The sequence below is a fragment of the Cricetulus griseus genome, chromosome 2, assembly GCF_003668045.3.
Source record: "Cricetulus griseus strain 17A/GY chromosome 2, alternate assembly CriGri-PICRH-1.0, whole genome shotgun sequence".
Classification (NCBI taxonomy): Eukaryota; Metazoa; Chordata; class Mammalia; order Rodentia; family Cricetidae; genus Cricetulus; species Cricetulus griseus.
The window spans coordinates 320,930,992-321,003,080 of NC_048595.1; the positions used below are offsets into that span (position 1 = coordinate 320,930,992).

Sequence of the window (72,089 nt, forward strand, 5' to 3'; positions counted from 1 at the left end):
GGGAAGATAAGAGAGCAAAATGCTATACTGGGACATTATTATGGCTGGTTTTGTTTCCATTGTAAATTTTATTATAAAACTCTATGTATTTTAATATGATCACAAATATCATTGTGCCTCACTATAGGCACATTTCGGGACATCTAAATAGCTTTTATAAAGTTTTTACTATGTACAAAATATATCTAATAAATGTTATATCATATGCAACATGAATATCTCTTTCTATGCACTTACATGTAATATTTCAAAAATTGTATATAGTAGTAATTTGATTTGTCTTTTGGCTCCAGCGTCCCTCAGGAAGGTGACAATTTCCTACCTGTGACATGAGCTTGTCACAGATATATTTAACTAAAGCCTTCATTCTGCTTTGGGGCTGAGATTCCACAGTAGATAGCATCCCATATTAATTAGAAAACAGAGTTTACTTGAGCATTACAAGTCCTTAGTTGGGTGACTGTCTTACTATTATAGACAATCTTTAAGTAATGTGTTCTTTCTTTTTTCTTTTCTTACCAAGTATTTTCTTCAGAGTAAATATGTAACTTTAGTTCTATTGTGGCAGCTCCTGCCAGAAAGACTAACACAATTACAAGCCAACAATCAAACAAGTATTGGTTGTGTGTCCCTTTAGCCCATTAGCATTGACCTTTGTGATAACTCAGCTATTTTCACTTTTACTTCCTCAGTTATGTTTAAGGGTAAGTGTTTCTTCCATGTAATAGTTCACTTACTGTATTTCCTTCTGTCTAAAACATTGTTCTAATTCTTAATGTTAGAAGCAACTTTTTCTGAAAACTAAGAGAAGCAGCGGCCTAGCATGGTAGAGCAGATGGATCCTGACAGCCAAGGGCACAGGCTCCTATCACAGGGCACAGGTCCCAAGAGGAAGTGGGAGGGATCAGGGGAATGTTACACCAAGCCAGCCCTACTTTCTGCACAGAAAACCACAGACCTCCCTACACAAGAAAGGGAAATTACCCAACCTCTATGCCAGTTTCCAAACCATAGAAGATGGCCAGCCATTCTACACAAGCTGCATTTTCAAAGGCCTCCTCAAGCATGCCTCACAGCTCTTGAATAAATCAGACCATCCCCAATTCACAAAGGAAGGTGCTGAGTCATAGGGACTTGGCGAGCTGGCTGGGGAAAGTCCCTTAGTGGGGCAGCTGAAGGCAGAAGGCAAGGATCCTGAATCCTTGTCCTGGACAGGGGAAAGAGGCCACCCTGCCTCTTTTTTGTGTCCATCAAGGAACAGAAAACCAATTGTGACTCCCCAACTCCCTCAAAAGAGCAGTTTGCTTCCCTGCCAACAGAGGGGTCTGAATGAACCAAGCCTTGTGTTGTAAGTCTGCTGATCACAGTGCTCCTCTCCATGCTGAGAGGGCCCTGACAGGATGGCCAGGCCACAACAACTCAATTGCCTGGTTGGTGGGCAGTCTGCTAATGCATGGCTTGCCAGTGGAAGGGGGAGTCAGTAGGTCAGCCATTCAGGCAATGTTCTAGAAGATGGAACCACACCATGCATAAAAGCCTTTTCTTGAGAGTAAATTAACTCTTTCTTCTGAATCACACATTTGGGCTCTGTGGAGGCTTCAAGCAGTGTCAACACACCTGGCTATATAGTTAGTATCCAGTTGCTTAATATATTTTTGACATACTATCCATTTGGTTTTGGGCTGTACTAATGGTACCCATGAGACCGTGAATTAGACAATGAATTCTCAGTAGTATTATTTAAAAAAGAAAAGAACAGGAAAAAAAAAGAAGGAAAGAAAAGCCACAAACTCAGTTCTGAAATGCTCTCTCTTATTTCACCTCAAACAAAACAAGGAGAAAGAAGGCCTACCTGCTGTGAAAACAAAGCCCAGATTCTATGGTACTAGCTTTTGTGTATCTACCTGGAACTTCACAGCAAAACGTATGTGGTACAAGTCTTGGGAATGGAACTTTTTAAAAGGTCTTCATTTGTAGTGTTCGGACCATTCCAAGTAAAGTAGCATTCATACTTACCTCCTCTGTAGCCTGAGACAGCTTGGAAGGTTCTTGGGTCCTGGGCAGCTCTCCCTATCTCCCATTGGCTGAATTTGCTGCCAGCAAACAAGTTAACCTCTACCCCAACAGGAATACATAATAGGATTTTGGTTTACTAGTTGCAAGAACAACCAAGGGGCATGTTGTGGTTTCCCTTAGGCTCCCAACTATCCAACTCTTACGTGTGCAGGGTTTCCAGAAGTGCAGGTATACGGGTGATACAGTTTGCTTCCTTACCTGCTTGCTTGCTGGTTACATTCAAAGCTTTAGCTGCTGCTTAGCCAGCCACCTCCTATGAGAGGCATTAATATAATCCATATTAATGGGTTGCAGATATACTCCAGGATCAGTTTTAAGTGTATTGGAAAGGAGGCCAACAAAGAAAAAGACAACCTCCTTGCTCTGATTCAGCTTCTTTTCTAATAGAGAATGGCAATAAACAACAACAAAAAAAATCAAGTCATGCCAACTGAAAGTCCTGCTAAAGCCTATATTAAAAATGAAAGTGGGTGATATGAAGGCAATTTATGTTTTATACCAGGTGCCAAGGGATTTGACAGTTGAGTTTTCTAAAGCAGAGCAATGAAGACAGAAGAAACAAAACATTGAATGGCCTCCTCAATGCTAGAGTGGGCAGAGGGCAAAAATATTTGTGGCTATGGACAAAGATCCATTAATTCTGCCAAACCTATCTCAGGCTGTTAGGGCACAGCAGAATTGGTCTAGGAGGCAAACTTACGTTTGGGATACATGATAGAAAGCCAACTGTGGCCCTGTAGAGAATCTAGAAACACAGCATGATTTTCACAAAGCCATGTGCCTTCAGGTAATGATGGAAAGCTCAGTAGACAGGGTGGAGGTTATGAGGAACTGGCAAATATTCTGCCATAGGCTAGCCTTTCTGAAACTTCTAGAACAATGTGTTCCACAACAAAGTAAGACTACGTTATCATAGAAGCTAATATAAATTGCTCAGGATCAGCTAAATTTTTCTGCAATAACAATTCCAAAATCATTGGGGCCTCAAGCAATTCTCAGACATCTGAAGTTCCTTCCCGTTGCCTGCTTCTCTTGGCTGTCATGATCCTGTGCGACATGACTGCTGGGTCTGATGCAATTTTAGAGAAGCAACACAAGCACACATGCCTTCAAGCCAGAGCAGCACCTCTGAATCCAAATCTCATGTGAATATTGAGGTACTTAATGATCTTGTGCTCTCTCTTTTCCTGGTGGAAACACACATGACAGAGGGACAGTGGCTGCCTCGAAAGGCCACAATGAGATGAGTTTAGAAACTCTGTCCAAGGACAAAGCACTTCAAAGAAACCACACAACAGTGTTCTGGTGACATGAACCCCAGGAATGCATTGGCTATTTTTAAATCTTCAAAAATCTGCTCCCTTTCCCCACATTTATCAGTCCTTTAGGATCTTCTTTACCCAAACTCCTCTGCTTGAGGAAGTATCCCAAACTCACACTGACCACGTGGACTTAATGGCTAGAGAATGGTTCACCACTTTTCCATGGAAACTTGAAAAAAAAAAAAAAAAAAAAAAAAAAAAAAAAAAAAGAGGGCTTCAAAGCAAGATGTCCAAGCAGCCCCAGCCTGCCAGTCCACTGTATGAAACACTGGAATCCTTCTTAAGGAAGTTCCACCCAATGACCTTTTCCAGCACATAATTGAAGTGTGAGTTTTTCATAAGCCATGTGCTAAGATGTTTCTCCTCTAAACCCATCAGAGATCTGAAGTCTCCTGTGATTACTGGAGATTGCTATGCCACTTCTCAGAGTTCAAAAGCTAAGCAGCCAAATACCACTGGGCTTTAGAGACACAAAGTGCCTATGTGTTTGCCAAAGCGAAATGCTTTCTCATTAGAACTACACACAATCTGCAATTACTGGTCTAGGGAGGCTGTTTAGCAACTCCATGCGCATTTTCTTCAGCTCTCAAAGGAGACAGAGCTCTGGGGCCATCCCTACCCCACAACCTCCTACCCCCATCTGGTTCTACTTGGTCAAGGTTGTTTTAATCCTATTAAAATGTCACATCTTTGTGATAAACTTTTCCACCAGGCCCCACGTGCGGCTTTTAGATGTACTTTAGTGCTGACTCATGAAATGCCTCCTGTTTGAGATGGAGGCTCAGTTCTGTGCCTGGCTGATGCTTATCCACCAGATCAACCCTGCTCCCTTTTTCTCACTCCACCTCAACCCTCAAGTTCTTCACCACCAATACTAGATTGCAGTTTTCCCAGGGCACAGCTGCAAAGAAAAACTTTACTCATTATTTTCTGGCAGCTCACTTCCTCCTCTATTCCATCTAAGAGTATCCATCTTCTCACCCCTGAAACAATCACTCAAGAGCCATGCACTACTCCATGAAGCCACTTAAAATCCCCTCTCCAAGTGCAACCTCAAAGACATCCCTGTGCAGCACAATCCTCTTTGCTATTGAGAACATGGCTAGCCCTGGGTGTCAACTGTATCACAAAGGTTCATCATTCTATGGAATCAGGAGCCTCATGTCAAGTACTACACTCTCCCTGAACCCAAATGCAGGATGGGACAGCTACTATAAATCCTACTTTAGAGATGAGGACTCCAAGGATAATGGAAAAGTAATAACTTAACCTGAGAGTGTGTCCCTGTTAGAGCTGGAAACAGGAAAAAAAAAATCTCAGCCTGTCTCCAGAGGTATCTCCTAATGAACAACTTTCTAAATGATGCCAGGGAAAGATGTTCTACTGACTGTTGTCCTACCTGTTTTTTTTTTTTTTTCTTCCTATAGGACAAAAATCTCTTCCATGAAGTAGAAATTCCTGCCATAGTAGGAACTTAAGTGAGAGAGCAAGTAACACACCATCCATCCAGCCCAGAAGTCTGTTTATTACACTCCCAACCAGAACATCACTTGCAAAGAAGGAAAGCATGCCCTCTGGAAACTTCTGGTATCGCCAATGAGCATGTCTGTAGATACTTGCGCTGAAGACACTTCCCCTGAAGTAAATAGCAGCCATCATGTCCTATTATGCTAGTATGAGGCTTAAAATGCCCTCCATGAAGGATGGGAAGGCAGTAACTAGATAAATGTCCAAATCTTAATGTCAATGTTTTTAGAGTCAAGACCTCTCTGGAATTCAGCTCTGTGGTGATACATCCATGGGCATAGAATGCCGTCTCTATCACGCACACCCTGCATGCTTGGACTCCTCTGGAGACTGCAATCTGCCCTCCCTCATTCCTTGCTGCACTGAACCATACTACAAGGATCTCAAAATCTCACAGCACCTCAGCTCCCAAGTGGCCAGAATTCCAGAAGCTTCTACACCCTCCCTGGCTGGCACTGGGTATTCCCTCACCCCTGACCTCCACTTCACCTTACTCTCTCCTGGCACCCCGTACTCAGTCCTGATTACCTCTGCCCTTGGCTCAGCCTCACAGCCCCCAGGGTGTGAGGGCGAGGACTGCCCTATGTTGGAGCCCACACTGGTGTCTATGCCAAGGCAAAATTACTAAGTAGGTAATGTGTCTCCATACACCCACCACATGTACCCAATCTGACCCACTCCTGGCTTATTCCCTGGACAAATCCTGGCACTGTTCCCTCAGGCACACTCAGAGACCTTGAGTAACATTTTATGGATCGTGGAATTAGTTGCAAGTTCTCCAAACCCATCCCAACCATTTCCATTGGCCAAGTTTGGCCTTTACTCTTACTACACCCTGTACCAAACCCTGTCTCTGCCAAAAGGAGGTATGGCCACCACCCTACAGCCACTGACCTTGGGCAAACCTCTTCACCTCCTATTTCATATTCATCTATCAATTGAAGTTCTCCAAAGTCTCTTTCTTAAAATATACTTGAGAAAAATTGAGGCTTTTTTTTTTGACAGTAATTGATTTAGGCAGCAGTATACTCTTTTTAATCTTGGTGGAAGTTGGATTTTTAGCCTACATTACCTATAAAAGTATATTTTGGCTGGGGCTGTGACATTGTGGTAGATCAGAATATAGCATGCCAAAGCCCTGGTTTGATCCATCCCTGGATGGATAAACTAATCTTTTCTGGTACATCTCTGACCTCTGAGTTACATCAGTTGCTTACTTCTAGTCTTAGAAGGGTCCATCCCATGAGGATGCCTCTGTGGATTAACAAGGTTGCTTACACCTTTCTGGACCAAGTCAAAGACTCCATCAGAGTCCAGAGTGATCTAGAAATGAAAACCTACTTAAGCTGAGATTTCTACAAGTGAGAGGACATTTATGAATGAGATTTTTCTCACTGCACTAACAGGAGGAAGTGAGTCATTCAACTGCCCACCAGCCAGAAACTCTTCTCTTCAGATCTCAAGTATTTCACCATTCAACAGCTTTCAGATCCAGTTGGGGAAGGGGAAAGTTACCCTTATGGTAGGTGTTCAAATAAACAGACATATCACAGATGACACTGAGACAAAGAAGGAACAGTATGGACAGCACATTTCAAACACCAGCCTGCTGTAGAAATCAGACTCAATTTTATGCGTTATGACTTGAGCACTCACACTCACTTCTATGTAGAGCCCCAAACCCCTCTTCTGCTCTGTGTTAGAGTTTACACTGCTATTTACTACACACAGAGATGACTTGAAAAGAGTGAAACACCATGGTAGTAGCTACAGATGCTGTAGGTCCCATCCACATCTTGGTTCCACAGGGGCACTCTTCTTCTTGGCTCAAAAGCAAATACTTAGCTGCTTCCAGAAATGACTTTCCTCTTTCTTTTACTTCAGAGGTGGAACTCAAAATGAATGTGAATCCCCCAAACTATGCCCCTGTAATATGTATATATTCAAGATTATTTAGAAAATGGCTCATATTTCAATAAACAAAAAAAATTCAGAAAGCCAAGAATTCACCATTGAATAGACTATCCCCATCTCTCATAGCAAGGAAACAAAACAAATCAATTGATGCATTCATAATTTGATATTCTTATTGGAAGGGGAATAAAAGTGGGAGGTAAAAACTGCATGAAGTAAATTGGTCACAAAGGGCACTATTTTGAGGAGTATTATTGTCCTCAGCTGCTTCTTGGTGATTTCAGAAATTAGCGGATTTTATTGTCACACATGCCCATTTTGCCTAGCTACAGGACTGTTGCAATGGAAAGGGCAACCATGGAGTGAAATGTCAGAAACCATCTTCCCTCCTTTAGACTTCTTCTCGATGTTTTGTTTTTTTGTTTGTTTGTTTGTTTTGTTTTGTTTTGTTTTCCAGGTATTTGACACAATGAAGAAAACTGAACTACACACCAGCCTTGCTGATTTGGTTGGTCTGTTCTGAGGCCTTAGCATTGATTTGTAAGATGACCCAAACCTCTGATATCAGAATCCTACCAGAATCCATGGTAAGTCCTAAGCCAGTTTTCCTAGCTTGTTGAATCAAGCTGAGTTCCTCTGAATTCACTCTCACCTTGTTCAGCACTTCCAAGCCACTTTCCTGTACTTGTCCCAGGTTCTGATTTTGCTCCTCCAGGCTCTGGCACTGAAATATTGTTGCCACCTTCCTGGCAAAGGAGTGGAGGGTGCCAGCTCTTTAAGGCTGAGCACATTTTACTAACAACATTGTAGCCCCTTTTTCTCTATATATAGTCAATGATATGGCATCAAATCATCTCTCTGAGACTGAGGAACTGGTTAATTCTACACCAAGGGGGGTTATCTCCACTGTCCTTGCCTTGTCCCTCTTGCAATACTCTTTTACTTCCTCTTAAATGTGTACTCCGGTCAGGAGGAATCACATCCTAGCAATTTCATTGTACTCAGGAATTAGCCAATCAAATGTTCTCTGAAATGTTGACACTTCTAGTTCTAGAAAACTGACTCCACAGATGTCAATGAACACTGCCTGGTGCATTTGAACCTTTGCTCCTGGGTTTTCCAGCATCTGGTATAGTAGAGTCAAACCTGATTTTGGGCACTAGCACTATCTTCACCAGCTCTGTTACTTGCTTTCTCAGTTTTCCCACCTGTGAAGGGGGGAGAGCAAAGCTGACCTTATGAAATTCTTGTTTTATAAGGAGAGATGTGGCAGAGGGAAATGTGTGTATGGATAGTGTTGTAATTTAAGAAAAGAGGCAGGAGAGAAAGACACCATGTGACAGGGTTCAAGCAGGGGTTTGTTTTGTTTTGTTTTGGGGAAAGGGATCATAAAAAGGGGTAAGGGAAGTGGGAAGACCGACCTCTGGAGACAGGAGCAGCAGGAGAGAAGAGAGAGGAAAAAGGGGGAGAAAGAGGAATGAGGCGAGGAGAGAGGGAGAGAGAAAGAGGTAAAGAGGAACAGAGAGAAGGAGTAAAGAGAGAATGATGGGAGGTGGGCAGGGCCCTTTTAAAAGGGGACATAGTGAATATGTACATGTGGTGCTCTTAGTGGCTGCAGCTGAGGGTGAATCCTGTCAGAACCCCCAAAGACAGAACTGAATACCCCAAAGATGCCTGAATACTAACAGACAGAGCCAAGGGCCAGGCTTCAGCCTGAAATATTCATCTCATGTGCCCCAGGCACAGAGGTGGTTAGTCACCTGAATAGGATCATTCCTAGCAGCTTACACCACCAGCAGCCATTTTGTTTTAAATACCAGATTAAATTCTGAGTGATCCCAGGAGTGCATTTAACCTTTCTGTAATTCTAGTCCATTTGTCTCCTACCAGAATGAAAGTGGCAGCCATCATATCTCTTCAATGTCTCTGCATAATGAACTATATCTATTTGAAAAAGATTAAATTCTTCTAGTTCCTCAAAAAGCAATGTTCTTTACATTTAAACCCTGTGGTTTATATAATTCCATAGTACCAAAACAATGAATTTTAGATGAAAACATGTTTGACTAGGGGAAAGTTTTGCTTCCTAGGAAGAGGTTACTACAAACAATATTCTCTGCAATTTTAGCAGGAGGTCAAATTTGGTTTGGGGACAGGGATTGTTGCTTGTTTTGTTGTGAGCTTTAAAAAAAAATCACAGACAAGTCTGAACATTAAGGTTATAGCCTGAAATTCAATCTGGATATATTTATACAAGGAATATATAAGAGCTTGAGGTTCAGTGCTGGTGCAGCCATGCTCAGGATAAACAGAGGTTACTCAGTTGACCCAGGGTTGGGTTGGCACAGCACATTAATGCCTGAGCCATTAAGCATGTGCCCCGAGTACAGAGCCTGGAATGTTCTGAAGTCTGGCTGCCACTGACAGATCATTAGGGGAGCTCATATGGCGCATCAGGAAATTAGGAATTTAGCATAATGTGTTTTTCCAGCTCAAATATGTCATAATAAGAAGGACATCCTTCTTGCTGTGTTAATGACAGGATATGAATCACCTCTGCTTTAGATGGCCATCCTGAGGAGCTCTCTTTTCCAAGTTTGTGGAGTTGCCCTGCTGCAGGCTTTCTTCCTCACTTCAGGGAGGCACCAAACTGCTTCCCAACATTTAGAATGTCATAAGGGGCCTCCTGCACCTTGAAAAGGCCAAGAAGACTTGGCATGTAAGGAATCCATGGCCACCAGGCTGGGATTTTTAAACATCAAGCTCCCCAGAACAGGAAATTATCAGAAATCTTCTGTGAGCATTTTCCATGTTTCCTGTCCCACCCCCACTGCCTACATAGAAAGTATGAGATTTAACATCCCCGTATCAATCATGATGTGCAGTAAGAAAACAGAAAGATCTTGTTGCACATAATCCAGCAAGCTGTCATCAGTGAGTTATAATGAACTTGTGTCTACATATTTTATTATATAGCTCCCTCCCACACAACCTCCAAATAACCTAGGTCACCTGGGCAAGTCTATGTGTTCATGGAAAAAAAATAAATGAAGAACAACAAAAAGCAGAGGTTGAACATCCGCTGTTGTCTGAACATGCCAAATGTGTTCCTAAGGGCTCCAGGGGATATTCTCACTTCATTTAAAGAGAGCAGGCCTAAGGCTGGCTCAGGCTTATAAGCAAGTGACCTGTTCTAGCCTGTTGCAATCTCCTCCTCAGCAGTGGCCATTGGGTAATGCAGCTGATCTTAAGCTAAGACCTAATCAAAGGCAAAAACAAAAAAGAGAGAAAGAAAAAGAGCATAGGTCCCCAAACTGCAGTTTGTGCCATGGGGAGGGAGTTCTTTGACCACCTGTCCAGGACAAGGTCCATCCATTCTTTAAAGGAAGCCTGTCCCCGAGCCAAGACTCAGAGCACAGCGTCCTTTGGATGCTTAGTGTGTAGTCCCCAAACCCCGGCAGGCAAATACTGTAAGCAAAGACACAGGGAAGGTGGGACATTCAAGGGAAAAGGGTCAACTGAAGAAGGGAGAAGATAGGAAAACAAGGGAAATAAGAAACTGCTAGGATGTAGTATGAGCTATATTTGAAATCATGGGATCATTTTTTTCTCTCCAGTGTGTAAGTAAAATGGTGATTAGCCCTGTTTGAAATTGTACTTAATTTTACGCCTGCAAAACCCAGCCCTTCCACATGTGCACAGATGAGCATGCACATGCATTGAAACACACATACATACACATGTTCAGTGTTTTTTGTTTGTTTGGGTTGTTTTTTTTTTTTTTTTTGGTTTTTTTTAGTCTGAGTATATCACCTGTTCAGACTTCTTGGAATCTGGATTTGAATTCCATCAGAATCACCAGAGGGCTCCCCAACCCTGTCTTCCCTCTGCCGCATATAACCTTGTTTGCTGCACAGGATCATATTCCATTTACTTCCTCAGGGTTCAAGTCAGCAAGTCTGTCTGATCAGCAGTGAGATGCTCTGTGATTGATTTATCAGGGCAGTTAGGGATAAAGTGTGTGTGTGTGTGTGTGTGTGTGTGTGTGTGTGTGTGTGTGTGTGTAATCCAAAGTGCACAATGGGGAAAACATGTCAGCAAATTCATGACTCAGGCCTCTTGTGCGGAGTTGAATTTGTTAACTTAAGTAAGTGTGAGACGAATGCCTTGTGTCTAAGTGTCAGTTGGAGAATGTGTGCATCAGAACAGAGTCACTACTAGACTGTGCCAGGAGCACAAAAACCAACATATCCCTTTCTACTCCCAACTGCTAAAAAATGTAACTGAGTTATAATGTCTTTGATAAAAACAAATGATTAAGTGTGACTCTTAGCCAAAAAAAAAAAAAAAATGAGTACTCATTTCTGCCTTCCAAAGCTACTTGTGGTCAAGATCATTGGCACTGTGACAAGATAGTCTGGGTTTCTGTTCCTGTTCCACTACATATCACATGATATGACCTTGAGTGATTTACTTAAGCTCTCTATGCTTTAATTCCCAAGCTTTTGAGTTTGGTAGCGGTGAAACCAAGATCCTTGAGTTGTTAAATCAATTGAAATATGTGAATCTGTGCACACACACACCAGTGTAGAGCCAGGTCTGCATATAATGTAAACTTCAAACAGCTCACTCTCCATTCTACCATAATAAGGTAGACCAGGGATGTTCTGGGGACAAGAATGGAGTATGAAAAGGTACCCAACCTGTTTTCTGAGGACTGAAGGCACTACCAAAAATCAGTTGTTACGAAGGGTGTGTGATGAGGCAGGAAGGCCTCGCAAAATTTAAAATATAGTGGAAGAATTGAATGAGAAGCACTTGTTAGTTTAATATTTAACCACTTCTTTCTTCATCCACAGCTGAAAGTATTTCATTTTCAACAGAATTTCTTTTCTATGCATTATTAGCTATATGGTAGATAGAAATTAAAGAAAACCCTGAAGATTAAGGTTTAATAATTGCACCTGGGGAATCAGGCGGGATGTTGGTGATGGGGTGCAAAGGATATAAACAAGTTCTCTAAGAAACACTACTGTTTGCCCCGACAAACTGAGCTACATCTGTGGAAGGCCTTAGCTGAGATGGCTGAGAGGGTGGAAACCACACCACAGACACCAGAGAATCCTTGAAGGCTTCACTTAGTGAAGTGCTGGAGCTGTCTCCATTTCAGAGAGGCACTGTCCGTGGCAGTGTGGGGGATGGCTTTGATGAGTGGTGCACGGAGAAAGAGAAGGCCAAGACTACTAAAGCAAAAACTTAGTAAAAAGATGGAAGCCTGACTGTGGCTCTGTTAAGAGGGGGGAAAGATGGTGGTATCTGAGCAGGAGAAAAAGAACTGTCTGGATATGGTGGTTACTTAGCTGTCCATTAGGAAACAAAAGGACCCTAAGACTCCATCTAGAAGAACTGTTTGTGCCAGATTCTACAGAAAAGGCCAGCAGGTTATGACTGAATGTGGACATGAGAGCAGCTGGGTGATGATAGTGTAAATAAAGTACTCATGTATGACACTCTCAAAAAAAATCAAAAATGTTCTAAAGAATATGAAATAGAAACAAGCTTTCTTGTTTGGTTTTGGTGGGGAGAGAGGAGGGAAGGCAGATACAAATATATTTGGACATACTAACTTTGAGAGCCTGTGGGATGACCAAATAAAGGTGTCCATAGGTGGTTGAGACCAAGTTTGGACAAAAGGCTGAAGTCAAACACATAGTCCTAAACACCGTTGGCCTGCAGGCTGTCTTTGAAGATGTGGCCCAGAGAAAACACATACTTCATGATAAAATCCCCATGGGTAAGCGGAAAGGGCAGCTGACAGAGCAGTCTTGGGAGCAGTGTGATCAGCGAATGTAGGAAAGAGCTGCATTCTAGCTCAGAACCTCAGACTACACTCTGACTCCCCATCCATGTGTCTGAACAAAGAACACACTCCTAGTCTGATCTCACGATAAATGGGTAAGTAAGCATTTGAAGAAAGTGAGAGCTGCTGTTGGTGTCCTCACAGATGCATGTCTGGCCAGTAATTCCTCCTTCCCTATTCTTCCAAGAGAGTTCATCTCTGTGTGCATTACACAACCCAGGTGTAGAGTGGTGTGCCTTTCACCCCCACTGCTTCTCTAGAGGTGCCACCACAGTTTCGGCTCTGGGCCAGATCACACTGGCTGCACACAATGTTCTCAGCATGTCACATTGCAAAGCGTTAAGCTTCAGCGGCTCTGAAAACTTTTGTAATCTCCTCAGAGAATCTCCCTTGCCATGGACTCTTGAAGTTTGCATATTGGGGAGGGCACAGGGCATTCTATTCTTACCTGTCTGAGAAATTTGTCATCACAGGAGTCAGATACATTTGGGCTTGTTCTCCACCCCTTCCTTGCTAACCATGGGGCATGAGATGATTAAACTTTTTGTTGCCTATTTACTCATCTGAGTTAGCCCATGAACTAGAGGCTATGGAGTACCAAAATTGCTACCTTTTTGCCTTCTTAGCAAGATAGAATTGTTTGGGTTTTTTCTGATACACACACACACACACACACACACACACACACACACACACACACACACACACACACACACGGACTGCAGCAATAAACCTCATGGTACTAGCACTTTTAGCCATAGGGATGGATCTGAGAAACCTAAGAGTCATTCTGTGTACTTTTACAACGACTTATTCAGAAACAGGCTGCAAATATTTGGAGAAATCCTCTGACTTCTGTGACACAGATACAGACAAGATGAGCCCACCAAGATATTGCCCTACATGGCTGCAATTCTGGAGCTACCGTGGAAGTCTTTCTCTGTCCTTAGAATGGAGCTGTTGCCCAGGATAGAAGGCATAGACACAGGATTGCACTTGATATGTTGGACAGCTGCACCAAGCAACTCTGCACACTGTCTGATTTTATTCTTTCTACCATGAAAAAGAATAAGCTTTCCTATCATTTAAGCCATCTTCCTCTGGAGAATACCTTAACTGACAAGGTCATGATAGCCCCTTTCTAGGATTATAATGAAAATTGAGATTCTGTGAAGATCGTGGAATATAGGGACTACTCAAGTAGCAGGTGCCATGATTAGATCATAAAATCCCTGAAGATCATACAATCTTCAGCTCATCCCTGGTGTCCATTTGCAGAAAGCTAGAAGTGACACATTCTGCAAACTCTTCATATGACTTTATTGTAGGACCCTGAGCTGGTGAAGTACTGAATACATAGTTGTGAGTTCTCACCACATACTGCCCTGAGCACTTTCCCGAGGTTATCTATATAAATACTGCAAGTCCTGAGTAAAGGACAGCCACTTTTAATGTTCCGTTTCATAGGTGGTAAAACTTTGGCTAAAGAGTGGATCTGAACCTACCCTGCCAGCCTTCAAAGATTACAACCCATGCCATGCCTGATTTTACTCTGCTGTGCTTCTGAAAGTGGGAATGAGGTAGCTCATAGGCACAGGGAGAGTTCAAGAAGAATCCACAGTGGTCTCCAGCACTTCTTCCAGGTATAAAGTAAGTGGAAATTGATATTTCTACCTGTGGAGTGCCAGAGGAAGGGGTTATGGAGACTCAACTAAAGAGTCAGGGATCATCTTGAGAGACTGGGCAGGAATGCAAGTGTTGCACAGTAAGGCTGGGCTGAGCCAACAAATGCCAGGTTCACTGGAAAGGAACAAAGATGTGAAAAATAAAGACCATGCAGAGGTCCCTCAGTTAGGAAAACCGTATGTATTCAACTTTATTCAACTTTGCCTGTTAAAGGGTAGGTATATAGTCATTTCTTGTGTGTGTGTGTGTGTGTGTGTGTGTGTGTGTGTGTGTGTGTGTGTGTGTGTTAGTAAGAGCATGATAGACACACACAACAATAAAAAATGAAACAAAAGACTACCTATAAATAAATACACTTTAGCGGATTTCTCTGGATGATGAAATTATACCTTTATTTATGTATACATTTATTTATAGCTTTGACACATTTTTAAAATGATTTTGTATACATCAGTTTTATAATTAGAAGAAAAATTCCAGAAATGATGATAATATGTGTGCATACAGAGTTTCCTGCTCCCCAAACTTCAGCTCTATCAGGCTGCTTCAACTTAATCCTCTGTTCTCACAGACAGTCTTCTCTATTTTTTAAAAGCACCTGCCTCCTTTTCACTTGTTCTAAAGTGGGTGACTCCTATTCTGAGGGGAAGAAGACAGTCTAGAGACAGTCCCTGGACCCCAGTCAGTTGTCCTCCTCTAGTGGTCACAGAGCCAGGGTCTATAGACCACAAGCCCCTACCTGTGTCCTGTGAGGGGAAAGGCTTACTGCAAGTAATGTCTCTGCTGTGAATCTTTCATCAGTTTGTGGAAGAACTAGGGAGTAAATGTGATAAATAAATCATTCCAATGGGTAGCTTGCGGGGCAGGGTGGGGGGTCTGAAAATATAATAGAAATATTTTTGTTGATATTGGAAAATAGTAATTCAATTCTTTCCAGTTATACTTTAGAGTAAGAGGAGAGAAAGGGGAGGAAGAAAGAGAGAAAAGGAGGAAGGGAGGGAGGTAGGGAGGAAAGGAGGGAGGGAGGGAGAAAGAAGGGAGGGAGGGAGGGAAGGAGGGAGAAGGAAGGGAGGGAGGGAGGGATGAGTGGCAAGTCTTCCCTTCTCTAAAGTCAGAGGCAGAATTTGAAAAGAAACTACCTTAGGAGTTCCCCTTAGGAAACTGTCTTTCTGGAAACATCTACAGGAAGCAGAGCATGATCACAGGTTTAGCAGGAGACAGCGGGACAACAAACATGACAAAACGATATGGATTACTGAAATGAAGATCATTTCAACTGAGTTTATATGATGTGTAAAGATGGAAATTGCCCTCTGATTCCCCATATCCTTAGTAAAACCTACTGAAACACAAGTGTGAATGAGCACACACAGAGGTACTCTTGGAGAGGAAAAAATACTTTTATGAAAATCAAAATGGCTGAGTCTTTTATCAAGTTGACACAAGGTAGGACCCAGAATTCCAAGGATGAGCTCATTCTTCTGTAGGACTTATCTGCTGAGCTGGCATGGGTGAGATGCCAAGTACCCAAAGACGAGATCATTCTTATAGGGATTTATCTAACAGAAGCAGGAGGGCGAGTGCAGAAGTGACATCCATATAACACAGTAATGATTTATACCCATACCCTAGCTTTGCTGATTTCTATCTATGTGACCTTGGAGAACTCTTTATCTTTTCGGATCCCTGGTTTTCTCATCAATAAAGTGCTGAGGAAGCATGGAGATCTTCACAGGATCACAGAAGTCATCAATGTGCTCATGAAGCTAATGCCTGTAGCAGAGGACCCAGGACATAGGGGTCCAATAAATGGAGCCTTTTACATGCTGCATGCAGTTAAAATATATACTGACGCTGAGGGCACAAGTGAACAGCTGGCCACAGGAAACCTGCCTGGCCTCTGACTGTCAGGTGCACTGTCTGCAGATGAAAACCATCTGGTGCACTTCATATAAGCCACTGGGGTTTCAGCAAATAAAATAAATATGGGCCTGAAGGAAATTTAGGAGAAATATGCATTGAGAAGGTCGCATTACTGCCTGTCTGTGCACACTGAATATTAAAAGGGAAAGTGAAACGTTCCTGCCACTGTCTGAATCTCCCCCTGATTCGATGCAGTCTGGAATTTACACAATACCATTTTTCAAGGATTAAAGTTTCTTATTCCAAGTTCAACACACATGTTGCAGCTTTGCTTTCTATCTCCCACCAGGATTTGTATAGGGAAGCCTGAAATAAGGCTAAACAAACATATAACAAATCCATATCTCAATTCCAACTGAAGGAGAAATGAAAGCCTGCCTGGCTCAGTCCACCCCTCTGCTTCCAGCTGGGCCATAAATGGCAGTTGTTCTCCTTCAACAGAAACAGAGGCTCTGTCTTCCATCCCTGTGGGGAGCGGAGTGAGAGGAGAAACGGACCCAGAGAAAAGAGCCAATTGTTTAAAAAGCTGCAAGCCTGGATGGACTTGGAGTTCTCAAAAAGAAGTAATTGCTGAACACCAGATTTTTAGCTCTCAAAGGGCCACTGTGAAGGAGCTGAACCTCATCCCACAAGAGGGCTTTGATAACGTGATGCGAAGAGAAATGTTTCCTGGATTTTTTTTTCTTCACCTATTCTGGAGAAAATAGCAAGAGCAGGGGAAAAGGAGAATTGGGAAATGGAAGGAAAAGGTTAAGCTTTGGAGAACATTGGGGTACACGATGATCACAACTGTCAAGTCAGTTTCATGAGCATAGAACATAAGAGTAAGAATAGCAAGTTGACAACGTGAATTTGTAGCCACAAAGTCAGTACTTAGTTAAAGAAAACTTCCTACATTTTGGATGCAAAAAACAAAAACAAAAAACAAAAACAAAAAAAAACTTCAAATGAAGGAGGAAGAGAAGAGGAGCAGGGAGGAGGAGAAGGAGATGATGGTGGGTGAGATTTCGTAGCTGCCAGAACTCCAAATAGTTGGAATTAAATTTTTATTCTTTGAAAGTAAAGAAGTGTCTAGGGGAGAACATAAGAAGGATTTGCTATTACATTACTCAACTCGGGCTTTAGCCAGTTTTTAAAGAACAGACACAAGCTAACCTTTAACAGCATGGTGCCAATCCTCTGTTAGCTTGCTTCACCCTGCACCTCAGAACTGGGCAGTCAATCTGGGTGGCACTTCAGAAAAACGATGGCCTACAATTGAAGGAAAACCATGCTGTCTGTGATGTCTAATAAACACAAGTGGAAAATATAGGCAGACTGCTCACCCACAGCACCCCAACATACACAACACACTTCCCCTATTGAGAAGACTCCTGTCTGTCTCTAACCACCCCTGAGGCATGGCGCCATGCTGAGAAGGTCACTCATAGGGCAGAAGACATGGGTCTCAGGATATTCAGTAATTCCCTTGCTGGGTCCAGCAAAATCCTTGGAACAAGCAACCTAAAGGAACAAAAGTCACGCTGAAAGTGATTTTTGAAACAGTGAATTTTGTGTATGTTGAACAGAGGATCATTTGATTATGTTTTGTTCTTAAAATGCTTGTGGGAAGAATGGTCCCATGAGCCACTTCTGTGGGTGTCCCCAGAAAGTTCAGCCAGTGGGAAATCTGCAACAGAAATTCTCTTTGCTAAAAAGACTCAAAACCTCTAGCTTAGTCCCCTCGAACCCTGCAAAAGGGATATATTCCTCAACTGCCCCCTAAAGAGGGCTTTATCTGCCCAGAGATCACTCAGCATCAGCTAGTTGCTTAATTAGAGTGGGCACTCTGTAGTAAAGGTCTAGAGTCATGGTGGAAGCCAAAAGTGGTTCCCTGAGACAGCAAGATGGCTCAGTAGGGAAAAGTTCTTGCCATCTGAGTCAGACAAGTTTCATTCACTCCCCGGATCCCATAGTGGAGAAAACTGACTCTCCAATGTTGTTCTCTGACCTCTACACGTTTGCATTGGCATGTGCACACTCATGCATGCACACGTGCAGGCACACACTCAAACATAGTTTAAAGGCCCTATGAGTGACAAACTATGAGCAAAAAGCTTACTTGGGCCTCACAACCTTGCTGGCTGAGATCCTGCAGGGGTGGATAACCAGAAGGAGTCAGGACTGGCAGATGCTAAAGAGGCTCAAGACTCATATTTCCTATTTCTCAGTTGTTTTGCTCAAGAGAGGCCAACTGCTTCAGACAATGAGGCCAGGAAGTTCACATACCTGTCACAGTCCTCACGTTACAGTGAAAACAGCACAGAGTTAGGCAAACATCAGCACAGCTTACCCCTCAGAACACATCAGAATTACCCAGCCACACAGAGTCGGCTTGTGAGAGGCAGGCATGTTTATCAATTTAATCCAGGAGCTCTTGATATTTGGGCAGCCACTGACAATTCCTGGAAAAGTGATAAAAATCAGCAAACCTCTTCAGAGGTGGAAAAAGTCTTTATACAGAAAATACAGCATAGTGCAATCTACTTCAGTGGCTTTGCAAAATCTCCTAAGTTCTCTGGATCATGAGTAAGGCCATTTACCCCAGTGGCCTCCACCTCACTTCTACCCCATTGTGAAATGAGGAAGTAGAAAGGCCTGACAGCTACAGTAATATATCATCACTTCAAATTGCTCACATTGAGACACAGCCAAGGTTAGCTCCTTTGGCCCCACGCTATTCCTAAAGACACCTTCTTTCTGCAGATTTGCAAATCGCTAAAGGAAATTTCTACTCTTCTTGCTTGTGTCTCACATCCAATACATTAAAAGTCAACCTCTTCTGTGGCGGCTCAAGCCTAAGGGAGCCAGAGATCAAAATGTTGAGAAACCTGGACAACTAAACAAAAACACATTTGTGTTTGCACGCAGGTTGATATGACAGCTGCCTGGACACTCAAAGTTACCCCCCACAGATCCCTGCTCTAGATATGAGGCATGACCCTGTGGGGCAGTCAGCCATCAGCCAGCCACATGTACATCCACCCTCCTCTACCACTGACTGGGCCTCTTTTTGAAGTGGTTTTATCTTATTCTCATTAGTGTTCTGAAGAGAGTTCTGTCCTCCCACCCCCTCTCTGTTCAGAGCACGGGTTGCTGTTCTTTGTAAATCAGTGGCAAGCCTTCCAAGTTGTCATGAGGCCAAGCCCCATCACTGGCCACACACCACCCCCCTGTTGCTAACTAATGTGTCCTCTTGAAATTCAGACCCACATGGTCAACAACTATGTTGCAAAGGGCCCCTGAAAGCATTTGGGTGTGCTCCTGTAGGATTCCAGAGCATGGAATATGCGTTTATCAGTTGGCTAGGGGTGCTAATCAAATATTGCAATGTTCCATTATATTTTGGATCCCTTTTCTTCTTTACTTTGCAATACCGAGTCCTTAGAGGCAAAGATTCTAGGAAAAAGTAGAACACCAGTTACATAAGACTTTTTTAAAACCCAAGTACATAGGATGCTAATCGTTCCAGGAGTAATCATTATCTAGCATGCTTTGGTCATTGCTCAGGGACAGTGGCAATGTGGAACAGGAGTCAGATTTTTAGAGTGTTAGCTGGATCTGTGACAACAAGGGAAGACCATGTCAGCAACTTCAAACACATAAAGTCACCATTCTTGGCTGAAATTATCACTTTTAGGCCCATTCCCACAGTTCTTCACAGCCAGAAGGGTTGTACACAGTATCACTGGGGCTCACCTCTGGGGACCTTATAGGAAGCACATGTCAAGTTCTAGTGTCTGATTTCGCTCCCAAGGGGCAACTGAATCAAGAAAACTAAAAGAAAGGTATTCCTCCTCACAACCTCAGAACAGCTCCATACCCAGAATTCTCTAAGACCATACAAATGTCTCTCATACTTCCACTCACATTGTTAGTGGACCATACACAGGCAAGGGGAGCAGAATGGTGTGGCAGCAACTCATCCAGCAATGGAGGGGACAGCTGGTGTGTTTCCTATGCATGGTCTCTTTAAATATTTCCCAGAAGCACTGAGCCTGGCCACAGGTGTGTGTGTGTGTGTGTGTGTGTGTGTGTGTGTGTGTGTGTGTGTGTGTGTGTTAAAGAGAGAGACAGATCAGATCAGCACATAGTGTGTCAATGCACATATGCCCATTGCATGCATTGGTCAGAGCAAGGCATCAGAAATCTTCCTTTACTATTCTTCACTTTATTGTCTGACACAGGGACTTTCAGTAAACTAGAAGCTCACCAGTATGGGATAATCTGGCTGGTCAGAGAACTCTCAGGATCTGCCTATTTCCACCCCAGAGGTAGGTGACAGGCATGCACAATAATGCCATACACCTACAAAAATGGAAAAACAATTAAAAGGGCATTACATTCATCTTCCCAGCATCATTTTTCATAAATATCTAAAAGATAGGAGCATCTCAAGTGTCCATGGAAATGAATGAATGAACCATATGTGATACACATATACACCCTTAGAACAGCATTCAGTTCTGACACACGCTATAAGATGGTTGAACCTTGGATGTGGTTTTCAAAGTAAAGCAAGCTAATCACAAAAGGACAAATATTAGATGACTTCACTTACCTGAGATGCCAGGAAGAGTCAAAATCCAACAAACAGAAAGTAGAATGGTAGTTCCTAGGGGACTGAAAGTGGGAGGGGAGTTACTGGTTAATAAGTATAGAGTTTTCAGTTAGGAAGAATGGAAGACCAAAGATCAGGAGATGGATAGTTGGATGGTAGTGATAGTCTCACAATAATGTATGTATACTTTTCCTCTCTGAACTGGGTAACTTTATGTTAAGTATACTTTACCACAACTTAGAAACATTTAAGATTTAATTTTGAACCAAAACTAGAAATGACAAAAAAAAAAAAAAAAAAAAAACACAACCTTGGAGCCCATGAGCTAACGGCCCATCCATACTGAAACCAGAGATGGACCTCACTTCACAGATTGGTCCTGCACTTACTAACTTCCCTGTTGTGCTGAAAATGCTCTCCAGTTTCTAGTGGTTTCTAGAGGCCTGTGAGGCAGTGGCGTGACTCTGAGCCACAGCGTGTCCCTAGAGTCCCCACAAGATGTGATCTTTCCCACTTGTTTCTGCTGGGATGATAAGTATTCACAGAATGGCACTCGGAGAAAGATTACATAAAAGCAATTTTCCACAGTGCTATTTCTAGATCTTGTATGAGTCATTCATTACCTTCTGAAGGGCTTGCATTGCTAATGAAGGTTTTCAATGCACAATACAGCACGAACCCTGCAAAATTCTATTGGCAAGAGGAATAAAGAAATTGCTGTTTCATACTAGAGTTCATCCAGCAGGGTTAGAGACAAGCTCGATGGAAGAAGCAGCCACTTATGCCATGTGCTACCTCAATGTGTCAAGAACACCCTCTGTCTCCTTGTCACACACAATGCCTCTAAGGGTTTATTGTGCCCACTACAAGAAATGCAGTGATATATTTCTCTTTTCTTTTTCTTAAGGTAAGTCCAGCTCATTTTGTGTTTACAATGGGATTCTTATGGATAAACAAAGACATTTTGAAAGGCCATGATTATATAGTACCTAAGACTTTGCTGTCCTAGTGTTGAAAAGATCCCAAAAGATCAATGTGAAGGTTGATCCAAATCGACTTGGACCCTGATGGCTGTTCACAGGGCAGCAAACTACCCAAGGACTTAGGCAAATTAGCATATATTGACCTTTCCACAGGCCTCCCACATAGAGTTAAATATTCATGCAAATGAGATGACTTTGAAAAACTGAGAAATTATTACCCAAACAGTAAGAATTCCAAATAATCCCCATTTGAAAAGAAATGAGGAAACAGAAACACTCAAAGATTCAATCATTTGCCTGGGGTGGCCCAAGGATGCTTTCTCTTCATGTTATGTGGATGTCATCTCACTTAATCCTTTTACACTCTTTGCTTTGATTGTGTTGTCACAGCTAGAGCATCTTTCTGGGAATCATGCCTGCTGTTCATGCAAGTTATCCTTCACACATTATCATCAAATGTAATTCTTAGCTTCTGAGAACAAGAGACAACTGTAGACATTTAGTCAGAGAAGTTCACTGATGTATCCAAGATCATATGCCTGATTAGTGGCACAAGAAGTAGTAAACCTTTCTTCTCTCTCTCTCTCTCTCTCTCTCTCTCTGTTCCTCTCTCTCTCTAGTCACCCAACCCATTACCTTTAGCTCAGTGGCATGGATGCATATGGGAATCAGACAACATTTGATATAATAAATGAATGGTATTTATGGTTTTTACATGGAACCAGTAACTCTATGATTTATGATTTGAAAAGTAGCACAGGGTGTATAAATGCAAACCATTGCCGGGATTAGTGAGGACAGCAAACATGAGGGACAAGACCTAGGACTTGAAGGTGCATTGTCCTTCTGATCACCTGTATGTTTTATATAGTCATACTTTGTGTAATTTGATGTGACAGTCCTGACTAGTTCTTGGTCTTACATGGGAAACCGTGTATAGGTGCCTGTATGTGCACATGCACGTGTGTTTGCAGGGGAAGAAGAACCAGGGGCTGAGGCAAAAACCATAAAGATAGAGACAAGAAGTCATAAAGACCAGCAGCAGCCATCACTGCAGCTCCTGTGTTTCCAAGTCACTCGGTGTCCAAGAGCATTGTGTCACAACAGAAAGTAAAAATGATGTAAGAAAAGAAAATTCTCACTGCTAGGAACTCTGGAACCACACATACAGTCCCTCCATGTAGCCTGGAAAACCTCCACAATACTGTGCTGTCTCCACCCTCCTCTGAGTAGGCAGAGCATAGAAAAGCAGCTTACCATTGGATGAACCAGAAACAGATGGCAACAATGGATATTAGACAGGCTAGACTTTCTTTGGGGCCTTGGCCCTCGGCCCTTTTGTGCATCTGTACAGTGCATACTGAGGCTAAGGCTATGTCTACTTGCTTACTAAAGTGTTGGCCATGACCAATGAAACTATGAGCCTTTCCAGGGGCCATGTGACATTTTGAAGAACACTGACATGAAGGCATTCAGTGTAATCACACAATGAGTTGTACTCCAAGATCCTTCAAACAGAGCTGACCTGTTGTTTCCTGTCTGCACTCAACAAAGAAAATCAGAGATGGAGCCTAGCTGCTGGCAAAGCCATTGTCTCTCCCAAAAGCTGGCAGCATGCTATGCAGCCACAGAAAGGGCAGGTTCAGTACAGGCAGAAACAGGAGGGGATCACTTGCCCCCTGCTCTCCCTTTTGCTTGTCCATGCCTACTACTCTTTTATTTGAGGTCATGGGGCCTGAAATCCTCAGAGCAGAGGTAACAGAATTAAAGCTGTCCAGCCCTAGCCACAAATAAGTAAATACAGTAAATACATAGATCTTGAGTTGTGGTTAAAGTCTTGCAAGGATCTAATTCAAAGAGCTTATTATATTGTCATGTGTAGAGCCATGCCTGCCACACCAATGTTCAACATGTTGTGTGGTTCACAAAAGTATAGTGTCACTGATGACACCAAAAGACAGCAGAGGAAGAGGTTTTTTCAAAGCAGAGAAATGGACAAGACAAAGCTTTTCTTTATCTCTCAGCCCAATGTACAATGTCCTTTGGCATGTTGACACTCAGTGACTTGTCACATCCTAGAACTCCCTCTGTAGACCAGGCTGGCCTAGAACTCATAGAGATCTGCTTGTGTCTGCCTCCCAAGTGCTGGGATTAAAGACATGCACAACTACCACCTAGCTCCTTGTCTCAAAATAAGGAGGACCAGGAATACTGCTTGGGAGTACAGTGCCCAGAGTTGGAAACCCTGTACCCCATAAAGAAAAAAATAAAAGTATAAGGAACATTCTTAGTGCATTTCTCCAGGACTACAGTGTTTTCCTCCAAAACAGATTGGAAAGGCAAAGTACCCTGTGGCCCTGCTACTCTTGGATGCCCAAACCTGAGATAAGTAATCTTATCATGCAATTCTGACCCTTTATAATTTCCAAGGTTATGTATCCATTAAACTCAGCGATATGTGCACTTGCAGTCACTGTGCCCCTGTTGCTTGGGCCACCCTATTATCTCATGGTAAATAACAGACTGTCATCACACAAGTGTGTAATTACATCAGCTAAATGGTAAGGAAGGAAAAAGAAAATTGGCCCACTCTTGTGGCACTCAGCTGAGTAATCTGTCAGACATTCCACACGCCTCCCAGAGCAGACCTCTAGACTCCCCTTGCTGGCAAGATCTTTGTTGGATGAAAATTATTTGTGTTAAAGGTTTAAATGTTGCCTGTTTGGGTAATGTTCAGATCAAAGACTGGGTAAGTCTAGATGTTGTGGGGATTGGTATTTATCTACTGACTTGCCATGCAGGGTTTATACCCTAGTGCTTAGAACTTTGGACAGTTTGGAGAATATTTTTGGAAGAGGGAAGACAATGCAGGCTTGTTTGCCAATACCAAGTTCAATTCATCCCTTTGTTGACATGCATCTGAGGGACCACATATCTGTGGGCTAAGAAGTCAGCACAATTGGCATTGTTCACAGACCCTTTGTTGTGGCTGCCCCATTGCATGGGTGGGGGAGGTTCCATATTAAAATCATTCTCCACAGTGCCTGTGGTTGGCTCTCTGGTTTCGTATCTACATATCCGGTACTTCTGGACTTGGCAGCCCAACAAGGGATGATTTGGGGATAAAAGGAGCAAACACAGCAATGGATGCCACCACATCTTGATGCAACACCATTATTTTTTTTTCTTTTTTACCTCCACACCTGGGCAGAGTCGATTAAAGCATTGTCTAACTGTGACCTTGCAGACTCCTTGTGTTATCTGCTCAGGAAATCATCTATTGAAACATTTTCTTCTATGTTGAAATTACCTGGATGCCCTGACTCTCACCTAACCTTACAGCAAAGCTGGAGGAAGTACAGACATAGGTTATGTCTTGAGATCATCTGGCCTTCAAACTCAACCCCCCTTTAGTTGTTTAGGATCCTAAAGAAAAAATAATGGTGCCACACAGTAGGAGCAGAAGTAGACTATGGCGGAAGAAATGGTAGACAGAAATTAGGAAGAATCCAGTTCATTTCTGCCTCCTCATTGAGTTCCAGGACCTCCATCCAAGAGAGGTCAGAATCCATGTGGGGGGTATCTGAGGAAAAAGTCATCTTGGTTTGGTTTGGTGTAAGCTTGTGTCGAGTACAGGCAATGAAGCCAACATTAGAAACTTCACAACTATAACTTAGGAGGTTTCTGCTTTTAACTTCAGAAAAGACAAAAGAGAAGTTCAGACAAAAGTTGACTTTCTAAAATGTGAACTCATTTACAATTGTATGTAGGAGATGATAACAGCACAGAAACTCTCCATCTGAGTCAGCAAACCCTTGCTATTGGGTATCAGAGAAGGCACATAATCACAGTTGATGGAGTGGCTATTAAGAAGAGGACCCTGTCATCCTTCAGTGAGCCAACTGGGATAGACATCCATGAGCTGACTTTGCTGTCTTAGCAACATCACAAAAATGATTTTTAAAATGGGATTTTTTCTTTTTCTTTTCTTTCTTCTTTTTTTTAAGGTTTTTGTTTTATTTTGTTTTTGTTTTGTTTTTCGAGATATAGTTTCTCTGTAACAGTCCTGGCTCTCTAGAATTCACTCTGTAGACCAGGCTGGCTTCAAACTCATAGACCTGCCTCTGCCTCCCAAGTGCTGGGATTAAAGGCATGCACTTCTACCACCTGGCTAGGGATTTATTTCTTTCATGAAAATTATTTCCTATGGAACCTTTATCATCATCATCAAAAAAAAAAAGACTCAGCAACAAAACAAAACAAAAAATCTCTTCCTTTCTGAATAATTCTAAAAGATGATATCAGTTTGAAAACAAACTCTGCTGAGATGAAAGATCATTTGACTGATTTATGTTTCTGCAAAGAGGGAAAGAGGGAGAAACTGGCACTGATGGGGTGAGGAGGATAAGAGGGGGAAAGACGAGGAAAGAGGGAACAAACATTTGAAGCAAGGAGCCCCTTTGTGTTTAGTTGATTCAAAATCAGCCTTAAAGAAAAAAAATGTGGAAAATGATCAGGGAAATACAAACTGGAAAAGAAAGTGGATTTTTAGCAAGTCGAGTTATATATAATTATATATAAACTTCAGAAGTAAATAGAATCAATAATATAAAGAAGAAAACCCCCACATTATTCTTATGCTAAACATATTATTATTATTATTATTATCAGATTTTTGGGTACTATAAGAAAACTACAGAGCAATACCCTCATGAAACTGTTGCATAAATGCAAAAAAATCCCTAACTGACAGAACTAGCTTTGTAGGGATATAGTGTATCATCCCCCTGTGAGACATATCCCAGAATCACACAGAGTGGTCCAATCTGCAAACCTCAATAAATGTAACAATCCCCAAATCATCAGGCAATCAGAGATGGCTATATCATCTCAACAGCTGTAGAGACAGAACAAGTTCCACATGTATTTATTTTAGCCACTGGGTAAACTTGGAAAGAACTTTCCAGTAGAAGCTATCTATAGAGGAGAATTCCAGAAACCAAGAGCTGATGGTTGTATTGAAGTCCCTTACCTTTGCAGATATCTCGGAGAAGGCTTGATATGCAAACCACCTTGGATTTGGGAGCAGAATGCCAGAAAAAGAGGTCTTAAAGTTGAAGAGCCAAAAGTGACTACTTGGCCTATCATCATCTCAGCAGAGTCCTATACAGAGAGTCCTGGAGTCTCAGTAGAGCCTCTTCTCACCCAGACACTAGGGCAATAAAGCTGTGGAGGTCAGAATAGCCCCAGAGGCTGAGGCAGAGTCACAGTTCATTCATGCAGAGTGTGGAGAGAGCTTCTCCCAGCTGTCCCACCTAAGGGACAGCTATGATCTCCCCTAGGCTCTTATTCCTTCTGCTGTGTGTGGTGCAGGAAGACCATTGCATTCGGCTCCATCTTCAAGTTGTACATGTGCACACACACAGATGAGCAGCCACACACCTGTCATCTCTGCAGCCACTGCTTGGACCAGAGCTCACACGTGGCAAAGTGCTTGCTAATGCTGTCCTCTGAGCTAACCTTCCAATGCACTGACTGTGATCAGGGGCTCCAGTGTCATTCCAATCTCATGAAACACCTGCTAGCACATGCCTAGGAACAAAATCCAATGCTAGATCCAGAAGACAAGATGGAAGAACCAGAGATGGCATTTGTCCTCTGCTCCCACTGAGGACAGACCTTCCAACAGCATTCCATCTTAAAGCGTCACCTGTGCATCTGTGCAAGGACCACTAGACCCTGGCAGCCTTAGCTCTCTCCAGGAAAGTAAGCCTTATGTGTTCTGTAACTATGGCAAGGGCTATTGATGCAACAAACAACTGATGAGTCCACAGCTGAGTCCACACTAGTGAACGACCGCTTTCCTGGCAGGCTTGTGGAGGGCTACTTCATCCAAAGTTCCCATCTAGACAGCACCAGCAGGTGCCAACAGGTGAGAAGCCCATGCCTGTCCTTAGTGCAGCAAACTCTTGGGGAGGCACACCGGCCTCACTAGCCATCTGTTGACATACAGTGACCAGCAACCTTACCATTGTGCCCAATGTAACAAAAGCTTCTACCAAATGCAAGACCAGGCCCACCACCTGCTAATCCAGGGGAGTAGGGGTGGGAGTGGAGCTGCAAATGCTGCTCAAGCAATGGGGGTTTCAGCCAGAATAGCCAACAAGCCATCCAACAACAACGCATCCACATTCCTGTGATTCCTATGGTTACCCCTTCTGCCACAGCCATCTCCAACTTTGCCCACCACTTCTGTAGCTGCATTGGCAAGCAACCCAATCTGCAGTGCTACCTGGTCACACACAGCAGGACAGGACAAGAGATGGAAGCACCTCAGGAGTGCCTGAAGTGTGGCAAGAGCTTCAGTGGCAGTTGCAACCTGCTGTGCCACCTGCTACTATTCACAAGTGCCAGTAGGGCCTTACTCCTGCGTACAGTGTGGCTGTGGCTCCAGCTGCAAATTGCATCTGCTGTGCCTGCTGCAAATCTATGCCCAGGAGATACTATAATAGCACCACCCATGTGCCAACAACCTTATCCCATATGCATCTCCCTGCATGAATAAGAATCCCTGTAATGTCCCCATCACACATCTCCCCCTGATTCCACAAGGTTTGGCCTCCCCACCTTTGACCTCTTTCCCTGACCTCTCTGGCATGTGTTTCAGATGTTCCAAATAAAGCTGTCTTCTCAAAGAAAGGAAGGAAGGGAGGGAGGAAGGAAGGAGAGAGACAGACAGAGACAGGGAACCTGAAGTAGTCAAACACTTGGCAAAAGAAAATTTAAAAAGGTAGAGGAGCATGACTATCTAATATCAAGTCTTTCTATAAAGCAACTACAGTCAAAACAGTGTGACTCTGGCAAACAGAGAGATGTACATGAGGGAGGTGAAGACAGTTAAGAAACAGGAATTCCTAGAAATTCATGAAAAAGAAATTAAACTATTTCTGAGTGTTTGTAGCCTAGTCATGAATTAGAAGCAACCCATGTGAATATACAAACTGAGAAATAAACTGTAGTCCACACATACCAAGAAATATGGCTCAGCAAAAGAAGGGAACAAACTATTGTACAGACAGTGCACAGACAAACCCCAAAGGCTTTTAGAGAAAGAAGCAAGCACAGTGTCTCCGTGTGTGATCCCATTTTCACAACGTTGCTAAAGCAGATGAAGCGTTTCCTCTTGATGAAGTAGAATCAGGTCAGTGGGCTTTGGATACTAGGTGGAGGGAAAAGATTAATTAGAAAGGGCATATAGGAATATTTGAAGTGCCAGGAATGTGCTGGAATGCATAACTATAAATGATTCTTATATATTTATAGAACTGTATGCCAAAAATGAGAACATTAATTGCATGAGGCTCATTACACCATGAGCCATATATATGGGAGGAAATAACTTACAGGGGAAAATAGAATAAAAAAAATCAGGCCAGGTGTTGGTGGTACACGCCTTTAATCCCAGCACTCGGGAGGCAGAGGCAGGCAGATCTCTGTGAGTTCAAGGCCAGCCTGGTCTCCAGAGCAAGTGCCTGGATAGGCTCCAAAGCTACACAGAGAAACCCTGTCTCAAAAAACCAAAAAAAAAAAAAAAAGAAATCAAGTCAGAGGAACTTTGACCCCTGATGTCTGTAACGTATCAGAGAAGATTAAATTTAGGGTTATTGGACATCAATAAGATTTGTATAATTATTTTTCAATGTTTGTAAGAAAAAACAATTAGCTTTAGGACTGTCAACAAGAAAGAGATGCACTATAAATGCCAATCAAGGTAACTCAAGAGACAAATTGCTTAACAGTGACTCTATGAAGGCATGCTTGGGTCCTCTCATTTAGGGTATTAGCAATATTGCAAGTATTGGTTATACAGCAGGAGTGCAGTAAGTGTGCTTCAGATAGCAGAGGATGGGAATAAATGGGGCTTGAAAACATAATCACATGGATCCTTATTATAAGGGTGTTTGAGGACATAGAGAAGGAAGGTGACATAGAGACATGTTTCTATGATGCAGCCACAAACTTGAGACTCTGACAGCCACAGGGTTGGCAGCAGATGCTACTACCTACCCACCTAAGAGCCAGTCTGGGTCCCTTGTCAGTGACAGACTCTGCACCCCAACCTGCTCCAGAGCCATAACTTAAACCATCCTTACAGATAATGCAGCGACTGAGATTAATGTTCAAATTGTTGGCAAATGTTTCAGTCACAGGTTCTCCAAATAATGTGATTGTTTTAATGGCTTGAAGATGTCTGTAGCCATTTCCCATCTGTCATCCAGTTATCTTCAATGATGGAAGAAAGGGCTATTGTTCCAGCTGTCACCTCGCTGCAATGAGGCATCCTTGGTTCCAGAGGGCATGCATTGAGGATGAGGGAGCAAAAAAGACAGTAACATGGGGCCGCTGGAATAGTTCTGGCCTCCTTGCCTGTTTTGCATGCATAAAAAAGCAGGCCCTGTTTTGTTCATCCAACTTTATATTGCATTTCCGTAGACCAAAAGCAATTCCCAGCTTACTCCAAGATCTAATTAACTTTGTAAAAAATGATACTGAAACCAGAGAAAGTTAAGAATGAGAAGTTGCTGATAGCATCGGGTTTTCCTCTGGGTTAGCTTTGCAGAGAACAAATTTGCTGATCTCACAGGAGATGTCTTTCATTTTAATTTGCTAATCTCTGTTTTCTTTTTCAGTTAGACTGAAAAAAAAGGCAGTCAGATAAATCATAAGTCACGTCTCTCTATATCCCCTGAGTCACATGAAGAGAGTACCTGCCTTTGTTAATTGTTCCAAATCAGGGAAGGGTTACCTTAACAGACAAATTGCCCATCCCCAGACTCTTGCATTAACTCCCAACTGGCTCAAAGAACATCAAAAGTGTTGCCTCACTCAACCCCACAATTTTTCCATTTTGTAGTGACTGATTTATAGAGGCTCCAAGGAATGTGGACATCTTTTCCCCAGATTGCTGTTAAAGACATAACTGAATCTACTAAATGGAGAAGTACAAGTTCTGAAACTAAAGAACAACACAATAACAAAATAAATAAATAAATAAATAAATAAATAAATAAATAAATAAAAGTGGCACCCAGATGAAGGGACAGAACATGAAGACAGGAAAAATTACTGGACATAAGAGATCAGAGTCAGTGAACAAAAGATTGTGAGAAGAAATGCGGAAAATGCTGGAAGAGCCTTTTAGATTATGAGATGAACAGAGACTAACAACCAATACAAATGGTGACTATGGGCCTAGAACTGCCTGGCTTCATGCTTGCCCTCACTGCTCTGCTCATGTTTCACAGATAGACCTGAGGGGGCCATTTGGGTTCTCAAAACTATAACTAAGAGCAAAGCCCTTCCAGGTAGAGGACTGAGTCTTAATAGTTCACAGATGTGGACTTGAACCCTAGTTTTATTTTTATCTGAGTTTCTTTCTTTCCCATATGCTTGTTAAAAGGAAGGCTCTAGCTGGTGAGAGAGAGAACTCAGCATTTAAGAGCACTTGATAGAGCTCTTGTAGAGGACCTGGGTTGTGTCCCCAGCATCTACATGATGACTTACGACTGCCTATAACTCCAGCTCTGATGGGGGAGTCCTTCTATGCATATGTTTGTCTTATTGGTTGATAAATAAAGTACTGTTGGTCAATAGGGAAGCAAGTTAGGCAGGACTAGGATTCTAGGAGGATTCTGGGAAATGTAGTAAAGAGAAGTCTTGTAATCCAGGCAGGAAGTGATATAGCAGATAGACTCAGAATATAAGCAGGGACAAGCAGAAAATTACTCTCTTCCTCCTCCTCTCTTCTCTGTGGAGCCACCATGTGATCCTAGCAAGAGAAAAGGCCTGCTGCTGGCATCCTATAAGGTAAGTTATTATAAAATATATAGATTAGTATTTATGGTTGATAATTAAGACTGAGCTAGCAAATAAGAAATCCTAGTCATTAGCCAGCAGCATAGTACCTAATATTAATCTCTTTGTGTTATTTTGGGCACCTATGTGGTGGCAGGGCTCAGGCGGCTTGGCGGAAAGATTTACGGTTACATAGCTCTGTAGCTCTAAGAGATCTTATGGCTTCTTCTGGCCTCTGTGGGCACCAAACATACACAGGTGCACTTGCATACCTACATACAGGCAAAACACACAAAGAGGTGGGCATCATGGCAACTGTGGCTGCCACCACAAAAGTCCCTGAGATCCGGGATGTGACAAGAATCTAGCGAATTGGTGCTCACTCCCAAATCCGGAGTCTGGGACTGGATGATGCCTTGGAACCAAGACAGGCTTCCCAGGGCATGGTGGGGCAGGTTGCTGCCCCGCCTGCAGCTGACGTGGTGTTGGAGATGATCCGAAAAGGGAAGATTGCAGGGCGGGCTGTCCTCATTGCTGGACAGCCAGGCACTGGGAAGACCGCCACCGCCATGGCATGGCTCAGGCACTGGGCCCCGACACACCCTTCACAGCCATCACAGGAAGTGAGATCTTTTCTCTGGAGATGAGCAAGACTGAGGCTTCCGCCATTCAATCGGTGTCCGTATCAAGGAGGAGACAGAGATCATTGAAGGCAAGGTGGTGGAGATCCAGATTGACCGGCCAGTCACAGGCACGGGATCCAAGGTGGGCAAACTAACCCTCAAGACTACGGAGATGGAGACCATCTATGACCTGGGCACCAAGATGATCGAGTCTCTGACCAAGGACAAGGTCCAAGCCGGGGATGAGATCACTATTGACAAGGCCACTGGCAAGATTTCCAAGCTGGGCCGCTCCTTCACATGCACTCGCGACTATGATGCCATGGGCTCCCAGACCAAGTTTGTGCAGTGCCCTGACGGGGAGCTGCAGAAACGCAAGGAGGTGGTGCACATGGTGTTCCTCCATGAGATTGACGTCATCAACTCCTGCACTCAGGGCTTCTTGGCCTTCTTCTCCGGAAACACAGGGGAGATCAAGTCAGAAGTCCGAGAATGCCAAAGTGGCTGAGTGGAGGGAGGAGGGCAAGGCAGAGATCATCCCTGGGGTGCTGTTCATCGATGAGGTACACATGCTGGATACTGAGAGTTTCTCTTTCTTCAACCAGGCCCTGGAGAGTGACATGGCCCCAGTCCTCATTATGGCCACCAACCGAGGGCATCACCCGGATCCGAGGCACCAGCTACCAAAGTCCTCATGGCATCCCCATTGACCTTCTAGACCGCTTGCTCATGGTGTCAACATCACCCTACAGTGAGAAGGACACTAAGCAGATTCCACGTATCCGCTGAGAGGAGGAAGATGTGGAGATGAGTGAGGACACCTACACAGGGCTGACCCGCACTGGGCTAGAGACCTCCCTGCGCTACGCCATCCAGCTCATCACAGCAGCCAGTCTGGTGTGACGGAAACGATAGGGCACAGAGGTGCAGGTAAACGACATCAAACGTGTATACTCCCTCTTCCTGGACGAATCCCGCTCCACACAGTACATGAAGGAATACCAAGATGCCTTCCTCTTCAACGAGCTCAAAGGAGAAACAATGGACACCTCCTGAGCTGAAGCTCCACCCTAACCCTTCCCACCTTGTTTTCTACTAGTTCTGACACTGTGACTCTGTATAAAATGGTTGTAAGCTGGAAACACACACACACACACACACACACACACACACACACACACACACACACACACACACACACACAAAGATAAAATATCTTTTAAAAATTGAGGCAAAAAGTGGCTGAGGAAGACATCTGACATTCATCTGACATTGACTTAAGGCTCAACCTCCACATTTTTCTGCAGCCTTCCAAACCAGCTGGCGACCAAGTGTTCAAACATTTGAGCCTGTGGGTGATATTTCACATTCCAATAACTCCAATAACCTGGACATGGGCATATCTTTCAGTTACCTGCTTGATAATGTAAACATCTGGATTTGACAAATCCTGACAGCAGTCAACAAGGGTCCAAGTCAATGTCTTTTTTCTCTATCTATTCCTTTGCTCCTTAGATGCTGTGAGCCAGTACCACATCACTGGAGTCTTATTCTACTCACAAAAAACAATGGTTCTCTCATTTCTATGAGCCAATATGTGGAGTAGAAAGGCAGAGGTTGCAGATGCACATAACCACCATGAGAGTCTGATTACACTTAGTTAGGGTCCATTCTTTCCCTAAATGTAGTCAGCAGAACAATAATAAGAAAAGATAGTGCTACTTTATTCTACAAATGTTATACACTATGATAATAATTAAACATATTTCTCAACTTCTATGAGAATTTGAGTCAGCTTACATTTACACATGTTAAAAGATACAATTGCTTCAGTTATCAAATAAATAGGAAATGAATACAGACATTAAGAGATCACCAAGAAACAGGTATGTTCATATTGCAGATAGGAGATCAAAATGCTACAGTATCTATTGTGGCGAGCAGAGGAAACCCTGGGTGTGTGAAGTCCTGAGTGAATGTGTGTTGTTAACATGGCCACAGCTGTGTCAAGGACCTTAGCATCAGATCCAGGGGGGAAATGTCTAAATCTTCCCTTTGGTCCATAAGCAGATGTTGACAGTGTGTGCAGAAAACGTCTATCAACCTCCCTCCCACCCCTAGATTTAGAGACTGAAGATTGCTCCCCTACAAAGACTGTTCCTACAAAGATTAGCCAAACCTGCCTCCTTATTCAGCTGTATGCAATAAACCCTTGCTTGATTTGGCTGTATATAATAACCTCTCCTCTGTGCTCAACTGTATAATCTAAACATACTGAGATTCCGGGACCTTCCAGTTTCTCCATCAGCAAGCCTTGTCCACCTGATCCTACCTTTTCTGTATGTCTGTGTGTCTGACATTTCTTCATTCCCTTGCTACCCCAGTCAGGCCCACTCATGGAAATGGGGCAAGGATACAGCAACCTATGGAGAGAAATAACTAGAAGAATTGTAGAAAACTTTTCCACAAAGACTCAAAATACCAACTACTAGAAATTAAAAATATGTGTGTGAATATGTGTGTGTGTGTGTGTGTGTGTGAGAGAGAGAGAGAGAGAGAGAGAGAGAGAGAGAGAGAGAGATTTGTAGGGTTGGAGATTGAAGAGATGGCTCAGAATTTAACATTGTTTTCTGCTCTTACAGAGAAACAGACTCTGGGCCCCAACACCCACATCAGGAACCTCACAAATACCTTCATCTCCAGCTCCAGGGAATCTGACACACTCTATGGATACACACACACACACACACACACATACACACACACACACACACACACACACACACACACACTCATACACACACAAAAAAACTTTTAAGTTTAAAAAAGATATGGCACATGAATATACCCTACTAGTTTTCACAGATACGGCAACACCTGCTTCAATTTGTCCAAAACTAAGTTTACTGAAACTTGAGAGTTTTGGTGCTGAACCTGGAATAATACCTGGCAAACTAGGACTGTTGTTTACTGGTAGCAAATAATTCCATCACCTTGAAAGGATGTATAATTGTTATCTCCATTTCTCTGAGTCGGGAATCTGGATATACCTTAGGCAGGCCTCTATTCCATGCCATTACCACTACACCCAAAGCAGCAGTTATAGTGTCAGAGAAAGGTGAAGTCTCAGCCATTGGATGAAGATAGTTGGTTTCCCAGTCCACTTGTGAGCTTGCTTGCAAGACTCATTTCCCCAAAGGCTTTTGGAACATCGAAACAGAGGCTTCTGTTATTTGCTAGCCAAAGTTGCCCTCCATTTCTTGCCACAGCAACTTGCTCCACAATATCAAAGCCACAATATCAGTGTGTAAAATACAGGAGTCACAATGTTGGATACCTTGGGCAGAGACATGGCACACCTTCAATGTTGCCGTATTGCACTGGTTGAAAAGACTGGGGTGAAGAAAAGAATGCACACTAACTGTAAGAAGGCTGGCTGCCAGACAAGAAACAAAGCACTGGTAACTTACAACGCCAGTGCCTAGGTATCAACATCTGCAACATCTGGAATAAACTCAGAATCTGATATATCTTTATCCTGCCATTCCCATCTTTTTAACCCACAGCCACCTACCACCAGCTTCTCCCTAGAGAAAGCCTCAGAACAAAGGCTAACCTGCTCAGCAGAGACAACACTTCTTGGGACCACTCTTTAGTCACAGCTTCCACGGCCAGGGATACCTCCTAAAATGACTACACTCAGGGAAGCTCAAAGTCTGGCATTTTCAGTAGGAATGCATGGCTCACTTATTTCCTTTTTATTATGATTATTACCCTGTATGGGGGCGTTCTCCTACTACATCTATGTGTATTCACCACATTTGTGTTTGGTATCAAAGGAGGCCAGAAGAAAGCCCAAGATCACCTACAACTACAGTTAATGATGGTATTAGCCAACCGTGCAGGTGCTGGAAATCAAAACTGGGTCCTCAGCAAGGGCAGCAAGTAGTCTTAACCGCTAAGCCATCTCTCCAGTCCCTCCTGGTTCACTTGTGTTTCCACCCAGTCTAGATACAACTCACAAGCCCAGGATTATTTCATTACCATCACCCATGCTCCTTGGAAATCCATTTGGATTCTACTCTTTAAGAGGCTGTGAAGATAACCGAGCTCAAAGGGCAACCAGTGCTTAAGTTATCCCACAGCAGTAAAGATTGCCCTACCCTGGGCCCATCCTTCTTCTACAGAGGAGCAGATTCTTCTATTCTCCAGAAAGTTGCTGGCATGGTGGCAGCATGGCCCAAGGCCTTGGGTTAACTGTCAGGGAAGCAGTGGAGGAAGAGGAAGACCCCAAACCTAGCTTCAGCTATACCCTTGTATTTCCAAAGCTTAAAGGGTGAAGCTGGGAACAAAGTGCCCAGGACCACTAAGGCAGAGCATAATTGTTACCTCTTTTAAAGTTTTCTACAGATCACAGGGTGAAACAAAAGGCCACCTGTCAGGCCACGTTGTCCCTGTTGTTAGACTAATGTCATTTTTAAGACAGCTGGCTTTATAAACTCAGGTAGGCCTCTCTTGCTGGGATATAGGTCTCAGATAGGTGGAAACTTCTCCCTTCTAACTATTTCCCTCTCAAACACTAGGGCTAAAGACCCATCTTCCCTCTGTCCCTTTTCACACTCTACCAACTTTCCTTCTCCTAGAGTTTATGCCCAACTCCAATGGAGCAAGACAGTTTAGGTATGTATAGATCTAAGCTAAATCTCCTGTGAACAGGTAAGGCCTCAAGTGGAGGGATTGAGACACCAAGCCAGCCACCAAACCCTCGACCTACAGCCTGTCCTGCATACCGAGTGTTCTTGGACCAGAGTCTAGCAGAATCCTCACCAAACAGACCAGAGAAACTTTGTCCAGCAACTGATGGAGCAGATGCAGAGTCCCACAGCTGAGGGTTAGGCAGAGCTCAGGGAGTCCTGTGGGGAAGAAAAGGAAGGATCAGAGGAACCTGAGGTGTCAAGGACACTAAGAGAACATGGCCTACAGAATCAATTGACTGGAATTCATGGCAGCTCGAAGCCATCAGGGTGCCTGTAGGGGTCTGACCTGGGTTATCTGCATATATGTTATGGCTGAGTAACTTGGTGTTCTTGTGGGATTCCCAATAGTGGGAGTGGACGCTGTCTCTCACTCTTTTGCTCCTTGTAGGACCCTTTTCCTCCTACTGGGTTGCCTCATCCAGCCTTGTGCCTGGTCTTACTGCAGCATGTTATTCTGTGCTTGGTTGATGCCTCTTGGAAGTGGAGGGGGTAGATTTGAGGGAGAGGCGTGGTATCAGGGGAGAGACTAAGGTAAGGGCAGGGAGGGAAAACTGCAGTTGGGATGTAAGGTATGAAAGAATAAAAATAATCAAAAACTTTTTAAAAGATCAAAGGCAAAATTAAGGTCAAGCATCTACTTTTTACCCAGCAATCATATGACTCCCTAGGGAGAATGAAGGCACCAGAAAGTATCTGCTGTTATACAGAAAAGGTCTCTGACTCTTTTTCCCCCCTTGGAATTAAATTCTGAAACAGCCCTTTCTGGCCTCTCAGTTCAATGGCTGCCATGCCATGGGGTTGCGGGAAGCAAAAAACTCATTCTGCACACAAGTTCTTTCAGTTTTCTAGAAGCCAAGCCTGTTTGAGAAGAAGGGGTTTCTCTCCCATCCCTTCACCAGTGGCCCCGCCTCCTCTCAAGCGGACACACTGCAGTCCAAATCTTCATGAAGACTCGGGTTTCTTTTTCTTTCCGGCTCTGTACTGGCCTCCCCATGGCCATGCCTCTGCCTCCTTGCCTCCTTTCACGGTCTGAAGACTGCCACCAACCCAGCAGAGGAAGCTCGGCTTCTACCCTCTAGGGAGTCCAGAATTTTCCTTAATGTTTCTGGTGATGTTTCCAGTCAGCTGTCACAAGAACCAAGGATGGACTCTTGGGTGAGACAAATACACCAGCCTCTGTTAACAAAGAAGTGCCGTCCTTTCTTTAATGGGTTTGTTTAGAGGAGATAAAATATAAGGCAGTGCCTGAGAAGGCCAAGAGACAGAACTGGGGAAAGGCAGCAGATGTTGTCAAAGATCCTCTTTCAAGTTCTTGTGCGCTCAGAATCTGCAGATGTATGTTGGCAGGGCTACAGTCAGAGTGGATCGGGAGGCAGGGGTTCACACATCTGGAAAGTGTTTGCAAGGGGCAGAGTTCAGAAGTGCTCTACCTCAGCTGCTTTCAGAGCAGACTGGCCAAGCAAACTGATGCAGAGTGTGGCGCTGGCTGGTCCCCAAGTCTCCAGGGTCTCACTTTAAGTGGAAGACCTACCTAAGCCAGTGAGTTCTCCTCACTATCAGGCCAACCCCACGCAAAGCTGAAATGAACATAAGATGAGAGGCAGGGCCTGGGGAACGACTAGAGCAGAGAATGCATTCGAACTTTGAGAAGTCTGGCCCCAAGTCAAGAAACAAAATGTACTTGGACTGAATCCAGTGCATGAGTTAACTTGAGAGCAAAGAACACCATTCAGGGGAGGGGACAAAAGGCCATTCCACTGCATAGTAACACCCAGAGGTCATGCTCACACCACACTGACTTTTCTCAGAAATCTCTGTACATTTCGCCTTCATTTATTTCAAGAATGCAGAAGGCTCTCTTTATCTGGAGGGAATTACTTACTCTCTTTGAAGGATTTATGGGGTTCTGCAGAGGAAGAGAGAACAGGTCCCTAAATCCTGGGTTATCATCCTTCTGCCCTTCAGCCTCTTACTGTCCAACTTGAGGTGTGAGCCTGCCTCCCAGAAGGGCCAGGTCACCCTGAGGGCTAAGCTCCCCTCAGAGGAAAACTTACAAGCAAGTCATGTCCCAGTTCAAAGGTCCTGCCACACTCAACAGTACAAATGATATGGCTTACAGCTGCTCAACAGGTTTTGCTTGGGGCCTCATGTCCCCGTGTTTGGTAGTGTGACCTCTCAAGGTGTGATAATGACTTAAAGATGCTGGGGCTTAACCATGTTGGTTACTGTGGTTCATAGCCTCAGAAGAATCCGGGGAGAATTGGTCCATCTGGGGAGAGAACATAGCCAATAAAAAGAAAATGAGTTATAAAATACAGCACAAAATATAGTGTATACCAGTTTGGAAACAAAACTAGTCTAGACAGATGTCCTCCTTACCCTCTGATCTTCCTGTCTTGATGAGTGTGAGTGTTTTACATCTTAAGCCAGAAACCTGCATGCCTTTCCCTTCATCACCTGCTCATCCAATGTAGCCATTGAATACTGTTTTTATTATGCCCTTAGCATCTCTTCGTGGTGCTGTCCCCAGCTTCAACTCACCACCCTCAGTGTACCTAGCCAGAACGAATGCAGCTGGTGACCCTGCTCCTGGTTGGTCACTCTGCTGTCAATCTTGACCCACTAGATTGTTTCCCTGAGGTGTCTTTCTAAATTTAAATATGAACAAGTCACTATTCTAAAGGGGCACACAGTTCTCTACAACTTCAAGGACAAAGATCAGCCCCTCTGCATGACAGGCAAAATCTTTGTCATCTAGTTTTTGTACACTTTCCTAACTTTGACTTCAGGGCTATTCTGGTAAATGTTCAGCAACAAGATCTCCAGACAGACCACCACTGAGTCCTGTAAAATTTGAGCATGGCTCCCACCTCCCAGCAAGAGCTGTCTTTAGATTTCCCAATGATCCCACATCCCATGCTCATCTTGTCCTTTGCACATCTTTCTCCAGCAACAAAGATCCTGTCCCTGTTTCTTCCAAGCCTAGGTGTCTTTCAAGCCCAAGATGGACCAGAGCAATTGGTAGAAATACTTTAAAAGTGGACTAAGGTCAAAGACTCATCAGAAGTTAAGAAAAGAAGCAAATTTGGAAAGAGAAATCAAAAGAAGCTGTATTTTATTTAGACAAGTTGAATTTGATATAAATGTATGATCACCAAAGAGAAAGATACAACAAAACAAAGGAGATGGGGTACCAGAGCCTGCGTCTAACTGAATTCACCCATATATGTGATGCCATGGCCTACTGGGCTGTCTGTTAAGCACATATTCTACATACTCAATGGAGAAGGGGGCCAATTCTTCCAATATCCACACTGTAAGATACAGGTGTGCTGATGTGTTCACAAAGAGCATCCCCATTCCTGAAGTCCACAGTGTACTGTAGACACACCTTATTCTCTGTGAGGGAATGCATAAGGTAGTTCACTATAAAACATTCCTAATGTGGGACAGTCTACTTTCTTAATAAATTGCTTCAAACCATTGTAAAGCCTGAATTTGATGCAATTTGAATTCATGTATGAATGAAGCAAACTACCTATCTACATGAAGCTGGTGGAAGCAGTCTATGCAAATAGCATATTTGAAGATGCCTTGAAATGCACAACATACTATGCAAATCTAAGAATAGTGACTGTGAAAGAAATATTACAATGCCTTATAACTAGACGTCAAGCTGCAATAGAAATGTATCTGTTCATGTGAACTGTTCATTTGAACCTGACAGTTCCCACACTAAGACAATGGCAGAGGACACTCTGGGCAGCTCTGGTGGCCCATGAGAGTTAGTTTCCCACCATTAGCTTGGACCTGTCTGACTGATTGATGTCATACTCAAGAGGTTTCAGAACTTTGACTCAATTCTACGGATAGCCAAGGGCACCCTCCAGATACTGCTTTTTTTGACCCCCCTGGGATATCATGCTGGCTACAAATGTTTAGGAAGAGCTACATTTGAATTCAGATGCCAGAACTCAGCACGTGTAATGTAAGCCTATGGCTGTGTTTGTGCTGTCCAGTGCCCTGTTCTGGTGGCAATCATAACTACAGTGCAGAGATTTAACAGGACACCTCCATGTGTCCATGCACGTAGAGTTCTTCTAAGCAAGTAACCAAAAAAAAAAAAAAAAAAAAAAAAAAAAAGAGCCCACCTGGTTTCCCAGCATAGGCATGTGTCTATAATGTAGACAAGCATACATGTACATGCATGCAAGTAAACATGCACACACACACACACACACACACACACACACACACACACACACCATTCAAAAGAGAGAGAGGAGAAAGAGAAAGAAGGAAGGAAAAATGGAAAGAAGGGAGGGAGGGAAGAAGTAAGGAGGGGAGGAAGGGAGAGAGGGAAGGAGGAAGGGAGGGAGAAAGGGAAGAAGGGAGGGAGAGAGGGAAGAAAAGAAAGAGAAAGGTGCTGCCACTGAAGTTCAGAGACCCTTGAATGGCACTCAGCTGCACTCTGAAATCTGGGTAGTGTATGTCCTGGTTAAATAACAGAAAATCCTGGCACGCTTTGGAAAACCAGTGCAGTCCAAGAAACTGTCACATCTGAGCATTTCTGGAGTTTCTGGGACTTAGTAGGGTATTAAGGAGGATATAGGGGTCCAATACTAAATAGCTGGCCCCTTCCTGGACTCTGGTTTCAAAGAGATCAATATAAATTAGCAATGACAGGAAGACCACAAGGCTCACAGGAGTCAAATAAGAATACCCAAAGAACTCATGGATGATGGTTCCTAAACCTCTAGTTGGATTCTCATGATAGCATGTCTCATGCCCACCCTCTCCCAATGTTCCCAACCTCCTGGCCATCACAGAGATGGAAAAGAGGCCCTCTGCTCTCTCATCACCTTGCAGCCTTGTCTCCTGCACACCCTCCTGTCTTCCAAGACCATCAACTCCACAGAGCCTTCTCCTTTCCATTTTTGTACCATTGATCCATCCTAGGATTCCTTTGGCCTCCTGACTGCCACACATGGAGCTGATGGGTTGAGTTTGTGGACACCATTACTGCCAGAGTCACTTCCCTTCATTGTCTAGAAGCCTGTCTCCACTTAAGCCATAATCTTTCTTACCACTTTTGACCTAGTTCCCATTATTTTATATTTTTCCATATTAAGTCAAATAAGCCACTTGTCAGCCTGCATTTGTCTTATTGGACCCAGCTCTTCTATTGTGACTCAAATGAGCGCCTGATGGGGGGACAATTCCCCAGGCCAATCCCAGGGACTCATCCACTTTCTCAGATTGTGGACTAGATGGAAAACTTCTTTGAAAGAGTCACTGGTGTTCTTTAACTAGACAAAGGGGTGCCATAATTCACTGCCACCCTGCTCCCAGCAACCTTCAAATGGAAGAGTACATTTAAATACATCAAATGTGAAAAACCTGCAACTAAGCCCTTCCTCAATGGTTGCTGAGTATAGCCATTCCTCAGTGCAAATCTGATAACAATGGATAAATAGTATTACAGATAAGATAAAAGAAGAAATTGAGCAGCGAAGGAATGCAAGCTATCAAGAACAGCTCTCCCTCCTTGCCTTCAGCTCTACAGAACTAACAGGCTTGTCCCCACTCCTTCCAGAGCATGTTTGAGAATCACCTGTACTATGTTGGTTTCACAAAGCCTTTGAAATAAACCAAGCTTTTTAAATAGCCCCTGAGTTGCTTTGATTTGCTGGAGTTTGCTTATCTGTAGGGGAACACATGGACTACTGAGAAGTGTTCTCAAGTGTTAGTCCTAGCCTCTCTTTTGCTTCAAAATCAAGCCACTGCATTGCTGTCCAGCCAGACAGCATGTGAGGCTCTCCAGGATCACCCCCCAAAGTGCTGCTGTTAGGCTGATTTTCTAACTCCACCAAAGTGATGACTTCTGTGCAAGCCAGAGACACCATCTGATGCAGGTGAGAAGAGTGTCTACTAGTTTTTGACCCCTGACAAAAGAAAAAATGGTATTTATTTTTCCAATACTCACTGAATATTTTATTCAATCCATTCAAAAAGAGTTTTCATTATCAATAAAATATCAACATTAAAATATAAATAACCGTAATAGAGACAGCAAAAACATGGTGCACATTTTATGCATTATATCAACACAGTCATCTGACAGGTGGTTATCATAGCTATATACTTTTATAGGTGGAAGCCTTTGGTTATATGAATAACCTGTCTGGTGCTAGAACACATAAGAGGGCCAGAACAGTCACAGGTCAACCTGAATACAAAGGCTACATTTTCAGTTTCATGATAGGATTCCCCGAATTGGACACAGAAAACCGGGACATCATAATGACTAAATCCATACTCAGAGAAAATGGTAACTCTTCTCCAGACATACATCCACAACCTATGAAGAATGATGTGGACTGCTTGATGTGCTGCTGTGTAAACATTGTATTTCCCTTTGAAATGTGCTTTGCCAATCTCATTACAGAAATAAATATTTTCCTTCTATATCATATTTAATATTTCATGGTGACTTAAACCAGAATGTATGGAAGCCATCCTTAAAGATTATGGCTCTGTCTTAGTTAGGGTTTCTATTGCTGTGAAGAGACACCATGATCACAGCAAATCTTATAAAGGAAAGAATTTCATTGGAGTGGCTTGCAGCTTCAGAGATGTAGTCTGTTATCCTCATGGTGGGACATGGTGGCATGCAGGCAGACATGTGCTGGGAACTGAACCAGGGCACCTGAACATGGGTATCAGTTAGGAGGCCTGGGCAGTCTATGGGGCCTCTGGTAGTTGAACAGTATTCATTCCTAGTATACAAATGAACATTGGGAACCCATTCCTCATAGAGGGATACTCTTTCAGCCTAGACATACTGGGAGAGCCTAGGCCCTGCCCCCAAATTATGCACCGACTTTTATGATCCCCTATGGAAGGCCTCACCCTCGCTGAAGAGCAGATGCATGGGTGGTTGGTGAGGGGCATGGGAGGATGGGAGGAAGAGGGAACTGGGATTGATATATAAGATAAGATTGTTTCTAATTTAAATTTAAAAATCTAGAGAAAAATGTAAAGAGAAAATGGATAATTTAAATTAGAAAAGCTAAATAAAACCCAATCAGGCTAAGGCCAAGCATTTATAAGTAAGAATAAGTCTCCCTGTATTTATTTGGGAGCTGGGTGGTAAGCTCCCAAAGAGTAAAAGATAAAATAAAATAATTTAGAAAACAACTACAGACATTGAACCTGATAGAAGAGAAAGTGGGAAATAACTGAACACAATGGCACAGGAGACAACTTCCTGAATAGGATACAAATAACTTAGACACTAAGATCAACACTTAATAAGTGGGATGAAACAGCCTACAGAATGGGAAAAGATCTTCACCAAACCCATATCCAACAGAGGGCTGATTTCCAAAATAGGTAAAGAAATCAAGAAACTAGACATCAACAAACCAAATAATCAAATTAAAATGGGGCACAGATTTAAACAAAGAATTCTCAACTGAACAATCTCAAATGGCCGAAAGATACTTAAGGAGATGTTTAACATCCTTAGCCATCAGAGAAAGGCAAATCAAAATGACTCTGAGATTCCATCTTACACCTGTCAGGAAGGCTAAGATCAAAAAAACACAATCATCAGCTCATGCTAGAGAGGATGTGGTACAAAGGGAACACTCCTCCATTGCTGGTGGGAGTGCAAACTAGCACAGCCACTTTGGAAATTAGTGTGGTGGTTTCTCAGAATACTGGGAAATCTACTACAAGACTCAGCTACACTAACTACTCTTGGGTGTATACCCAAAGGATGCTCAATCAGACCACAAGGACATTTGCTCAATTAAGTTTATTGCAGTTTTATTTGTAATAGCCAGAACCTGGAAAAAATCTAGCTGGTCCTCTACTGAGAAATGGTTAAACAAAATGTGATATATTTACACAATGGAGTATTACTGTTAAAAAAAAAGGACACAACAAAATTTGAAGGCAAATGGGACTAAAAAAAATCATCCTGAGTAAGGTATCCCAGGCCAAGAAAGACAAATATAGTACACACTCATTCATAGGTGAATATTAGCTGTAAAATAAGAGGGACTAGATAACAAGGAGGGTTAGTGAGGGGATGCCCAGATCTATCTGGGAAGGGAAAGTGGAAGATATGTCATGAGTGGACTGTGGGCAGGTGGAAATCAGGGGTGATCAGGTTGCAGGAATGAAGGGGGAGAGTATTGAAAGAGACTACTAGAAAAGAGGGGGCATTTCAGGGTCAGGTGAAAACCTGGCACAAGGGAATCTACCAGAAATCTACAAGGATGACCTCAGCCAAGACTCGTAGCAGATATGTAGCCTGAACTGGCCATCTCCTGTGACCAGGCAAGACTTCAAGTGGATGGAATGAGAAACCAACCCAGTCACATAACCTTCAACCTTCAGTCTGTGCTGCCTACAGGATGTGCTGGGGTAAGGGTGGCCTAGATATTGAGGAAGTGGCCAACCAATGACCAGTCTAGCCTAAAACTCATGCCAGGCAAGCAAGCCCACCCCTGACACTGCCTGGAGCACCAGGACCCACAGACTGGATGACCCAGAGACCTTGGATAGAACTAAACATGACTGGAGAAAAAAATGTCAATGTAATGATACCTAATAATATTCTGCTATACATATAAATTGGTGCCTAGCCCAATTGTCATCAGAGAGGCTTCATCTAGAAATGAATAGAAACAGATTCAGACCCATAGCCAAACATTAAGCAGAGTTTGGGGAATCCTGCTGAAGAAGGGAAGAAAGAATTGTAGGAACCAGAGGGGTCAATGACACCACAAGAAAACTCACAGAATCAACTAACCTCGGCTCACAGGGGCTCACATGGACTGTACCCACAACTAAGGAGCCTACATGGGACTGACCTAGGCATTCTGCCGATATGTTACAGTTGTGTAGCTTCCTACTTTTGTGGGACTCCTAACAACAGGAACAGGGGCTGTCTCCAACTCTTTTACTGATTTTTGGGACCTTACTCCTCATACTGGGTTGCCTTGCCCAGCCCTAATACACGGGGAGGTGCTTAGTCTTACAGCAACTTGATATTTAATGTTTTGTTGATACTCATAGGAGACCTGCCCTTTCCTGAAAAGAATCAGAGGAAGAATGGAGGGGGGATGCCAAGAGAAGAGCTGTGGGGGGGGCGGGGAGGGTGGGAACAGGAGGGAAGGGAAACTGTGACTGGGATGTAAAATAAATAAATAAAAAGATACGCCAAAAATGTCATTTTTGCCACACCATTTGGGCATTAGCATTTTATCATCTTTGTCCACTGAAAAGAGAAATTAACAAGATTCCACCGATGTGAATTAGGCAGATACCTCAGTCCTTAAATGAGGATCTGAGTTCCATCCCCAGAACTCATGATACAAAAGGAGAAGAAGAAGAAGAAGAAGAAGAAGAAGAAGAAGAAGAAGAAGAAGAAGAAGAAGAAGAAGAAGAAGAAGAAGAAGAAGAAGGAGGAGGAGGAGGAGGAGGAGGAGGAGGAGGAGGAGGAGGAGGAGGAAGAAGAAGAAGAAGAAGAAGAAGAAGAAGAAGAAGAAGAAGAAGAAGAAGAAGAAGAAGAAGAAGAAGAAGAAGAAGAAGCAGCAGCAGCAGCTATGGACCGCTGGGACTCATTGACCAGCATAGCTTAATTAGCAAGCCATGATCCAATCAGAAGTCCTATCTCTAAAAACAAGGTAGCTGACTCATGAGAAGTGACACTCAATGATTTTGACATATACATGCATGTGCACCCACACACATGTGCACACACACATAAATGGAGATATAATGATCCCACTGCTGTTTTATTTGCTCTTCTCATTTATTACACAGACAGAATACTTATCATAAATCCCCACCAATAGACCTCATGTAGCCCAGGATGACTTCAGACTGAAAACTATCATCCCCTCTCAAGTGCAGGGGATGACAGGCAGGTGCCACCTCACTCAGCACCACAGTTCGTTTTCCTTCCAGGGCTTATCATATGATAATGATTTTCCACAATAAGGTGTTACATATTTCTCTGATTATTTTCATTTGCATTTAACTATTTAATTGCAGATAATTTAAACTTTCCTTTATTGATTCTTGCTACTGACACCATATTTAAAAACCATCTCTCTTCACTTTGTATTTTTCTTAACATAAGGTATACTTTATTTCTTACAGCTTATTAAGCCACCTGTCAAAACTACTAAATGTCATATTTGCAAAACATTCTGTCAATTCGTAACTCATTAAAAACCATCTCCATCTTATATGAAAGCTGCGTATATGCTGTGTTTACTCCTGGACTTGTTGCTTCTCTATTCTATGGACTTTTCTTCTGAGTTCAATGTGACTATTGTCAGTTTTAAGTTCTATAATTTTATAAGTCACATTAATATCTCAGAGGGAAATTTTCCCTTAATTATTATCAACTGTGTATGTGTGTGAATGCATTTAAAAATTATTCCCCACACATACCTTCCAAATGGTATTTGTTTAGAATCGTGTTGCACCATTAGAACAATTGAAAGAATTGACATTTTATAGTTTACTTCCAGGAAAAGTAAGTTGTGTCTAAGTATCCTGGTTTTATTTGAATTCTCTCTCTTTGTGTATGTTATAATGTTTGCTGCTACATGAACGGGATCTTCTTGCTATGTTGATCTGAAATTTAGACTTATAGAAAATAGCATCTTGCTTTTCAAGGCATTGGGAAGCCACTCATTTCATCTGCACTGTAGTGGTCCTGCAGATTCTGTCTCATCCCTGCACAGCTTGATTATCATCCCCAATACCACCCTGCTGCAGGCACCAGCACCTTCTGCCCTGACTACTACTTTCCTTGTAGCTTCCTAATGGATCCTCCCAATTCCACAATTACCTATTTAGCCCCCTACATGAATTTCACAAATGATCAAATCAAAGCAATCCCCTACTTAAAACTCTCCAGGGATTTCCTATGATGCTCTGGCAAACAAGGCTCTACAAGACGCAGCTCATCCTATCTTTCTAGCCACCTCCTTCCTATCTCCCCTCACAGTGTATAGGCTCTCACACCCAGCCTTTTTTCATTTTGCACATAATCATTTTTCTCCTTGTAGCTTTCACATAAACTGTGCTTGACACATAGAGGCTCTTCTTCCAGGTTACCGATCCTTTTTACCATTCTGAGCTCACATTCCAGGTTATCTTTTCAGCAAGGTCATCCCTGACCTCCATATTTTATTAAAATATTTGCCATAAAATTTATTTATTTATCCATGTGCTGATTTGTGTGACCTCTCCCTTAAACCTATCTTCTCTCATCCTTACTGAAAAGACAAAATTTTCAAAATAGAATAATTTCTACTTTGAACAACATTGAATTGCCAAGGACTGTTGGAGTGACTGACACTGTAGTAGGTACAGAATTAAAAGCTGCAGAGTGAAGAAGTCAGCAATAAAACCTCTGATCCTCTAACTTTTTATGTGCATTGTTTGGTGGTAACAGTGACATCACAGTTCAGTAGAGCCAGATTTGCATCTCAGGCCTGGTCATCATTGGAGTCCTCAAGAAAAAGACTCAGGAAGTCCTAGATTAGCACTTTTTCTAGCCAGGAAAGGAGATGATTTGCAACTGCTTCATGTACCTGTCTTGGGAACTAAATGAGAAAACATATACAAAGCAGTAGCATAGTCGTATGCACATAGTAGGTACTCAAAGCACATTAGTTCTTTCCCCAGCCCTGAGCTGCTTTTGCTCACTAGCCAACATCTTTACTTATGCCACCTTTTACAACTTGAGAACTTGGAATTCAGTAACTAGAAAACCTTATTATTAGATTAAATTAAAAGTTCATGCTGGAGAGATGGTTCAGTGGTCAAGAACACTAGCTGGTCTTCTAGAGATCCTGAGTTCAATTCCCAGCAACCATATGACAGCTCACAACCATCTGTGATGAGATCTGGTGTCCTCTTCTGACCTACAGGTATACACAGACAGAACTCTGCATACACAATAAATAAATAACTTTTGGATAGGTGGGGGACAGGGGAATGGGGGAGGGAGAGGGAACTGGGATTTACATGTAAAAGAAGCTTGTTTCTAATTTAAAGAAAAGAAAAAAGTTTCAATTCAAAAAAGGGAAAAAAAGTTCAAATTAGGGGACTGGGGAGGTGGCTCAGTGGGTAGAGAACCTGCTAAACAAGTATGAGGACCAAAGCTCAAATTCCCAGCACCCACCTAAATGCCAAGCAGCCATAATGGCCACCTGTAACCCCAACTCTGTGGAGACAAGGGCCCCCAGAGCAAACTGGCTAGCTAGGTTGACTAAATCGGTGACTTTTAGATTCAAGTAAGAGACTGCCCCAATACCTAATTTGGACAGTAGTCGAGACAGAAAACAAATGTCAACTTCTGACACACACAGCCATGCCTGAAAGCCCATACACCCATAAACACACTCAGGAACACACACAAGTTCTCCCTCATACATGTTGTAACATAGTGATTCTCAACCTTCCTACTGCTTCAACCATTTAATACAGTTCTTCATGCTGTGGTAACCCCCAACCATAAATTGATTTCATTGCCACTTCATAACTGTAAGTTTTCTACCGTTAAGAATTGTAATGTAAATATCTGACATGCAGGATAGCTGGTTTGTCGCCCTTGTGAAAGAGTCGTTGACACCTGAGGGAGTCACGGCCCAAAGGTTGAGAACCACTGTTGTAGCAGCTAATGTTGGATGTCAGCTTGACACATCTAAGGAAGAAAAACCTTCAGTTAAGGAATTACCTCAACTGTCTTGACCTGTGGGCATGTCTGTGAGACATTTTTGTGATTGCTGAGTAGGCAGGCTCAGACAGTCATAGATGGTAGATCTCTAGGCATGTAGACCTGAACTCAATAAAAAAAACAAAAAAACAAAAAAACAGGTAGCTAAGCATGTGCCTGGGAGCAAGCCAGTAAACAATGTTTCCTCCATGGTGTCTGTTGCAGCTCCTTCCTCAGATTTCTGTCTTTGTTTATTAAAACCCTTTTCTCCCCAAGTCAGTGTTTCATCACAGCAGTAAAAAAAGCAAACTAGAACACAGAAGTGAACATGCAGAAAAGCATACACACCATACATAAATACACACAAAAAAGGTTCAAATTAGGTGCAAAACAGGAAGTGATACCAATGGACAGAACAAATATTTCAAACAAATTAGTCCCCATCTTAAGTTAAAACACAAAGCCCAAGACGAGAACAATTGAACTAGTCAACAAATAACTGCCACGGGGCCATAAATCAACTTAGGATGGGTCTGTGATATTGACATTGCAGTAAGGAAATACTCATTGTCACATGACTCATTGAAATTATAAAAGAGAGCATTAAGCTTCATCCCTAGGGGAAGATGTGAAATTCATATAAATCAATGGTTGTGGTATCTTAGAGCAATCTTACCTGATTTCCATGAACACTCCTACACCAGGGGAATTCTACAAGGCCTAAATTATATGTAAATCTTCAAAGCACAGTAAAGTGGTTTAGTCTTTAAAAGATGAATGAAATGACCATCTTGACCTTGACTGTCAATCTATTGATTCTTCCACAATTTCCTTTGAAGTATACAACTGAGAAGCCATCTCATTTTAAATCTCTATTAGTAGTGCATGCAAAGTTTTAAGTTCATAGATGCAACTTTTTCCTGAATTTTAAGAGGGACAGACGCGGTTCACCAATAGACTAGCACACTTGGTATACAACTCTCAGAATCATAAGTAGTACAAGTTGGGATTAGGATCCACTCTGCTTGAAGTTATTACCTGGAAAGTAGTGGATACAAAATTACAGCTCACCTCTGTCATAAAGAGGGTGCATATGCACAACCACTTGCTTCTTGTTTTTTTTTAAAAACAGACAGTCACAGGTAGGCAGTGCTGGAGTAGAACCAGCCGTCCCAAATGGAATTAGTATCAAGCAAGGGCAGAGATTGAGAGAGGGGTATGGAGAGTACACTGTGTAGAAAGTCAGAGTGGGTTACCAAGAGTAACTGTCCAGACAGTGAGAGTGGCTATCAAGAGTAACTGTGCAGACAGTGAGAGTGGCTATCAGGAGTAACTGTGCAGATAGGGTAAATGGGGTACCAGGAGTCAACTGCAGACAGTGAGAGTGGGGAGACTGTAATTCAATCTCTCTTCCCCACTTTACTAGTTGTGTGAACTTGGGAAAGTGATGTTACCCTTCTGTTCTTTGGTCTTCTTGTCTAGACACTGGGAATGGTAATAACTGTAGGGAATAAGTAAAGTACTGAGTGAATATGGTGGTTGACATGAGCACGGCCATGTTTAGGAATCAGTGCCTCATGTTTAGGAGTGGCAAAGGCTTCCCCCAAGTGGGGCTCAGAGGGTGGCAAAGCCTTCTTTAGGTCCAAGTGCAAATGTCAATAGTTTGTGCAGAAAATGTCCACCACAGTTTTTCCCCCTCCAGAAGTCTACAGCATGAAGACTGTTCTGCCTAAAGGGTCTGCTCTCCAGAGATTAGCTAAACCTGTCTCCTTATTCAGCTGTGTGCAACTACCCTGCCTCAGTGTCCAGTTTTATATAATAAACATACGGAGCTTCTGGGGTGCTGCAGCTGCTCCATCCAAGAGTCCAGGCAACCCAGTGGCAGATGTTCTGTTAGGTCAGTCCATGGAGTCCTGCAGCGAAAGCAAAGAACAGCTCGTGCATCGTAGGCTTGTCATGAGGATCAGTGTGTGAAGATTGGGAAGGGATTTGAGAAGCTTAATAAAGCCCTTATATACCTCAGTGCTAATTCAAGGAAGCGTGCCAGTGTTTTTGTTTCATGAACTTCTGTCCTAGGTGTGAAGGGGTGAGATTAAATCCACCCTCTGCTCTCATTGGGGGGGGGGGTGATGGGTAAGGATTCTTTATGTCTTATCTGCTGAAGTAGAAGAACCTGAGTCATCATTCACATTTCTCAATAAAGACATAGGCATTTAGCATATTTATCAGAATCCTCCAGAGAAACCAAACTGATAGAACTGAAGACAGACAGACAGACGGCTGTTCTTTTCCACAGGTTCCATGTCTGTAGATTAGATTAGGCCAAAAATAATCAAAAATTTAGGAAATAAATTTTTCAGTACTTAAACGTATTCAGGCTTTCCCTCCTTGTCATCATCTCTTAAGAGATACAAAACTGAAGTTATCTTTAATGCCATACAGTTATCATCCCTTACACAGGAGCATTACAGCATCACCACCACGTCCTGAGGCAGGGGCTCATTTTGAAACTAAGCTCTGGTTCACTCCCTGAGAACTCAAATAGACATTCAGCTATGTGGGAAATGAAGCAACTGTAGGACTGTCTTCTTATACAGTGACTCGGGATTATTTTAAAACTATGGTTTTGTTGTTGTTGTTTACTAAATAAGCTAAGGGTGGTAGGAGAGAGAGAAATTGTGGTTTGTGAACCTGACCCCCCAGGATGACCACTAAAGAGTCCTTCAAGGAAATCACAGTTAACATGGCTCTCCCAGGGCCCAGGGCAAAGTCTCCTCCTCTGAGAGCAGAACTCCAGCAAGTGAGAACAAAGACATTACCAGCCCGTTTCAGCACAACTGCCATAATGAAGAGCCATAAGACAATGGCAGGAAGAGTTCAGAAAATAAAGTTTCATATTTCAAAGAAGAAAAATGCATACTGAACGTTTTTCATCAGGATACACTATTGAGAAAAATTGTCCTTAACCTCTGTTGGCATCCTGTAGTTCAGCCACAGAAATCTAATTGAGGCAGTAAAGTCCACAAAAACCCACTGTCTTCTCTGACTACGGCATCTTATCACCAAATGCCTTTGACTCCGTTACAAGAAACAACTATTGTGACCCATGGTTATGTAGACTGCACAGCCCCAAAACACTTTCCTCATCACTGATGAGCTCCCTGCCCCATTATCTCCAGCAAGCACTGGACATAGAAGTCTTGCAGGACATGGAATTCCACTGGCTTCCAGAATGACAGCTGGTGTGTGGAGGGGGTGCCCTAGTGTTGGTGTTTTTACTAGACACTAGATAAAACTGCAGCCTATATAGCAAAGGATGACTACTACTTCTGGAATAATCTCAGATCATGGGCCTCAGGGTTTATTTTTTAAGTCTGGGGGTTAGTGAAGATGTTGGAATTGGAAATGTTCACTGCCATCAATGTTTGTTGCTTATTTTATCTACGCGCCGTACATTCTGAGATTTGTTTTTGGAAACTGGACTCCAGTTCATCTGCAAAAAAATGCTCTTCAGCCAAGTTTCCTATAGCTTTGTGTCCTTTTGTTCTCTGACTATTGACAGATGGAAGCATTCTGACAAAATACAGAGTTCAGTGTCAGCAAGTGTGCTCAGTTCAAGAAGGAAAGGGAGATGAAGTGGCTTTTTTGAGTCCCCCTACCTGTTCTCCCATGAAGTGACTTTGTTCAGTGTCCTATTACTTCATCTCCTCTGGGGACAGAGGACCTTCCCTCACTCATCCTTAATGCCAAGCAATGGCCATGTATAAATGATCCCTGATCTATCATAATATCTATATTTATACAGCACTCAACTTAAACTGCTCTATTTCAGACTTAATTTAATTATTTAATTTTTGTCTAAAATTTACTGAAATCTTTTGTTAATATTTAAAGCTATAGAAACCTATATATTAATCTCCATAGGAAGGATTGATATTAAATTATTTTGATTAAATAATTATTTTTAATTAAATATACAGTGTAAGGCTTTAACTATCAGCATATTCAGCTTTAAGGAACATTGGGGATTTGTCCTATGTGATTGACATAGGAAGCATTAGAACAACACAATATACATCTATATGAAGACATAAAGCTGAGAAGGTTCAGAAAACCAATTCAAGACTTATTTCCCCTCATTTATAAGCAATGTCCTGAGTTGGCATTAAAAAACTAATCCTGGTTAAAGTTCAATTCAGAGGACAGAGTTGAATTAAGCAGCATTCCAGCAACAATAAGAAGAATAATAGCCAAGTGGTGACTTACGCTAGCATAAGGCTGTAATGTTTTTTCCTGACATTAGAAAGCGTATGTGTTACCATTGCTGGGACTCACTCAGCATGCAGTCAATAGAGCAAAGCACCTTGTCCAAGCTGGGTAAATAATCATTAGTGACAGTGATTGGATTGACAAGACCTTCTACTGTGTCTGTGTCATTCACTTGAGTTCCCTATGACATTTCACTGTGAGCACATCCTTTTGTGGACTGCTTGGTGCTCATCTATTCAGAACAGCACATTAATGGTGATAGATGGCATTATAAGTAGTGGCAGCCCCTTGCCCTGTGAGGCTCCAATTCAGCCTAAGAAGGGTCAGTCTGTCCCATGATAAGAGTTAACTCTGGATACAGGAGAATTTTTCATCAGGCAGCCAGCGCTACTTGGCTATGTGTTATTCATAGGACTCTGGGTGACAATTTAAACCTGGTTCATCACCAGAATAATTTTCAAAGGGAAGGCTCTTGTGGGTTGCAACTGACAGCCATGGAGCTAGGAGGAAACTCCCTGACACATCAGAGGATAGGTTAAGGACAAGGGTTTCTTGGGGGGAAATGAAGACTTGCATTGTAGGGACTGGAGGAAGCCCTGAGTGAGTTAAGTCCAGAGAGAATGTGTGTTATTGACATGTGCACAGACATGTCAAGGACCCTAGCTTCAGATCCAAGGGGAAAATGGCAAAGCCTCCCCAATCCCCACCCCAGTGGAAATGGCAAATCGTTCCCTCATGGTCCAAGTGTAAATGTTTACAGTGTGTAGAAAGTGTCCCCCATAGCTTTCTCTCCAGAGATATTTACAGCCTGAAGACTGCTCCTTTATGGAGACTGAAATTTTCTGAGCCTGTGTCCTTGATACAGCTGCATGCTGCAAACCCTCCTCTTTGTTTATCTGTGTAGAATAACCCCACCTCCTCATTCAACTCTATGCAGTGACCCTGCCTCTCTGCTCAATTGAATGTAATAGACATATTGAGCTTCCACAGTGCCTTTAACAGAAAACTCAGTCCACTCCAAATCCCACTTTTCTGAGAGAGAGAGAGAGAGAGAGAGAGAGGGAGAGAGAGAGAGTGTGTGTGTGTGTGTGTGTGTGTGTGTGTGTGTGTGTTTTCATTCCATCAATGTACCAGTCAGGTCCAAATCTCTGGAACACTCAGAGACTCAGCATTACATAGCAAGGCTTAGCCCCTGTCCCCATAGAGAGATGGACCAAGGCACTCTTGCTGGACATACAGAGTACCTAACATTCCTCCTACACCCCTTTCTAAGGCACTTTGAAATAATGGCCATGGAACTGGCAATATTGGCTACTGTGTGCCAGGAAAGCCCTAGCTCAAACATGGAGTAAGAGAACCTGATCTTGGGCAACCACCAGTACCTGGTGTCACATCATCAAGGCAACTCAGCATGGGACCCTAAGGTCATTTGCAGATACCTAGTCCCTGCATTTCAATATGTCATGAAAAACACATGAAAGACTGGAAATTAAGTTGTGATACCTTGGATTCTCTGTTTCCTTAAGTCTAAACACAACACAACCTCATCAGAATAAATATGTAATAGCTAACTTCAAGTAAGACATTTTACTTTTCAGTGACATTCTCTCCTCCCTTAGAAGGAAACTTGCATATTCCTTTACCTAGAAATACCAAATCCCTTCCTCTCTGCAATTTCCTAATTGCTATCCTAGCACCAATACTAGTGGATAAAAACTACGGTGATCACGTTTGTCACCAGAGACCCCAGCCCTACCCTGTTGTCTCTCTACTCAGGTTCCAAAGTTCCTATGGTCTCGACTTCACCATGCTGGGCTCTGAGTCTTTGACCAGCAAAACATACTGTCTTCTGGTCCCATTTTCTAAATGAAATTGTAATTTAGAACACGGACAAATTGACCTTATTAAATATTTCAAATATCTACTCTGCAGCAAAATGAAGGAGAAAAGCCAATTCTGAGCCATCAGAGACAATAGTTTTGAGTAAACATACATATATCCCTTACTTGTTGTCAGAAGTTGGTTTTACACTTGGATTTAGTTTAACTTGCCCCTGGATCCAAACCAACAAAGTCGGGACTGTGACCGCTACGAACCCTTATGACACATCACCTTTGGGTGAGCTCCCATCAGGCTTCCGTCCTGACCTATATCTCCTAGGTCTCATGTTATGTATTTCCCTCACCGTATTGCATGTGTTATCAAAACAGACAGTTATGTTTTCTTTATGGAATAAGCTTGTAGAGAAAGAAGTTCCTGCTGCACATGCACTCTGAGGGTGGCCTGGAACTCTCATCTTAACTTCATTTTGGTCACCTAGTAAACACCTACTTGCTTGTTTATAATACCAAAGGTGTGTACTAGCACTGGAGACTCAAAATTCTCAGTTCAGTGCTGTTTTCTGCATTGTTACTCTGAACTTCTCTTTTGTCTTTTTTACTCTTCATACTGGAGAAGGACTGAACCTCCTAAAAGGAAATGGAAAAGGCATACTCCACAAGGGATTACTAAAGACTGTAGAATCTTGGCAACTCTTCACTAACAGGGGAAAAAAGGAAAAAAATGATATACTAAAATAACTTATCAACTGACTAAACACCAAGATAAGGTATATGAGTCTTCATCTCACTAACAAACCAACTGTTAGCCAGCTCGGCACTGCTCTTTTACGGGCCTTTTAATGTTCCTTAAACAGAGGCTTCTAAAGTTTCTAAAATAGATTGTTTGAGCCTGAGCCAAATCAACAAAGTCCTCCCTTGTAGCCCCCACCTCTGAAGGCAAGTCCTGAGGGATTCAAGCCTGACAGCCTGATGTGGGCCTGACATGGAAAATGCAGTGTGTGCTGCAGAGCCCACATGGAGGAATGCCAGTAGCCTCAGGGAATCGTGAAGGTACTGGTCTGTGCCACCTGTGGTTTCCTGGAGCTGGGGAATCCAGCAAGCCACCCCAAGTCTCTACTGCAGCAAATCATTAGCCAAACAAGCAAAACTCAATGGCACCTTTGAGACAAGCAGGTAGCACACCAAAGATGATGCGAATGTGATGGATAGGATAGGCTATAAATAACAGTCTTATGTTACTATAGCAAAGGAGCTGGAGGCTTACTGCAGACCCAAGTCTTCCAACTGAGTTCTGCACAATCAGTATTCACGACCCCTTTGAAAGGCAGGAGAATTAATAAATGGAGTCTCTATCCATGGTTCAGATAGTCTCTAACCAGTCTCTATCCATGGTTCAGAACCATTGAAGGCCAGACCTGGAAACTTCAACCTAGACCCTAGGTCCCCTGCTTGTGTCTAAAGGTTTCTTAAAGTTGAGTGTGGAATTCAAGCACTGAGGAGGCTGAGGCAGGAAGACCAGGAGTTTGAGGCCAGCCTGGCCTACACAGAAGCATGACTATAACTAATTTATAAAAGGCTCTTGATTGTTCTTTCTCTTTTTGTTTGTTTGAGGAGGATTTGGGGTTTAGTTTGGATTTTTAGGGTTTTGTTATTTGTTTTTTGAGACCAGGCTCTACTCTGTAGCCCAGGCTGGCCTTGAACTCATAGCAATCTTTCTGTCTCAGCCTCAGAAAAGCTGAAATTATGCCTGACTTTATTACTTCTATATTAATCTGCCCCCAAGATTTCAAGATTCATCATGAGAGAATCTAATACATTTTTTGCATTTTTTTCAAAGCAAGTTAGGAATTTGGTTCTTTGCTGATGAGTTATACAAGGATCTAGAATAATTCATCTTCTCAAATATCCTATATTTTTAAAAAAAATTCTAGTCACCATAGGGATCTTATTTCTTTTAAACATCATGAAAGTATCTGGATAGTTTAAGTATAATGTGATGAATTATCCAAACAAATTACTTAGATCCCCAATGGACTGTGGGAGTTGGCATATAGAAGAAATATGTGTATCAGAAAGAGCTGCTACCTTCACACATGCTCATCACACACACACACACACACACACACACACACACACACACACACACACACATTAACATACACTCATGCATACATGCACATAGGCATTCACACACTCATTAATACACACACACTCACATACACTCACACATACACACACATAGGCACTCACACACACACTTGCTCATATACAGGCACACGCATGAGCACACAATCTTTCCTTATACACATCTTCCCAGTAAGACACAGAGGGATCTCTACAGCTAATAGACTTATGATTCAGTTGAAAAAGTCTAATAATAAATACACAGTTCTGTTGACTACTTCAAATCAATTCATAGTAGTAGCTGTTTATAGTGCTGTAGGCTCAGATGTGGCTAATATGTTGTATATCTAAATAAGGCACATTCCTTGGAGATTCATATTTTAATTAGCATCTTTATCCCCAAGTAGGGACTGGTTGATTTTTGTATCATGAATTGTATTTACAGATGGAGCAATGCCTCTGTAATTGAATCAGTCAGGACTCATCCTAGCTGCAGCTCTCATCAGTAACCTGTACAGTTTTCCCCAGTTACAGGGAAAACAGGGACCTTCCCCTGGTCTCCTGCTGCATGGATGATGGAAAAATGTGACAATGTGAGATGCAAAGTGATGGGCATTATATAAAAGGAGAAAAGTTATATGAAAGCCCTCAGAGTATAACTCACTAACATAGCACATGTGTATCATGCTGGAGGCCCTGGGTTCAAACCCAACTTAAAGTCAGATATACGGTGGTGGTGGCTTGCAGACCCAGCTACTTGGAGGCTCAATACAGAGTATCATTTGAATGCATGAACTCAGGACTAATCTGAGCAGCAAAGTGAGTCTCTATTACATAACAACAATAAAATACTTCCCGCTTAAATATACACAGACACGTGTGTGTGTGTGTGTGTGTGTGTGTGTGTGTGTGTGTGTGTGTGTGTGTGTCTGTGTCTGTGTTTGTGTCTGTGTCTGTATATATGCATGTGTATATACATATAAAAACTCACATTGCTCTCTATATATGGCCCAGGTCTCTTTCCTTTTTTTCTCAAAGTAATTCTCAATATTTTATTAGATTTTATCGAACTACAAATTGCAAAGTATATAGGCATTTCCCTTTAATGTGCCTGAATTTTTCTGTCTAGAATAGCTTCCAGGTTCCACCCAATGTCCTGCAATCAGGTGGTAGTAGTTGTTTATGTTCTTGGGACCTCATGGCAGGAATGGAGATGCTCTCGTATCTCCTAATCTAGAAAGCTGCTCTGGGGATGCAATCAGCAAAGTTCTAGGCATTTCTGCCTGTACCACTGGATTACTTCCCACTCCTGCCTTCAAGAACAAGACTTTGTGAACCATTCTATCAACACCCCATCTCCAATGAACAAACTTGTGAAATACCAGCTTTTCATCTTGCTGTCAGTAAATGGATGCCTCGTGCACATACAGACCACTCAGACACGAATATGGTCCCTTGTCCTAACAGTGGCACTGACATCAGCAAGCCACATAATAGACAACATGCTCTCAAGAACACCGCTATTTTCCACAGAGTCTTAATTTACCAACTTCCTACACGCTGATTTCTCAAAGCAGCCAAGAACATCTGTGACCCACAGGCTTCATGTTTCCCTTAATGGGGTACTAATTGTTTTCAAATAAATGTCCCCAGTGTGCAAGCTCTCGATGTAGAATAGAAGTGGGTTGAGTTAAGCCCTAGCCTATCATTCTAATGTCTAAAATGTCACACTTGAAAAGATGACAGGAAGAGGAGGTACATTTAATAGCCAATGTACATTTTTAACAAGTGTTAAAGTTCCTGTTTGAATTACTAAAGTATCAATTATGAAACTTTTGCTCCCTCTTCTACCCCCCAAAATTACCACTCCCTATAACATTACTCCTTAAAATGGTTACAGCCACACTCCACATGCACAAACCACACTAACACAGGCTCATAGGCACTAGTGGTGCCTGCACTATGCCGGCTCTGCTCTTGACACAAAGTATTTTCTGCATAAAGGGACTCTTTAGTTTTGTTCCCCTTATTTGTATCTTTTTTGAGGCTTTAAAATGAGGTGTTTTAACAGCGCCACCTTGTGGTATTGAGCCATTTCAAATTTATGCAACCTGCATAGCTTCCTTCTCCACAGTCTGGTTCTTTGCAATTTTGCTTTGACTTTGTTATTGTTGCTGCCTCTTTTCTTCCCGTTAATACTCCAGAGTCATTCTTTGTCAATAGTGCTACTGAGGGTAATGATTGTATTCAAACAAAATAGACCTCTTTTTTTTTTTTTTCTTTTTAAGTCCCTATGTAAGGGCAGTGGCATCTGTACACTTAGGGATGTGCTCCTGTCAAGGAACTGGGGTGAAGGTACAGGTTAGAGATGTGTGAAGAGACACCATGCGGAGAGAAGGACCACCAAGGCAGGCTTCAGTTGAAAGAATTCTGGCTAAAGTTCCCTTTTACAGCTGCCCTGGTTTTCTGGGCTGGCGCTGGTCTGAAAGCCAGAGAGCTCAAAATGGCAGGCAACGGATTCCAAGGCACAAAGAAGGGAATATTAAAGCCATTGATATTCTCCTCACAGCAGCAGAAACCACAGCCAGGTGCTAAAGGAACTGGTTGTTTATGAAGAAATAATCAAATATTCGTTCCTTCTTCCCTTCTCGCTTCTCCAGCCTCACACAACTGCCAGCCTTCCTTTCTCTGGGGAAAAGAGTGCTACTCAGGAAAGATAATGAGGTGAACTTCCCCCCTCCCACCACAAATCACTTCAATTCCAAAGGCTTCCCTAATCGCCAGAAACTCATGTCCAGTGATGGGCATGGACAGTCAAGCATTGAGACAGGTAACCTTGTATATCTTTTTTGAGATTTAGATAATTAAATCCACCTACAGCTCCATCCAGTCATTGTAAGCCCTCTGCTCTTAGAAACCAGAAACAGACCATGAGGTGAATTCATATGGTAGATATGAAAGAAGAGAGGAGAGAAGAAGAGGAGAGGAGAGGAGAGGAGAGGAGAGGAGAGGAGAGGAGAGGAGAGGAGAGGAGAGGAGAGGAGAGGGTGAAAGTGACAGAGAATATCCTGTAACTAATCTATTCAGGAGCACCCAGGCTGCTGAATGACCTTCCCTGAGTGGAGGCCTTGGAGAAGGTGACCTACTTTAAAAGGTGAGCTGAGATACACACATAATTGTGTGCATGCATGCGTACACACAAGCACAAGGGCAAACATCTAGCCTGTTGGCACACACTTTGGGTTTCGCCTAAACCCCTAGACTTGACCTTCTCTGGGAAAAAAATTGCTTTGTGCTTTCTCAAACCTCAATATCTACAAGGAGGGCTTAGGATTCAGGACTCATGTCACAATTTGGAGAAGGTGCTTAACAGGCAATAGCATCGCCTTCACAGAGAACCGTTGAGGGTAAAATCATGTGGAGACTCCTGTGCTTGAACATGAGGAGGATGAGATAGCTGGATGAGCCACAGGAAGTCCTAAGTGGGCCATAGAAATTGCCAAAAAGACCCATGTATCATCCCATGAGTGAAGGTTCTGGAAGTTTTCCAAGTCTGCCAACTATCCCAGCTGGGCTTTCCGGGCCTGACAGACTCCCGGCCAGACTAGGAGAACTATGACTTAGAAGCAAATTCCTGTTCCTTCCTGGTGACCCTGCTTTACTTTCCAGTAAGTCTCCTGTGGTACAATTGTTCCTTTATCTGCACAGGAAGGGAATTTGTGATTCCTTTTGGAAACTGAAGAGTGCCAGGTCCACTCTCCTGGATGCTGGCTCAGAGTCTGAGCACACTCAGGCCTGGAAGGAAGCCCAGTCCTGTGGAGACCGCCATGCAATAACAGCTCTCACCATCAGGCTGGATGGAGATTTTAATTCTTTAGGATCCTAGATCACCAAACAGAACTTGCCATATGTTCCTATGAAACTTGGGCCAGCCAAGGGTGACCCACTGGCCAAAACCAGGCCCTCACCTGTGGTTATGTCTCAGTCTTTTCAGGAGTGTGTCCATGCTCACTCACTTTAGTTGTCTATACTCTGATTTCACTCAATGACAGAGGTGAGCGGCTGCACCAGGTTGCCTGTTCTTGCAGAGCCTACATTGTTTACTCCACCAACCTTCACAGGAAAAGAGTGCTGGCCTTCAGTTCAACAAAAAGCCCCTAAAGGAAAGGCAGTGTGGTGTCCTGAAGGACTCTGAAAAGGGGCTCAAAGACCTGAATTTTGGCTCTGCCTCCATCAGAAACCAGCTTGGGAATGACCAAATGTCCCTTCCAATCACACATGATACAAAAATTCTGCAGTTTCAGTTTCCAGTGCCAAATTGATTGCCTGACACTTTTCATTTTCAACACCTCCTTTGCCTGTTATCTTTTCCAAAGACTGAGATGTTTAAAATGTTTGCACTGGATTTGATACCTTGCACTTGTAAAACATAAATAAATATGGAGGGGGTGGAAAGATGGTTCCTTGGTTAAGAGCACCATCTGCTCTTTCAGAAAACACAAATTTGGTTCCTAGCATCCATTCATGTAGGGTAGCCTACAACCTTCTATAACTCCAGCGTCATTGGATCTGATATCTCCTCTGGCCTCCACAGGTGCAGGCACACATGTAACATATAGACACATGCATATACACATACATAATTTTTTTAAAAAGAAAGATAAGTACACACACATAGGTCTAGAGACACTCATACACACAACCACCAGTACTCAGAGCCCACCGACACCCATGCTTCATGCACTGCCCCTCTATGGAAGAGTCATATGTCTTCTGGGGCCTCACCATCTGTGGAGCTGTGAGCAAAACATTACTATTCAGTTATCATCTAAGCACAGCTGTAGAATTATGGAGACATGTTTTTCCAAAACGCAGCAATTGTCTGAGTCTGCCTCCCAACTGAGGCGAGGGGAAAGTCCTATTCACAGAACAATTCTTACTTTATAGTGAGTGCATTTATATACAACATGCTGGGTGCTGTCCTGTTTACTTGGATTTCACACCATCTTTATTTAGTGTCTACTTCATAAGACTTGCAAATAGTTTCCAAACATCTCTAAATTTAAGAAAAAGAAATGTAACGCAGTGGAGCTGATTTAAATTAGCTTCGTCTGGGCTCTTCCCAGAAGCAGAGCCTGAAACAAGATGATTTATTTTGGGAATCGATTTGAAGAAACAAGTAGAGAACTAGAAAAATTCAACCAGGGAGAGCCAATCATAGAGTGCCTAACTGAGCTGGTGGCTGGATATTGGACAACTGAGGCTGATTCCTCCTGGGCAACTCTGAGCGTCTTTGTAGAATGGGCATATTTATCCACTTACTCCCATTATTGCCCTATGTGATTCTAATCCACTCACACTCCCAATTTGGGCAGAAGTCAGATTAGCCGCAGCCTCAAAGAAACTCCACATCAGAAACTAAGGATTCTTGATCCACCTGGAAGAGGCAGCCCATGTGTAACAACTGTATACAGCATTCATAGCAAAGACCACAGTCAAACAGCAGGCTGGGAGAACATAAAGGACACAAAGGTGACCCGTCCATCACTAATTCTTACTATGTCATTATCCCCAAACACCATCACTTAGAGTGGTGTGACTGCATCAGTTTTTCACTATCGGAAATGCCTCTGACACATGCTAATAAATTCCTTTTCTTTACTGGCTTAAGCAGAACACTATAATGCACTCAGATCAACGCTTTTGATGAAAATGACAACACAGATTCTCTTCCATTGCTTAGAGAGCCATGAATAGAGGCTAGTGTAAGAGACATCTTCAAACACTGAACAATGCCATAGAGGTGTTTCAGTAGACCAATAGGAGCTTCCAAGGAAATAACCAAAATGGAAAAGTGGATTGCCTTTGCCCAAAGATTGGAGTGCAAGTGAGAAAATGAAAAGGTTTTTAGAAGGTTTCAACAGATACATGTGGGCAAGCAAGCAGCTATGAGATTGATGAGGAAGACAGGTCCTAGATCACAGGACTCTGGATTCTATCTTAAGCACATTGTGCTCCATCCATTGGTATCAGAGATCCAGGGAGATTTGAAAAGAAATGAGAGTTACTGTTTTATGTTTTATAAAGATAGCATCACAGAGTTTAGATCACCTCAGAGGAATTTTAGAAGTCAACTCAAGTTCATTCATCTTCTTTGGTTGCTTGTGTTTTGTTTGATGGTAATGGTGTGTGTACACATGGGAGTGTGTGTGTGTGTGTGTGTGTGTGTGTGTGTGTGTGTGTGATATGCAATGTGTATATGTAGGTATGCTCACCTGTGCCTGAGTTTGTAGAGGTCAGATGTTGACTTCTGGTATCTTAAGTTTCTATACAGGTCTCTTACTGAACTAGGAGTTCTCTGCTTCAGGTAGATTAGCTTGGCCAGAAAGCCCCTACATGTGCCTGTTTCTGTCTCCTCCTACACCCAGTTCTTGGATTACAGGTGTACACCAACATGCCTGGCCATTATGTAGATGCTAGGATCAGAACTCAGGTCCTAACATTTGCACAGCAAGTACGTTACCAACAGAGCCATCTCCCCAGCTCAAGTTTGTGTATTTTGATGATCCCAACATGAAAGTAGGTCAAATCTGTCAAACATTTCAATTCACAGAACATACAACAACCTGAATTTCTGTAAACATACAGAGAAATATGGCTAACTTTAACACAAGGCTAAATGAAAACCACAGCAAGGCTTCATCCATCAGAGACTTTAGTGCAAACATGGACCTGTTATTTATTATTTCGTATTCACCATGCATTACAATGCTAGCTAGACATAATTTAAACCATTGGCCACCGCCATGGCCCTTTTGTTCTGTGAGGCAGTGTGATAATTCAAGAAGACTAACACCAGAACTCAGACCAGAAATTTAAACTTTCCCCACTCTGTTGAGAGGAAAATAAATCATCTCAGTATCTTAAGAAAATGAATAATGGGTATGCAATAAGTTAAATTGACTTTCTCAGCTTACATCTGGCAAAACAAATTAATTCAAAGATCCTTTCAAAATGTAAGCCAAAAAACAAGACAGACACCTCAGTGGAGGAGTAAGATAAGGAAATGACAACTATGGGAAAGTGACAGCAGACAGAGAGACAAAGGAAGGCTTAAAGTACCAATGGACTCTCTGGACATCCATTTCCGTGTTTCCTGGAAAATGCCCTCACTCCCCTAACCCCCCTCCGCTAGCTACAAGACTCCTGTAGGTGGTGAATAGCCAGGAAGGTGGCCCACTTCTAAATAGTGCTACAGTAAACACCCAAGAGCATACATGTCCTCAACACATTGATTTCAGTGCCATTAGATTATGTACCCAGGAGTAAGACAGCTGAATCATGGGACAGCAGAGACAGCTCAGCAGGTAGAAGCACTGCTCTGAGAGGACCTGGATTCAGTTCCCAGCACCCACAGAGCATTTAACAACTACCTGTAATTCCAGTTCCAGTAGGATCTGAATCCCTCTTTTGGCTTTCAGGGACAGCAGGCATGCACATGGTGTATTTACATACTAGCAGGCAAACACTCAGACCATAGAATAATAACACATAACTTTAAAAACGCAAAGACAGTTGGATTATAGAGAGTTCTATCTCTGGTTTTTTGAGGGACGTCTATATTGTTTTCCATAATGTCTGCACTGGCTTACAGTTCTACCAGGAGGATCTGAAAATTCCCTTTCTCTGCATCCATACCAGCATTTCGCACTTTTCTTCTTTTGGGTAGAAGCCATTGTAGTGGGGATGAGGTGATATCTCATTGTGTTTTGTTGTTTTTGTTTGTTTGTTTTTTAATTTGTGTTCCTTCAATGATTGCTTTTCAAACGCGTGGTGTATGTTAGGTATTATCTTTTTGAGATATGATTATTCATATCATTTGTGAGGATCTCTTTTCATTATTATTTTTTAAAAGAATGTACTTGGATATACAAAACCCATATGGAGCTATGACTATCAGTCAAAATATTCTAAAATAAATTGTGTGCTATACTAATGAACGCCTTTCCTTTTCAGTGTGTTAAATATCAAGAGCTGATTATGGAGATGAGAATTAGCATTGTTTTAATGTAGTGATGAACACGAATAATACTTTGAAATCTCTGAAACAGTGTAAAGTGTTACAAAATGTTAATATTTATGCTGGTGACAAATTCAGCATGTTGCTGGTACCCCTATAGTTTGTTATTAACTAATAATCTATACATATAGGGTCCAGGGATACAAACCCTGTTTGCTTGAGGCCTTGAGTTCAAAACACACCACCACAAAATAGTAAATTAAGTAATTGACACATATAAAACTGAAGTATTTTATAGATTCCCAGTTAAGGCTACCAGCCATGCTTCTTAAGGTGTGGTCAGTGTGTTCTATCCTTTTACTGATCTATTTACTGGAGGAAGATGAGTGGGTAGCAATAACAAAGAATTCTTTGGATCTCCATTAGGTAGGAGTTGTCCTTTTTAAATTATTATATTGAGAGCATGTGTAACTAAATGCTGCAATGACTATAGAGGTAGTTAGAAATATTTTATTTTTTAATATAACACTGTCACCTATATTTGGCCTAAAACAGTATCCTTATGCATGTGTGTAAGATCTAATATTTTTTCTATCCACAGACACCCTACTAAGCACAAAATAATTTGGAAAGCTGTTTTATTTTTTAAATAACTGAACTCTCTCTTGAAAAGGGATGCTCAGTGCAGAGTTTAAGTACAAATTGTAATTCCTCTGCATGACTCTGAATAAACTCAATTTTCTCTTTAGTAAAATGTATATTAAAATAATCTTGACTATGTTAGATTTCTGTGAGAAGGGAAATGAGCCAAAAAAGTGGGTTTTTTTTCTGTTCTGAGCTACAGATCACAACTACTTAGTGGAGTTCAAAATCACCTAGCATCTCATAATCAGCTTTTAAAAAAATGAAATAGGGGCCTGGGCGTTGGTAGCACAGGCCTTTAATCCCAGCACTCGGGAGGCAGAGGCAGGTGGATCTCTGTGAGTTTGAGGCCAGCCTGGTCTCCAGCGTGAGCCAGGATAGGCTCCAAAGCTACACAGAGAAACCAACAAAAACAACAAAAAAATGAAATAGGACAAAGTGGAAATTGTATATATGACAAAAAGAAGTGTTGCTTAGTGAAACTTCTTTGTTGTTGTTGTTGTTGTTTGCTTTTAAAGACAGGATTTCTCTGGGTAACCTGGTTGTCCTGGAACTCATTCTGTAGTCCAGGCTGGCCTCAAACTCACAGAGATCCACCCACCTCTGCCTTCTGAGTGCTGAGATTAAAGGCATGTACCAGCACTGCCCAGACAGAAACTTTTATTTCAAATACGTGCACATGTGTGACTTACTTCTGTTTTACACAATAATTTTTTTACTGTGAGTCACTGAGAAATTGTTTCAAATTTAGAAATGAGATTGTTTAGCACTGGGAGTTATAGCTGGCATTGTTGGCTGTAGGCCTTACCACAGGCCGGGAGCAGCAAGAAATGGATGAATGACTAGATCACATGAGCACTGAGAGATCTATCTAACAACCTGATTCTCCCCAGTGTTTGGAGCTCAGCTGTGGCTTTTAATAAATAGTAGTTAATTGGATGGAGTCAGACACAGGCCCTGCAGCTAACACTGTAGCAGTGAACTAGCCACACAAAAGCCCTGTCTTTGGAATACATATCTCCTAGGGAATGCAACAAGCAATCAGTAAAAGAAAAGAAATTTATAGGAAGTTGGAGCTTAGGGACTATAGAAACAACTCTGGTTAAAAATGCTTGGTGCTTTTGCAGAGGACATGAGTTCAGTTCTCAATACCCATATGGTGGCTTAGTTCCAGGGCCTCCAATGCTCTCTTCTGGATTCTGGAGGCTCCTACATGCATGTGGTACACATGAACTCATGCAGGTACACACAAATAGACAGACAGACAGACAGACAGACAGACAGACAGACAGACAGACAGACAGACAGACAGACATCTTTAAAAAGAAGGAAGTTGCTGTAAAATACACTGGAGGGTGGTTTGCAACTCCACTCACGGTAGTCAAGAAAGGATAGGTTGTTGGTGGTGAGCAACCTCCTGCTGTCCTATATAGGGAGAAAAGTATCCCAGGAAGACGAAGACAGCAGAGACTGCAGGCTTGCCGTGTGTTCAGCGTTTGTGGAGGAGCAAGAACGTTGGTACAGTTGAGAGAATGTTCCCAGGGACTTAGGAAAGACTAGAGATGTGCTGTGTTAGCCCAGGGAGACATGATCTTCTATTCTCAATGAGATGCAGTTGTTTATTTGTTGTTTATTTTGTACCACCTGTAAGGTCTCAGGCATTATGCTGGCCTGCCCCGTCACCTGGCAGAATGCACTCAGGCAATACCCTGGTCAGCCCCAGTGTTCCATGATTGTATAGTATGCAGGCAGGTGCAAAGGACCCCTTTAAAAGACAGACCCCAGCCCACTTACGCTCTCCCCTCCCCCTTTCCCCGCCGTTCCCCTGGGACAGACAGGACTTTTCCTCTTCTTTTCTGTCCTTTGTCTATGTGTCTCTCTTTACCTCTCCCCCCCCCCCACCTTCTAATAAAACTTTTCATTTAAGCTCTGTCTCACTGGCATGTTTTTCCCTCTGCCTCAGTCAACCTCCCCCACCATGGAATCTTCCACAGTTGCCCTCACGCTTTATAACACCACCCTCCTGCCTTGCCTCTTCCAGACACTGCCTACTGATGGTCATTATGGGACATGTATGCCACCTTGGCATGGACAGGTGCAGAAGTCAGTGCCATTGAAATTGAAGGTAGGAGGACTAATCTTTACCAAAAGATATAAAACTGTTAGCAACCAAACATGTTACTTGACTTCTTAGTATATGCAGAGAGATTGGAATGTATACTGTTAGATAATACCGTGGAATTATAATAAATTTGCTCAGGAGTGACAGAAGTATGAGGCTATGTGGGAGAGTGCTGTTTTTTGTGAATACAGGTGCTGAAATATTTTGGGATGGAGTGTTATGAGGTTATACACACACTCATAGAAAAATAAAAAATGTCTCTGGGAGTTGGTGGTGCACACCTTTAATCCCAGCACTCGGGAGGCAGAGGAAGGTGGATCTCTGTGAGTTCTAGGCCAGTCTGGTCTCCAGAGCGAGTGCCAGGATAGGCTCCAAAGCTTTACAGAGAAACCCTGTCTCGAAAAACCAAAAAAAGCAAAAAATGTCAAAATATGAGTAAATATTGACTGTAGGCAGTTGGTTTATATATTTATTATACTAATCTATCAACTTCCTTATTCTTTACTTATTTTGGGTGTACATTATTACATTCATACTATGACATGTGTGGAAGACCCAAGACAGTGTGTGCCAATCAGTTCTTTTCACATAGGCTCAAACTCAGGTCCTTATGCTTGGCAGCAAGCCCCTTTATTGGCCGGGCCACCTCACTATCTCAACTTTAGAATAATTTGCTATTAAAAAATTGGGAAACTTAGCTGCGCTATAAACTATTTTCTTTTTTTTGTCTTGTTTTGATGCAGGGATTCAGATGGGGTGTGGATAGGTGGCACTTTTGGGGTAGTGGGCCTTTAAGGACAAGGGATCACAGATGTGCTTCAAAACTGTAAAAGACATTTCCAAGGCAAGAAAAAGGCAAAGGAAACAAACATAGCCTTTGAGACGTTAACTCCTCCCATGCATGTGTGCTTTTCCTTGGTGTGCAGGGTCTAAAATAGTCCACTGTTTTACCTGCTGTGTGATGTGACAAAAGAGTAATGTGATTTTACAAACTCCATATTCACAGAAAGCCCATTCAGCCCAACAGTAACCAGACAGTGACAGGGCACTGGGTGGTGGTATAGCCAATCTCAAAATTTAATCCAGGAGCAGATGTACCTGTGAATATGAGGGAAAACCTGGTGTCCTGTGCCCGGGTCCCATCAGTGCCACACCATATTTTCCTAGTGGAGGCAAAAATCAAGAAAAAGAAAGTTGGATTTATCCCCTTTGGGTCTCCTGATGTGGAATGTGCACAGCTATAGACATGCAGACCCTCTACCAACTAAATCAGACAGAAACACAAAAATAACCTGGGAGGGGGCATGCCTTTGATCTCAGGGTACAGAAGAACGGAGGTTGTGATAGATAAGGAATTCTCCAAAGATATGGCTATTTGCAGGCTTTTATTTTGTAAAAGGGTGGGGGTAGGGTCTTCTGTTTTGCAGCAGGACTATCAGTGAATGATAAAACTCACTAGAAACTACTGGAGGTGTGTCTCCTTGGGAGAAGGGAACAAAAGCAGTCACAGTAACTGGCTTTCAGCACTGAAACAAAACACTGGCCAACATTAGCTAAGGGAAGGAAGGGTTATTTTGCTTCATGTCTCTACAGAGATTTTAGACTGCAGTCAGCAGGCTCTATCCTTCAGGCCCTAAGGAGAGGACTTTCATGTTAGCTATAGAGCTCGTGGTAGAGGCTGCTCACTTTGCCAAGAAGTCAAAACACAAATGCAGAAGCAAACAACAAAACACTTTCTACAAAGACGTGTCCCTTCACAGTCCATTCAGATATGAGGTCATCAAAGATGGACTCCCAGCTGAGGCTGATGTTTAAGATCTCATGTTCAATCATCTCTCACTCTGTGGATTAGGATTAATGTTCCAACACCTGAGTCTGTGGAGGCATCTCATACACAATCCACAACATCAGACACTCTAACAGCCAATACTTGCTGGATGCTCACCTGAGACAGGCTTGGCACCTTGCATCTTTGGCTAATGGGATCCTTCTGGTAACAGTATAAAGAAGCTCTCGTGACTCTCCTGTTTTTAGGGTCTGAGGATCAAAGAAATTAATAACATGTACACTGTGCCATGGCCAGTAATTAACATAATCTTCAAGACGTCTCTAGAGGTCAGCCACTTCAAAAACTTTCCTATTTCTTCTCTTTCCATGATAAAATTTGTTGTGCTCCTTCTGCAGGATTGAGTATGTTGAAGAAACTAACTTTTGCTTTCTGTGCTGTGATAAAACACTAACTAAAGCCAACTTGGGGAAGAAATGGTTTCTTTGACTTAAAGCTTACAATCCATCCTGGAAGGAAAACAGGGCAGGGACTTGAGGCAGGAACTAAAGCAAAGACCATGATGGAACGCTGCTTCTGGGCTTACTGTCCATGAATTGTTCCATTTGCTTTCTTAGACTTCCCAAGACCACCTGCCAAGAGCTGGCACCACCCACAGTGGGCTGGACCTTCCCTCATCGATCATTAATCAAGAAAATGCAACACCGACATGCCCAACTGCCAATCTAATGGAAGCAATTGTTTCATTGCGGATCCCTCTTCCCAAGTGTCTCCAAAACTAAGCAGCCCACTCATGCATTCTTTGCAAACTAAGTCACTGGAGGCACCTGTTAGAGGAATGGCCTGTAGCAAAAGAATGGCTCTCAGAAGTAGGCTTTGAGGCCCTGGGATTTGCTCAGAGCTGGCTGATCACCATCTTATTCTTGCTTCTTGTTGTCCCCTCACCGCATCCACAGCTGCTTTGACGATCTCTGACTGTTCACCTGGGCCTAACAACACCTCAGGATCACCTCTCAGCATCTACTATAAACTAACCCTCTCTAACTAACCTTCACACAGAACCACTTCACTTCATGTAGTGGCAACCCTGCCACCTCACCTGTCCCTCTGAGGTCACTGCACTGATCTTCCTAGGTAGCAGACATGACCACACCAGTGACTCCTCAGCATTCTTCCCTGGCTTCCCTACCTCCACTGAGGCATGTGTGAGGCCTCCTGAGCTCTGTCCCATGCTTGCAGCCCCCACCCTCTGCCATCTTCACTCCAGCTTGCCCAAACAAAAGCATGTTCTCTGGAGTGCCCTGCTGTCCACATACTTCTATCTCCCACAGGCCTTTGCTCCTACCCCAGCACTTCCATTTCTGCAATCCTGGCAAACATCTGTTCTTCCTTCTTCCCTGGGAAA

General features: G+C 42.7%; 1 long non-coding RNA gene and 1 pseudogene across 2 annotated transcripts; one reads left to right on the forward strand and one right to left on the reverse strand.

Annotated features, from left to right (window-relative positions):
• Positions 1–17,461: 17,461 nt before the first annotated feature.
• Positions 17,462–21,124, reverse strand: LOC107978452. Of its 2 annotated transcripts, none has more exons than XR_004768039.1 (4): positions 20,909–21,124; positions 18,577–18,752; positions 17,653–17,811; positions 17,462–17,559 (listed from the first exon to the last, which is right to left on the reverse strand). It is a non-coding gene; the product is annotated as an uncharacterized LOC107978452 (long non-coding RNA). The 2 variants fall into 2 exon arrangements; XR_004768038.1 differs by lacking the exon at positions 20,909–21,124 and adding an exon at positions 20,561–20,740.
• Positions 21,125–32,054: 10,930 nt separating this feature from the next.
• Positions 32,055–33,431, forward strand: LOC100750474 (annotated as a pseudogene).
• The last annotated feature ends 38,658 nt before the right edge of the window (positions 33,432–72,089 follow it).